The following is a 72089-nucleotide window of genomic DNA, read 5'->3' as shown; positions in this document are numbered from 1 at the left end:
GCAGGGATGGGTCTGCTATAGGGATAACATATAGGTAGAAAACCATTCGTGCCCACACTCACATCTATGTTCAAACTAAAACTGCCAGTTAACCTGTTTTCATGCATGAAGCCAAAGGACGCACAGAGACAGCTGGAGACTCAGAGCCTATGAGTAGTCATTCCTGTCATTCTTAGGGCGTGTTTGTAGCTGGTGCATTCTAATGTTAATTCTCCTCACAAGGGGCACAAAAAACAGGCAGGCAGCCAGATTTCACACACATGCTCTCAGTCTCCATCTGATGACCAAATTTACATCCCTTGCACCGAAACATACCCTGGTGGACCCTAGTGGACTTACAGACATGGTAACTTAACCTGCATAAGGCAGGTTAAGTTATCATGGCAATGTACCCTGGTAAGAAGTCCTGGTGTCTTTTTCCAAACCATAAGCGAATCACCTTCATCATACTAAGAACCCAGGTGATAGGTTTGTAGCTTAACCCTATTCGCTGGAACGTTGAAGACAATGTAATTACACAGCAAAGCGAGACACAAGTAGGCAAAGTTCTTTATGTTTCTCGTGCACGGGAGAGAACTGGACAAACGCCGTCCCTTCACTTGACCCCAGTTGCTCTCGTCCGCTCTCCCGTAACACTGCTCTTTTATTGAGGTTACATGAATATACATAGGTTCATTAACATATGACGTATACATACACACAAAGAGTACCTTGCCTGTGCGTTGTGTAAGCATGTATGTGTGTGTGTGGGGTCAAGATGTGACCTGTGAAGACTCCCCAAAGCTGGTGCCAGGAGTCTAGCGGTCCATCTAAACAAAAGGCTCTTACACTCAAACAGATATACGTGTGTTTGCTATACCATATATCAGCAAGAGAAGATACGACCTCTCCTAGGAGGTGTGTGATCTATGCCAGAACACTCTGAGGAGGAGTGAACGCACTCCCCTCTTCATGCTACACAGAGTTGTTACAGACCTAGGATGAGACATTCTTTCAATCTACAAATGATTATATACTTCTAAGCATATATGAGTAAATATTTCTGAGCATAAATGACAATAAACAATACAAATCTAACACCAGGGTTAACCCTGACGTTACAGGGAGAATCCCAAATCCTGCTTTGTTTTGTAGGCCTCTACACATAGATTTAAAATGATCTTCTCATCTAAATCTGTGTAATGTTACTGTCAAAGAAGCAACCCAAAACAAGATCCGTACCTTTGGTCTTTTCTTTACAAGCTCATGGTGTTCAGGCCTTGCACCAGCTATATTAAATGAGAGGTTATCTGGTAGCTGGACACCAGGCTGGACCACTGTCCCCTGAATCAGTGTGGCCCGCCTCTGCTATTAACAGCTGAGCTAGAAACAACAATCCACTGTCATGTAATTTCATTTGCATGATTTGCATGCTCACTGTATTTCCTCTACACGGACTAAACTTTCATTCTCTCTTCTCTGAGCCAGCCTGGTTCTGCTGCAGATTTCTTCCTGTTAAAAGGGAGTTTTTCCTTTTCAGTCCCATGAAGGGGTTTCTCATAAGGGGTTATCTGATTGTTGGAATTTTCTCTATAGGGTTTTTTCCCTTACAATACAAACCACAATGTAGCAATAAAATTGAAATAAATTTAATTTTAATCACTTTGTGTTATGTTTCAATCTGTCCTCAGTCTTTGTTTTAAATGTGTCTCTCCTGTCACAGATTTTGACATTAAAAGAGATGGAATGTCAAAATCATTGTACATTTACAGTACAGCTCAGCTCATAGTAATACTGATTACAGAACTGCATTCACAGCCTAAGAGCTGGTTAGTTGTGCCCCTTACACACATGAAAACTACTGGGGACAGAGTCTTTCAGTCTGTGGCAGTCTACCACCATAATTACGTTTAGCTGTCTATTAAAAATCAGTCAAAACCTTTTTTCGCTGTTGTTTAAACAGGCTTTCTGTTGAAAACTTTATTGAATTATTATTATTTATTTGTCTTTAAATTACCTTTTTATTTTTATCATGGCACTTAATTTGTTCATTTATTTTACTCATTTTTGTGGGGGTTTTTCTGTGAAAAGTGCTTAAAAAAGAACTTTACTTAAGTACTGGTTGATCCTAATTCAAAGTTGATTTTAATTAATGAGGACCTCTTTGGGTTAAAATTTAACAGTTTGTAGCTTGACAAGGAGTAGAGTCTCTCAGATTAGTGGATAAAGCACCTCAGAAATGGGACGATCTGGTTTAAATCATCTGCTTTTGGTATGATTCAACAGTAATACTTACTATCTCTTCTTTGTGCCAAATACTAATGTAAACTCATCCTTGAATGAGTGTGAATGCTTTCCTGACCTTAGGAGCCTGAGTTTCACAAAAGAATGTTATTGTTGACCTTGATGCATTTCTACAAGATCTTTGATATCATCTCTGTTGGGTTGATCTTGGCATTTTGTAGATGCAGAAATACTCATAGAGGTCATATTGAACCACAACAGTTCTAGTCTGTTAGTCAAGGCCACGCTATGTCCAACGAAGGCTGGTGTTGTCGGCTTTGCTGCACACTGTGCTCGACTGCTGTTGACTGGATTCAGCTCCTCTGATCACCCCTTGTGCTAACAGCTCTGAAGCCATCGCGGTGTGCGCAAACTCAGGGACTAGCTTCCCTCAATCAAGCTTAATTAAGATACTAATGTTTTGCAGAGAACTTGTTTCAGCTTCTTTTTTCTTCCAGATTGAATATATCTTTATTTAACTTGTTCTCTTATTGGCTTATTTCAACAACTGTACAGAAACAAGTGCTACATAGTGTCGATCTAACATATGACCAGTGAATTCCTTTCAAATTTGAGATAAACTAACTTCTAAAAAACATAACCTGTTGCTGAATGTGTGGGAACAGAATTTACAGCACATGCAGTTTCCAGTTTGCTTCAGTTATTTGATGTCAGCCTGTATTTGGTTTAGGATCAGTGGCAACAGAGGGAATATTTTACTCTCCTGTTTGTTAATACTTCCTCTTTCTCTCTCAGACAGTCATTTACATCTTATTTCATTTCCCATTACCCTGCTCACTTTCAGCATGTTTACTCATTTGCTTTTTTCCTACCATCATATCACCTGTGTTCTCTATTCATTTCAGAAGTACAAATAATATTATTTAAGAGACCCAGCAACATGCAAAGGTAGGATATGGTTTGGTTCTTTTTGCATAAAAAGCTATTTAGCTTCATTATCAATATTGGGACTGCAAAATATATATTAGCTATTTAACTAGGCACACAAAAAAATTTTGTGCGAATTTATAAAGCTGTAAATGGGTGTTTGCTCTTCCCGGTGTCTCTTTTAAAGACTGGTCAAATATATATATATATATATATATATATATATATATATATATATATATATATATGACCAATGGTGAATCTATCCATCTATCACTAATGTTCCGCATGAAATGTAATGATATGGATTAATAACACAATGTGGTTTTGTCAAGTCGTTTTATGCACTGCTATATAATAAGACTTCATGTGCAGCCACTGACTTTTGGTTGGGAAAAGGAAACCCACAGTTATCATTTGTTATCATAATTACAATAATAAACTTCCACTTAAGGTTATGGGGTCACCTTATATGAAAGCTGTCAGCTTGAAATGAGAGACAACACAATCTCTTGTCTTGTCTTCCCCCAGACCTTTTAATAGATTAATTTTCTCAATTTCACAGGATTAAGTGGGGGATACTCTGGTGGCTGGTGTCTTGTGTGTCTCATGATATGGTCTCTGGAAGCTGTCCATCACAACAGGGTATCTGTGGAAACTCTAGTTCTTTTTGTCCACAAAATAATGCATATCAAAATACTAGCATGAGTAAGTATTTCCATGTATTTATTGAAATTTCTATCATTAACAGTATAGGAACATCCCATTACTTTAGTACTGTTGTTTTCTTTGTCATAAAGAAGGACTAAATGCTAGCCTATAAATACTCTGAAGCTGTCAAATTGCTGCAATACATGTAAACTCACCATTAAAACATCTTAAAATATGAATGACCTCCTCAAAGACGAAAAGGAAGTACAGGCAAAAACATACCAGACACTTATTGTGACTAGCATAAATAATCAAAACACAATGAATCATGGTCTAAAAAATTCTAACCAGCATACTAATGGAGCTAAACAGGAAACAATACAAAATCAAGAAATAATGAGAAAAAAACTGAAGTGGAAGAAAATAACTAACAAAAAAAACAAAAAGAAAACAAAAACTGGATAATCACAAAATGAAAAACTCAAAGCAATTAACAGTTTCACCTCCAAGCAAAATATGCAAAATGCTCTGCTGTTGTCTTTTTTTTTTCTTTTTTTTTTTTTACCTGTCCCGTTTGGTTCTTTTGCCATCAGAATTATTGTCTAAAGGCGAAGAAGATGCCCAACGGATTTACTTTACCAAATGGACCATCCCAGCCTTGCCGTAATGGTCCATTTGATTCACCTTTTATTGTTTATTTTATTTTCACTTGCTGAATACGGGACAGACTTGACTGGGGGAAAGAAAGGGGAGAAAGAAAGAGGGAAAGAAAAACAGCAGGGAAGAGGGACGGGGAAAAAGGGCAAAAAACCAAAAACCAACAGAATAAGCAGACAAAAAATACATATATCGATCACCTGGATCACCTGTTGAGAAAGAAAGAAGAAAGCAAGCAGAAGAAAACGAGAGTAATAGAATAAACAACATCACAATGATCTATGGGAATATGACAGTAAATACTAAATATTAAACATTATTGTGCAGCACGTAAGATCGACAGCGCACAGTGTGCTTTGAGGTAGGAGCCAAAAAGGGTGTAGTTTGTGTGTGATCACTTGTGTGTACACCTGTGAGCATGGACGCGCTTGTTTTTTTTAAAAGGTTCCTTCATGTAATGATCTGCTAGAGGGTGTGGGGGGCCACTGCCCCGTCCTCCAGGGCATGACGCAGGTATGGAGGAGATCAAAACTCCAGACGTCCAGAGGCCCCCAGAACACAAGAGACCAAGGAAGACCAACAGAGGGGCAGCCGCGCCACTATCCCAGAAAGAGCTGAGGAGAGTCCCAGATGAGGGGTCACTCAGCAGCCGCGGAGCAGAAGCCAGGGGGGGGTTGCAGTGACGTGCCCATGAGCTCTGCCGGCAGCCAACTGTGCTCTGCTGTTGTCTGAAAGACTGAAAACAAGAGGCTTTATGTAGTCTAAACATAGGAACTGATGATACAGTTACTTATATGTCCCACCCAGCCTCCTCTCGTGGGACATGCCTCCACCTCAGCAGGAGGCATCCTTGTCAGATGCTCACAGCACCTCAGGTGGCTCCTTTTGATGTGGAGGAGCAGCTACTGTACTCTGAGCCAGATGACTTCTCACCCTATCTCTAAGCGAGAGGCCAGCCACACTTCGGAGGAAGCCCATTTCCACCACTTGTATCCAGTGTTGGGACTAACGCGTTATTAAGTAACGCGTTACAGTAACTACGTTATTATTGTGGTAACGAGCACGGTAACTAGTTATTATGCCAAAACCAGGAACGCGTTACTCGTTACTAGGATTTAGATAGGCTCGTTACTCGTTACTTCGTGTGGTGGATATCGCGGAGCTTCCACAGATTCAGTAACATTAGCAAGTGGTGGAAGCCAGCAGGTGGATGAAGGAAAAGGGAGGCAAGAGGAGAGACCCGAAGGCCGCCGGTCCGCGTGTCAGGTGAACTGAACTTCAGGTAAGAAGTTATGACCTACAGTCTATCTGAGTCAGATATAAACCAAGTTTAGGTGGAGTTTATTTTCGGTATGCTGACTTTTTCGTACTGCGTGCTAGCTAGCATGACGGAGTTTCTATACAGCTGGGTGGGTGCTATGTTACTGATGTTGAACTTTATTTTGTTCATACAGTTAATTATTAGAGTTGCCAACCGTCCCCTAAAAAACAGAATCGTCTGGTATTCAGAGAAAATATTACGCGTTTCGTACTGAAGTGAAAAGGAACACAGTTTGTCCCGGACTTCAGCTACAATGAAAAAGACACAAAGCTGGAGCTGCACAGCTGCTTCTTCTTCTCTCATTCTCTCCTCTCCTGTTTCTACTTCAATCACGAAACTGATCAATGATCAGCTGATCGGCTTTTCTCTCTTGTTTATTTATCGCCCACTTTGCGCCAGAAAGAGGAAACCAGCGGATGTCGCGTTAAACAACAGCAGCACGTTTAAGCTTGATCAGCTGTTGTTAGAATTTATTTAATATTAATTGCTAGTATCAGCTGATGTTTGCTGGAGCCACAGCTGTAAAGCTGCTGGTCATGATATCGGTTTGGTTATCTGATGAGAGGGAAACATGCAGATGAAACCAGGAGATGTCCTTACTGAATCATCAGAGCTGAACAGGTGATGGAGAAACAGGTTTACCTTTTAGGTGACATGAATGAGTTGAAGGGAAGTTATGAACTGTTTCTGAGAGACAAATAACACCAGCATCCTTTTCTAAGTAGCTGACAGCTGGTAACTGTGCAGGGGCGGGTCTAGCAAAGTGTTGCCAGGGGGCAGGTAGGGCATTAACAGGGAAAGGGGGGCACAAGGAAATACTTTTCTTTATTATTCTCATTTAAAATGTCTCGCTTTAAAAAAAAATAATTATCTGAGTCTTACAACAAACAATTGATAGATTGATACATATATACCATCAGAACAGTGTACATCACTGTCACAACAGTGTTTATTTTCATTCAAAGGCTTTATGATTTTCCTATAATGGTGGGCCGGTCTCTAGTCAAAATGCCCGGGACGATTGTTTTGTCCCAGTCCAGCTCTGTATGCAGCTCATCTGCAGTCTGGTGTTACCTACATCTTCCTATTCAGAAGGCAGAATTTCCAAGTTCTGAGTACAATCAAAAGCACCACGACTGCAGTTTTTGTGTTGGATGTAAAAAGCAGGCTAGAATCATGGCGGCGGTCAACGACGGTCCAGGCGTGGGATTTCTCTCGTGGAAATGTGCGCATTATTTTTTCCTTTCTATTGGTAGGTGGCACAGTGCACTTGTGGCAAGTAAGCAAGCTAGAAGACTGACAGTCTGGCTGGGTATCCAGTTACGGAAGCAACACATTAACAAGAGAATTCTGAGTAAAACCAAAGTTACTTTCCCTAGTAACTAGTTACTTTGAAAGTAACGGGTAACTTGAAGTAACTGAGTTACTTTTTTAGAGAAGTAACTAGTAATGTAACTAAGTTACTAATTTAAAGTAACTTACCCAACACTGCTTGTATCCGCAATCTCGTTCTTTCGGTCACTACCCACAGCTCATGACCATAGGTGAGGGTAGGGTTGTAGATCGACTGGTAAATTGAGAGCTTCGCTTTTACACTCAGCTCCCTCTTCACCACAACAGACTGGTGCAGCGTCCGCATCACTGCAGCCGCAGCACCAATCTGTCTGTCAATCTCCCGCTCTCTTCTGCCATCACCTGTGAATAAGACCCCGAGATACTTAAACTCTTCCACTTGGGGCAGGAACTCGTCCTGGACCCAGAGTGGGCTCTCCACCCTTTTCCGCCCACTCCGGGTCTGGGACGAGTTCCTGCCCCAAGTGGGGCATAATTATAGAGCTAATGTGAATTCAGCTAAGGTATGCTGAATCCTTAAGCTGGATGATTGTTTGCTTTTCTCCTACCTTTGGTGCTCACATTCTAATACATTTTTATGTATTAGAATGTGATGTTATCATCTTCAATGCCCTGTACCAACATAGAGCAGAGCAGCTATCTGAACGCTACTCCAACAGAGGTCGATTATCTTGTTAATAATTTTACCTCCTCACTACGTACGACTCTGGATACTGTAGCTCCTGTGAAAACTAAGGCCTCAAATCCAAAGTCCCTGACTCCGTGGTATAATTCTCAAACACGTAGCCTAAAGCAGATAACTCGTAAGCTGGAGAGGAAATGGCGTGTCACAAATTTAGAGGATCATCATTTAGCCTGGAGAAATAGTTTGCTGCTTTATAAGAAAGCCCTCCGCAAAGCCAGAACATCTTACTATTCGTCACTGATTGAAGAAAATAAGAACAACCCCAGGTTTCTCTTCAGCACTGTAGCCAGGCTGACAAAAAGTCAGAGCTCTACTGAGCCAACCATCCCTTTAACGTTAACTAGTAATGACTTCATGAACTTCTTCACAAATAAAATTTTTATCATTAGAGAAAAAATTACCAATAATCATCCCACAGATGTAATATTATCTACAGCTACTCTTAGTACCATCGATGTTAAGTTAGACTCTTTTTCTCCAATTGATCTTTCTGAGTTAACTTCAATAATTAATTCCTCCAAACCATCAACGTGTCTTTTAGACCCCATTCCTACAAAACTGCTCAAAGAAGTCCTGCCATTAATTAATTCTTCGATCTTAAATATGATCAACCTATCTCTAATAATCGGCTATGTACCACAGGCCTTCAAGCTGGCTGTAGTTAAACCTTTACTTAAAAAGCCATCTCTAGACCCAGCTGTCTTAGCTAATTATAGGCCAATCTCCAACCTTCCTTTCATATCAAAAATCCTTGAAAGAGTAGTTGTCAAACAGCTAACAGATCATCTGCAGAGGAATGGCTTATTTGAAGAGTTTCAGTCAGGTTTCAGAGCTCATCACAGCACAGAAACAGCTTTAGTGAAGGTTACAAATGATCTTCTTATGGCCTCTGACAGTGGACTCATCTCTGTGCTTGTCCTGCTAGACCTCAGTGCTGCGTTCGATACTGTTGACCATAATATCCTATTAGAGCGATTAGAACATGCTGTAGGTATTACAGGTACTGCACTGCAGTGGTTTGTATCATATCTATCTAATAGACTCCAGTTTGTACATGTAAATGGAGAGTCCTCTTCAGACACTAAGGTCAATTATGGTGTTCCACAGGGTTCAGTGCTAGGACCAATTCTATTTACATTATACATGCTTCCCCTAGGCAACATCATTAGAAGACATAGCATAAATTTTCACTGCTATGCAGATGACACGCAGCTCTATCTATCCATGAAGCCAGGTAACACACACCAATTAGTTAAACTGCAGGAATGTCTTAAAGACATAAAGACCTGGATGGCCGCTAACTTTCTGCTTCTTAATTCAGATAAAACTGAGGTTATTGTACTCGGCCCTGAAAATCTTAGAAATATGGTATCTAAGCAGATTCTTACTCTGGATGGCATTACCTTGGCCTCCAGTAACACTGTGAGAAACCTTGGAGTCATTTTTGACCAGGACATGTCCTTCAATGCACATATTAAACAAATATGTAAGACTGCTTTCTTCCATTTGCGCAACATCTCTAAAATTAGAAATATCCTGTCTCAGAGTGATGCTGAAAAACTAGTTCATGCATTTATTACTTCCAGGCTGGACTACTGTAATTCACTATTATCAGGAAGTCCTAAAAACTCGCTGAGAAGCCTTCAGCTAATCCAAAATGCTGCAGCAAGAGTACTGACAGGGACTAGAAAGAGAGAGCATATTTCTCCTGTTTTGGCTTCCCTTCATTGGCTTCCTGTTAAATCCAGAATTGATTTCAAAATCCTGCTCCTCACATACAAGGTCTTAAATAATCAGGCCCCATCTTATCTTAATGACCTTGTAGTACCATATCACCCTATTAGAGCACTTCGCTCTTGCACTGCAGGCCTACTTGTTGTTCCTAGAGTATTTAAAAGTAGAATGGGAGGCAGAGCCTTCAGTTTTCAGGCCCCTCTTCTGTGGAACCAACTTCCAGTTTGGATTCGGGAGACAGACACTATCTCTACTTTCAAGATTAGGCTTAAAACTTTCCTTTTTGCTAAAGCATATAGTTAGGGCTGGACCAGGTGACCCTGAATCCTCCCTTAGTTATGCTGCAATAGACGTAGGCTGCCGGGGATTCCCATGATGCATTGAGTTTTTCCCTTCCAGTCACCTTTCTCACTCACTATGTGCTAATAGACCTCTCTGCATCGAATCATATCTGTTATTAATCTCTGTCTCTCTTCCACAGCATGTCTTTCATCCTGTTTTCCTTCTTTCACCCCAACCGGTCGCAGCAGATGGCCGCCCCTCCCTGAGCCTGGTTCTGCCGGAGGTTTCTTCCTGTTAAAAGGGAGTTTTTCCTTCCCACTGTCGCCAAAGTGCTTGCTCATAGGGGGTCATATGATTGTTGGGTTTTTGTCTGTATTTATTATTGTGCTATCTACTGTACAATATAAAGCGCCTTGAGGCGACTTTTGTTGTGATTTGGCGCTATATAAATAAAATTGAATTGAATTGAATTGAATTATAGTTCTACATTGTCGATTTCTAAATTTTAATATAACCCAGGTATAGCTGGATTCCCAGTAATGCCTTTTTTAAAAATCTTGACAGGCAATAGAAAGAGTATATCATAACAATTCACATACCACCCAATAACTACATTAACACTTTAACTAACTGTTGAGATCACCATTCTTGTCAGTCATTACTATGACATAAGTCAGTAGTATGGATCAAGGGCGTAGATTTGGCATGGACGGAAGGGACATGTCCCCACCAATATCCAGCGATTATTGAATTTTCCCCACCAATAATTTCATCTCTTCGAGTAAAGGAAAACAAACCCGATAGAAAGAAATAACGATCTATCAACATCTCATTCACCTAGCGGTGCAGAAAGAGTTAAATCACGTTCTCTACCAGAGTCCTACCTCATGTGACAAATATGGCCAATGTGATTGGCTGTGCCTTTCAGGGAGCTCTGTTTAGTTTTAGCAGCGGCAAGCCTGCGCTGCCAGGACCTGCAAGGAGAGGAGGATGGCAGCAAAAAGGAAGAACCTGGATATAAGAAAGTATTTTTCAAAGAAACCTGTAAGTCACTTAAAGTCAAGTTCACTCATAAAATGTGTCCGTCATAATAACGTTACAGGCTATGCTAGGCTTTGGCCCACATCAGTCTAAAATTGTATGTAACCACGAAAAAAGTGTTTTAGAAGCTAACTGCACAACAGGCAGCACTACTAGTTATCTCAGTCTCAGAGTAGCATTTCTAATTTTGATTGAAACTGTCAGAGAAAACGGCAGCCTCGAGCAAGCCAGGATATTAGTTTACAGAGGCTGTTAAAATTATACGTCTAACGTTAAAATTTCATCCTAATGGTACTGACATATTCATAAGGTTAATTTTTGAGACAATATATCATGAGGTAGCCATGATTTTGCAAATATTCCACCTTGTAGTGCAGTTTGCACAAATTGTTTTAAAAATGCACTCACTCTACAAACATTACTGATGAGTGACTCATCAGTAATGTTTGTATAGTGTGCCTAAAATGTTGCATAATTTTGCTGAGAGATCTTTTACTGTGTGGTAATCTTATATGAGTAGTTGTATGGACAAAACCCACCAGGTCATTCAGTGTTCCCTTAGTGCTAATGTATCAGAGATGTTGGTGTACTATAACTGAAGTAATGTTGTTAAGTCCTTAAAGTCATATTCTTTTATTGTCATGACTGTATTTGAAGCTATTTTTATTTTTGTATGATACCTGAGTTATATGGAATATGGCTGAAGTAATCTAAATTCTAAAATACATTTGTTTAATAGTAATTTAACATTATATAATTCACATATAAAACTATGAATTGTAATTTTAAATGGTTTTAAAGCATGTAGAATAGCATATGTAGACAAGTATATTTCTCCCTTTTTTTTATTAAGAAGCAAAAACAAAAAGGAAAAAAAAAGAAACAGGGCAGGGTTCGGTGGCTGAATCATCCGTCCCCACCAATGCCAAAACCAAATCTACGCCCTTGGTATGGATGTGATGTAGTGAAATGAGTGTCTGCCGCTCACATGGACTGTTTCTGTCTGTTACTCTGAACTCTTTGAAATGCGGGGTAAAAAGCAGCATGCTGTTGAATATAAAGCTACAGATGCATATACAGTCTAGAACAGAAGTGAAAACATTAGTTACAACACTAAAAAGCCTGTTTCAAAAACAAAACAAAAAAAACTGAATCAAGTGCCCTTGAGCTCTGTTGGAGTGGCTTTAGCTCAGGAGGTAGAGCAGGTCATGTGCTAATTGGAAGGTTGGTGGTTTGATTCCTGCCTCCACAAACTGCCTGCACAAACTTGTAAATACCAACTCGTCTTCAATTCTCTAATATTTAATACTTTTTTTCTCTCCTTTTCTCCTTTTCATGGTTATTATTATTATTATTATTGTTCTACTGCTAAATTCTGTTATTTTCTTCTTAATATAACTGCACACTCTCTATATGCTCATGTAAAGCTGAGGAGCACGAGCCAAAGAATTTCATTTTGGATAAATGTGGCTACAATGTTTATCTGTACATGACAATAAAACTTGAAACATGTTGCTTGGCAAGATGATAATCCTGGTTTGCTTTCCAATGAATTGACTGGCATATGAAAGGGTGTAAATGTTAGATAGAAAGTACTTAAGCATAGAAAAAGAACTCTAAAAAGTATTGTCATATATATATCTATATGTATAGATATATATATGTGTATGTGTATATGTGTATGTATGTGTATATGTATATATCATAACAGGGTATGATATGTATCCTTTTTTTCTTAACAGCTAAAATCTGTTTGACGAATACATGCAACTTTTCAAGGGGCCCTGAGGACACCATCACGTAAACATTTACATTTTTATGATTTATTTTTTGTCTGTGTTTCTTTCTGTTTCTGAGTTTAAAAAAAACCCTTAGATCTAACATTAACGTGAGAGTAAAGTATAAAGAATTAGTAGAGAGTTGAGATTTAAATCATATTCAAAAATAATACATTCTTATGATATGAAATCACTGAATAGTTATAAATCAAAATGATTCATATTATCATCTTGTCATTTTTTTCCCTAAGGTCCTTAGCAAACATGGAAAAGGTTCTTGAGACAACAGAATTAAAAGGACCCACATTAATCGCAAATCCTTTCTGCAATTTAGTGGTCCTTGTGTACCAGCCAAATATCTCTGAACACATTGAAATGTATGCCAATGACACCGAGGTATGAAAACAGAAAAAATATTCTTAGTGGCAAACATGAAGTCAAACTACATCACTCGCTGGCATTTTTTCATTTTGGTCTTGACTGAAATTCACTATATTACCAAAAGTATCTGCATTACTCAAGTGTGCAGTAGATGTGAGATTTACATTACACTGTTACAATATTTACATGCAGTGTTTCGCTCTGTTTCTGATGATATAGGCGTACGTGGCTCCTCTCCCCAACAGCACAGTGAGTGTTCAACTACCAGCAGAACTGGGTGCTGGACCAAACAACAAGATTGTGTTTTCTGTGTTTACATTTCCTGAAACTAAGGAGGTAAGACATTACACTTGGTTATATAAATGTATCGAAAAGGATGTGAATAGTGTTAAATATCCCAATTCTTTGATCTTTGGGCTGAAGGAAGAACAACATTCGGTGTATAAATGCTCAATCAACAATCTCTTTATTCCATACAATTGTCATTATTCCATACAACACTTTGAGCATAAACATCCGGACGGGAGATGTGGACAGGAGGGTGTCTGCCAGATCTCGAAGTGTCTGACTGTTTGTCACATTCTTATAGCTTCAGCCCCCCTCCACACTGAGCATTCACATTCTTTCCATCTCTCAGTGAGCCTAAGTTATGACCTTGGCTTCCTGTTTTATCTCCTCCTGATGAGATGGGGCAGAAAACCTCTACGGTATGTTCTGTTCTCTTTGTAATCAGAAAGGGAAGGCCATGATTCTACACAAACAGCATTTCTTATAACTCAGCAGTGTAATGCATCATAAACAGTGTAAAGATTTCACAATCTTTAATCCAAGGCATAGTGTGGCCTATAGCCGTATTTTAAAAACAGATCACTTACACCTTACAATCCAGTGTTGCGAAGTCCATTTCTTCTTGCCCCTGATGCCCTCTGTGTTTGGGTAATTCAAATGCCAGAAAAATAATGGTTACAACAACAACAGTAGTTACAAATAACACTCCCATCACTCTCCAGTTCTCCCACAACTTTATTTTGGTGCTCCAGTTTCCCCCCACCCTCATCATGGTGCTACCTTAAGCCTTCAAACGTACTCAGACTAGAACCTCTGTCCGAGGAGTTTTTGACCTTTATTTTATTTCTGCAGCTACCAGTGTCTTCCAGTTGGGTGATTCTCTGCTCGTCTTCTTTCTTCAAACCTCAGGGGTCGACTACCCTTCGGATTATTCTGCCCCTATGGCCGAGATTTATGTGTTCTTTTTGGGGTCACAGCCGTGTCCCCCTTTTTTGGTCAGAGCCATTCGGGCCTCCTTGGTCTGGTGCGTCTGGATTTCCACCAGCCCCTTCATGGTTATTGCTGTGATTCTGGGATTCTCTCGAGGTGACTAGCAGGACCCCAAACGGCATGACCCTTGACCCCAATTGCTGTCTTGGCAGTCTCTGTGTCTGCTGCGAAGGATCCTCATATCTCCATGACCTCGTCTGGTGTCTGCACCTTTCTCTGTAAGAAACAGAAAAGCCAAACACCTCTCTGCCTCGACTTGATAATCTAATGTGCCAGTGGCAGACGCCCTCAGACATCGGTGCATTGGTGGTTCTTTGAGTCCGGGGATGGGCGTCCAGGTACGCACCAGCTCACTCCTGGTGGCTGCTTGTCGGGGCCTGGAGCCTGGGGCTCGCTCGGGCCCCTTCGGGGGCGGGGTGCCCTCGGCCTCTCGGCCTGGGGCTTGGTCACTCAGGCACAGCTGGCTGCCAGCGGAGCTCACGGGCACGTCACTGGAACCCCCCTGGCTTCTGCTCCGCGGCTGCTGAGTGACCCCTCATCTGGGGCTCTCCTCAGCTCTTTCCGGGATAGTGGCACGGTTGCCCCTCCGTTGGTCTTCCTTGGTCTCTTGTGCTCTGAGGGCCTCTGGATGTCTGGAGCCTGGATCTCCTCCATACCTGCTTCAGGCCCTGGAGGACTGGGCTGTGGCTCCCCACACCCTCTTAAAATACAAGCTTGCTCATGCTCACAGGTGTACACACGGGTCCTCACACACACAAACTGCACCCTTTTTGGTTCCTACCTCAAAGCACACTATGCGCTGTAAATCTTATGTGCTGCATAATAATATTCAATATTTAATATTTACTGCTATATACACATAGAGTATTGCGATGGTGTTATGTTTATTATATTGCTGTTTTTGTTTGCTTGTTTTGTCTTTTTTTTTCTCTCAACAGGTGATCCAGGTGATATATATAAAAATATGTATTTTTTGCCCCCCCACTTTTCTTTTCCCTTTTCTTTGCTCTTCATCACTATTCGTCTTCCCCGCTGTCTTTGTTTCCCTCCTTCTCCCCGGTCATGTCTGTCCCGTCTGTAACAACTGAAAATAAAATAAATAATAACAATAAAGGTCAATCAAATGGACCAATACGGCAAGGCAGGGATAGTCCACTTGGTAAAGTAATTCCGTTGGGCTTCTCTCTTTGCCTTCAGACAATAATTCTGATGGCAAAAGAACCAAACGGGACAGGCGGCCGGGAAAAAAAAAAAAAGATAATCTAATGTTATTATCCATTGTTCTTCCAGTGATTCAAAGTTGGTTTAGAATATCATGGTTGGGACTCTCTGACCCAGAGACTTTGTCTAATCATAATCTATGTGTGTAAGCGTGTTTGCCAGTCTTTGACAGTCACGCCAAATGAAGCTTATGGCCTTCAAAGACTGAGTGCCAACTCTCATGAGCACATTTGCAATGTGTGTATGAAAATAATTATAAAACATTCTCAATCCTAACGTTTTCCCTCGTTTCATACGTTTGAACGTGTGAAATGATTTATGCTTCTCACTGGTTCTCTAGAAAAAGTCTGGAATTCTGGAAACTTCTGGGTCATTATAATCTTAAATTTTACCGTACCTTAATTATTTAACACACAAGTAAACTTATAAAAATGATCATAGAAACCATTGTTTCATGTTAAATCTCGAATTCCCCCCTTTTGACACACTCCCATGTGTAAATTCACCAGAACTAGGAAATTGAAAGAAAAGGTTAGTGACATCATGTCTCAGACAACATCAGAAACTCTCCTCTCGAGTATCGTTGCTCCAGCCCTGCCACCCTGTGTGGCGGAATGAAATTAATTTAGTTATCATCTTAAATCTGTTGAACTCCTGGCTCTGCCCAGTGCCTGCATCCGCAGAACTGCCTACAAACAAAACCTGTGTGTTAATATGAACTTCACATTTGCAACTCCTTTTGTTCCCCACTGTCTTTCCCTCACTGACCACAGCAGGGGAATTTGTCTTGATTCAGCCGTAAAATCCAGCTCACCTGATCCATCACTGAGCTCAACCGTCACTGGCATCTGATAGTGTGGCACTGCATATTCTTCCCTTACTGTCGCTGTTTCCTCTGTTAATTAGATCTGTTAATTAGAGTCCTTAAACATGAAATAGACCGCATCCACAACGAGTCAATACAGCTGTGAATGTGGCCAATTCTCAGTTACCAATCAATTATAACTATTGGCATTATTATGGGCTTTCAGAGCGTGTAGCGGAGCCTTGACCTGAATTTAAAAAATAACTTGGAAAAAAAGCAATCTCACTAAACAATGAAAAAGAAATATTTGCTAAATATCTGCATAAATATTTATTTTACCTGGTTAATGGGACTTCTGCTCCTGAACCTCTGCGCACATCGTCTGCAAATCGGGGCTGTACGAAGTCACTTTCATCTACGCAGGACTGTAAGCTGTCATCTGTGAGGCGTGAGCGGTGTTTGTTTTTAACATAGTTCATAGTGGAAAATAGCTGCTCACATACATCTGTGGATCCGAAGATCATCATGAATCTGAATGCACATTACTTCATGTTTATGTGTCGGGGATGGCATTCCTTGTTTCAAACACGAGTTAATAATTTTATTTTAATATTTCAAGATCACACTAATCTTCTAATTTAGAACTACAATTTTAAAAAAGAACTAATGCAAATAAATTACACTTCAGTTAAATTCTCATAATTTATTTTCCCAAGCCATGTGGAGCCACAGTATAAGGATGAAAGAGGCTCCGGAGCCGTGGGTTGCCGACCCCTGATCTATACTAATTCTGTCTAATATTTACACTGTATTATTTAACTACCATGGTTGGTTAGTTTTGTTTGTTGTATCCCAACAAGATTAAAGAAATATTGCCTCTAAATAGCACTCTGGCTTGAAATCAGTTTGTCGCTGCCATTAATTCCATTATTCACATGGATTCCAGGCCTCAGTTTTTCCTACAGAATAATGCGCTGTGACAAGATCATCATTGTTAGTAATTTCATCTTTGAATGAGTCTTCTTAGAACACATACTATCATTCATTTGTAACATTTATGGCTGTACTTGTGTGTGTATTTGGGCAGTAATTTTGAACTCTACAATGGACATTTCAGGAATTTTATTCATGGTTTTCATGTCCTTATTAATGCCACTGCAATAAATTAGGTTAAAACAGCTATTTAATTGACAGCTGATTACTGTGAACTGTTAAAACCAGAGTGATGTGGTTCATGATATGTCTGTGCAGTTCTGCCACTAACCACAAATACATATTCACATATGCTTTGAATAAAAGACACTGGAAACACATACATATATTTTTTATTCTTTTAGAAAAAAAAATTGGTCACTATGCTCTTTGGTCATTCACGCCAATATGCTAGAGGAATATGCTAGTTGTGCAAAGTGGATGCTCTTCTGCAGTTACTGTTTACAACAATACACCAAATGTAAATCAATATACATTTAGATAAACTTGTAGGAATTTAAGTACACCAGTAAGAAATAACCATCACTGGGGGTCTTTTCCTTTTGGATACTTTAAAAGCACTTTAGAATAGTGAGAAAATCTTACATGATGCATGTTTTAGACACACTTTCCCATTAATATCAATGTGTCTTGTATTTTAGAATCTGTCTGAAGTGGCACATAAACTCTATAATCGAAAACTAGTTGGCCTGATTGTACAAAAGAAGAAGATATCAGGACTACGTGAACGTGTCAACATAACCATGCCGGTTACCAAAAATATAAATGTAAGAGCAACTTCATTTCATCATTTATTCCATTCATACTTTACATATTATAGTATTAAATAACATATGGAATGCATTGTGTATGTGACTAAATATGATATAATATGTATAACATAACATGCAGTATAATTGTGTTACAGGAAAACCAGAGTCTCTCCTGTCAGTTCTTAAATTTGTCAACAGGAAGTGAGTAACCAGTAATCACATCTGTCATGAATACATGTGACCCAAATATGTTATTTTATGAATAGGAATAATTGAGGTTTATGGTTTCAATAGGGACCTAAAAATTGAACTTATGTAATTCATTGGTGGCATCTTATCTATAATGGATCTCTTTGTTTTGCTTACCAGATTATATTGAGGATGGCTGTGAAACACTTTGGACACGTAACCAGAGTAATGTCACCTGTTCCTGTGACCACCTCACGTACTTTGGTGTACTCCTCACAGTAAGACTGGACTCATTGATTATATAAAGAGGAATTCAGGATATACAAAACCAAATTAATACAGGATCGATTCATTTATTTTATTTTTGTCTGATCATAGCAAAACAAACAATAATTTCAAAGAAATCTACTATCTATTTATTTATTTATTAACATTTTAGCACATTTTTAAACATAACAAATGATAGGTTTGTAGCTTGAACCTATTCGCTGGAACGTTGAAGGCAATGTGATTACACAGCAAGCAAGACACGAGTAGGCAACATTCTTAATGTTTCACGGGCACGGGAGAGAACTGGACAGGCGCCGTTCCTTCGCTTGACCCCAGTTGCTCTCGTCCGTTCCCCCGTAACACTGCTCTTTTATTGTGGTTCCATGAATATGCATAGGTTCATTAACATATGACCTCTTATAGGTATACATGTGAACAAAGAATACCTTGTGTGTGTGTGTGTGTGTGTATGTGTGTGTGTGGGGTCAACCTGTGACCCCAGGAAGACTCCCCAGAGCCGTCCATCTAAACAAAAGGCACTTAGACTCAAACAGATATACGTGTGTTTGCTATACCATATATCAGCAAGAGAAGATACGACCTCTCCTAGGAGGTGTGTGATCTATGCCAGAACACTCTGAAGAGGAGTGAACGCACTCCCCTCTTCATGCTACACAGAGTTGTTACAGACCTCCTAGGATGAGACATTCTTTCAATCTACAAATGATTATATACTTCTAAGCATATATGAGTAAATATTTCTAAGCATAAATGACAATCAACAATACAAATCTAACATTTCCCCCCTTTTGGCAATTATGCTAGAAAAGTACCCAGTTATGAATACGTCATGTCTGACAGTGTCAATGCAAACATTTTTATACTCAGCATATGTCAACGCACACAGTCTGACAAATATTTTAGCAGTTATCCAATTTCTCACCCAATGGTAAACTGCATCCTACGAGCAAACAAGTGAATTGTTAATGGTCATAAGAGAAATTAACATTTTCAAAAACACTCCAGCTTGATGGTGCTCCTCTGCAAGACATGTAAATCGCACGTCTCTCTGCAGAGTGGTTTAAGTTCTGCAGGACGTCATAAATGTGTCTTCCAGTTGTTTCCATCACTGTTCATAGGACCAGAGTCCAAATGTATATAGAATAGACATTCAAACATACCAGTTGAGTTTGTTGTTTGTCAACATCGGTCTCAGCTATCGTGAAAGCTGCAGACCTCTTCAGCACTCTAGTTTTATGGCCTCTCTGCCAACCCCCATCACCTCACTTCAGGCCTCCATCCTGTGGGGGATATTTATGACTCCTCCATTGTCCATCCTCTGCAGGAAAAACCCTGGAAAGGGTACTGGATCCAGTTATCTTACTGCTGTTATGATCACAGCAGTCTTCAGTGTGCCATCGTATGCACAGTACAGTGACACAGCATTAGGTGATGTTCATAGGAAACTGCTATCATCACCACCATAGCTTCTGGTTCCTGTGCTTCTCACAGAATCATGATGTCATCCTTGGACTCCCCCTGCGTTGTCGAAGGAGCTTGGCACGCTCCCCTCATCCTTCAGGTGCCCGTCTGTTGTCCACAATCTCCTCTGTTGGCCTCTGGAAAGCCCCCTTGGCACAGCTCTCATTCCAACGCAGCTTCGTGGTCCTTGCTGTGGCTCCGAAATTTGATCTCATGATGGGCCCCAAACAGCTCGACCTTTGACCTCAACCACTGCCTGGGCTGTCAGCTCTGCCTGGAATGGGTTCTCGCTTCTCACTGGGCCTCAGAAGATTTCTCAGGAGATTCCTTTCAGCAATACTTTAACTGCTGCACCTGTATTTCCTTGCTAGGAGGAAAAACTTCTATTTGGAAAGCATGTAAAGCATCATCAAACCACATTCTTTAGTTCAGTGAGCTTCATTTATGGCCCATCAAAGCCTCATCTGAACACAGATGCACCACTTGCATAGGTTTAATACCCGTTGAGGAACTGTTAATCACACAAATCACTGCAACAATCTTAAAAAACATAGTTTAGAAAACATAGTTTCATGTAATTCTGGACCCCTCCTCTTGACGCATGGACACTCCCATGAGTCAACTCATCAAAACCAGATTCCTGTCTGAAAGAAAAAGGTTAGCTAGATCATGTCCCAGGCAACATCAGGGCGTCTCCCCCTCTGGAGCAGCACCATAACCCTGCAATAAAAGATGTTAGTGTGTTTTGCACAGTAAGTGTGCTCAACATCTGGCTCTGCCTGGAGCCATCATACACACCATCATGGCCTGGAAAACAAGATCTGGAAGTGAAATCAAACTCCACACTTATAAACAATTGTAACATTAGAGTAATAAAGCATCAACAGGACAAGTATCATGTGCAGGTTTTCTCAAATCAGTAAACTACAATTATTGGCATAATTTGCCTCAGACATGGATCATCCCATGTACTCAGTTAACATTAATGTAATCGGTGACTTCCCTTAAGCAAAGTCACTCCATGTATTTAACACTAGGAGCTCAGTAGTGGCCAGCTAATGAGCCCCATATCAAACTATTCCATAAACACTGCATCTCTTAGTTGCTTTCTCATGTTACTTGTCCGTCTCTGCTGAATCCTCTACATGCACTCTTAGAAAAACAAACATTAGCAACACACATGGATAATCCTGGTGATCAGGCAGAAGTTGACAGGTTCCAGAGGTGCTATAAAAAGACCATAAAGTTAGCCATCCATAGCTGTGGAAAGAAGTAACACTAGTTTCAACACAGGAAATGTCTCACATGTTATTCACATCGTCAAAGTAACCTTCACATTTTCCCAACAACACAGTGTAACAGCATCACCAACTCATGACCTGTAAACACAGTTTTCTTCACACATAAACCCAGAAATCCTGTAGTAAAAAACATCAACCAGCTGTCCTGGTATAAATCACATGATCAAATCACATGAAGAACTGTAATGCTGTAGAAAAGTTAGCGCTGCGCAGGTGTATACACACTTTCTCACAGTTACCTCTGTGAGCAACACAAGGTAGTGAATAACACCCCTGGTAGATGCACAGACACAGAAAGTGGCATTTAAAAGGTTAAATCGGTATGGCCAAAGCTCACGCAACCTCAAATGTTGTTGTCATCTTTCTGCTCCTGTAAAAAGAAACACACATAGATTCGTCTGCACCTTTGTCAGGTGGGGGTTAACTTCGCACAGTGATGTCAGTCAGTCTGTCAGTTTCTGTCCGCTTTTACCAGTCAGTCAATTTTATTTTCTCTCACTCATTCATTCATGCATTCTTTCATTCTTTCTTTGCTGATAGTGGAACCTATTGTCGCCTTTAGTTTCCACTCTTAGCAAAATGACGTCATTTCAAAAAGAAAAGAAGAACTTTATATGGGATTATCTTGCTTAATCCTTTTTTGGGTAGGGACCTATTTTCTAATTGTCCCATATAAGTGGCTTTCTCCAGAGCCCATTGCAATCTTTTGGAGAAATTCACTTGCAACAATTTTCTCGACGACGCGTCGTATAGCGCTTCAGTTCTAATCGTGCAGATCTGCTCAAACAGAGATCATCAAACAAAACTTTCAGTGCACTGTAAAAGTATCAAAATAAAAAGGCCTCGTTAAGTCATGACACACGCTCCTCATCTCAGGAGGGTAAATCATACCATTAGCATGGTTTATCATACCATCATACTAATTGGCAGGCTCAACTTCACAACAAAAGAAAAATCATCAGCTAGATTAATTCAAAACCAACCCAACCATTAGCCGCACAACACACAACATAAGCCTCATGTCTTATTAGCTATGAATTTTAATCCCCAGGACTGTACTTTTTACTCATTTAGGCCACAGATTTTATTTAGTTTTCCTTTTTCCCCTTCATCATAAAACATGTGACATGTTGTCATGCATTTCGCAAAAGAAGTTTGTTCTCATGTATTCAGAGTTGTGTATCTGGGTACAGGATTCACTCGCACATCACAACAGGAAACTCAGTGTTTTAGAGTCTCCACTCCAACACATCCCATTCACTTGTGCTAGAATTCAGTCACCTTTCATTGATCTAAGAACTATCAACTAATTTGCATATCAGCTATTAACCCACTAAGATGACAGGACAACAGAAATGCATGTTCAAAATATCTGTGAAGGTTCTCAGTCATCCAGGTCATCGTAGTCAAAGGAGTTTGCAAAGAAAAGCGTCTGGACTTCTTTAAGTTGCTTGAAGACGTTTCACCTCTCATCCGAGAAGCTTCTTCAGTTCTAAGGTCAAATGGCCGAGAGTCCCAGATTTAAACCCAGTGGGAGTATCCCCCCAAGGAGGGACAAAGGACCCCCTGGTGATCCTCTAATCACATGCGCCAAGGTGTGAAAGCGGGTGTGGGACCTAATCAGCCAGGGTTTCGGGTGAGCCCATTGTGAAACCTGGCCCCACCCTGTCATGTGATTTCCTGAGGTCAGATGGCCCAGGATGTGAGTGGGCGTTAAGGCGTCTGGGGAGGGAACTCAAAACTGGATTATAGATGGCAGACAGTTGGTGTACGACACCAACTGTCTGTTGGTGTCGTACACAGACAGTTGGTGGCAGACAGTTGGTGTACGACACCAACTGTCTGTTGGTGTCGTACACAGACAGTTGGTGGCAGACAGTTGGTGTACGACACCAACTGTCTGCCATCTATAATCCAGTTTTGAGTTCCCTCCCCAGACGCCTTAACGCCCACTCACATCCTGGGCCATCTGACCTCAGGAATTCACATGACAAGGTGGGGTCAGGTTTCACAATGGGCTCACCCGAAACCCTGGCTGATTAGGTCCCACACCCGCTTTCACACCTTGGCGCATGTGATTAGAGGATCACCAGGGGGTCCTTTGTCCCTCTTTGGGGGGATACTCCCACTGGGTTTAAATCTGGGACTCTCGGCCATTTGACCTTAGAACTGAAGAAGCTTCTCGGATGAGAGGTGAAACGTCTTCAAGCAACTTAAAGAAGTCCAGACGCTTTTCTTTGCAAACTCCTTTGACCATGTTCAAAATATTATCACAAAAATAGTATTTCCCTCATACAGTAAATTACTTGTGCTGCATCAATGAAGCAGAAAGCATCTCCCAATTTACTATATTAACAACTAAATTTATTGTCTGATCACTGGTTGGTCAAACCAGAATTTTTTTTCCCACAAAAGTTAAACTGCTGTCCTGCAACATAGTTAGTTAACTGTCAGCATTGGATAAATTCAGCATTTGATAACAAGTCTCTGTTAAATTTACACTATTTTAACACTGATGAGAGATAACAAGCTGATCTTCATTGCATGTGTGTGTGTGTGTTATTAGGCAGGTTTAATCAATGTCTGTGGAGCTGCAACTCCAGCAGGGCATGTTCTTAAAGCTGCCTTTCCTACACACTTCTCTGCCATTCATTGATCATCATTTTCAACTAATGTGCTGTGAGTCCAATGATCTCTGCATCACTTCTCATCACACTAAGTGACTTGGACAAGATGATAAACAGACTCACATGCTTAAGATGTTGTCTACTCTTCATGAGCTCTCTTGTGTTTGTGTTAGTAGGGTTAATGCATGTTCTGCTTGTGTGTGTGATTTTGTATATGTTTCTTTTTGCAGTGTTTCAGATTCCTTCACAATTCTCCACTTAAACAGTCAGTTTTCTTTTCCCCAGGTTTGCTAACCCAAATTTTGATTTCCCACATTAAACAACAGCACTCTCTGTGTTCTTACCTCCTCTCACTCTGTTGTCCTCTCCCACTTCAACAGTCCAACAGCCGGCAGTTCTTCTTCAGCTTTGTCCTGTGTTCCACTGTCTCTTCTTGCCATTTTCTCCAAAGGTGGCAAATGTCAAACTCCAACAGTCTCCTCAGTTCTCCTCAAACGTCCTTTTCACAAGCACAGTGAATTTGCAGCTTGCTGGAAACACAGTGTCATTCATCCAATCAGTCAGGATGATGGTTTGCTCTTCTTCTTTGATACTGTTTGTCCACACTGCTGCTGCTTGCTGGGACTCTTTGCTCAGGACTTTGCTGCTGTCTCTTTATCTGCCATATTATTGCTCTTTGGAACTGCATTCCTTGTCTTCAGGGAGGAGTGAGAGCTCACTTGTGAGGTTGAGGGACACATGGTGCTGTAAATAAGTTAGCCCAAAAATTGGCCTGAACATTTCCAATGATCTTAAACTATAACTTTCTTCCGACTGCTGCATGTGAAAAATCGATCCAGGTCTGCTTTTCATCTGAAAGTGACAAAACTAAGACATTTCCATTATTATTATCACTGCTTAACCAACACACAGAACTCTCCTTTCTTAAAAGCAGAAAATGAGATTGTAGTTGTTCTTGGCTGATAGACACAAAACTTTTTCCTATGATTTTTCATCTACAATGTAGATTCTGTCTCTTTTTTACTCTTTTTTTCTTTACACTAGCTGGTGACCTGCAGAATCACCACTCTCACAATTTGTGACAATTACGTTTACACAGCGCACACACACACTGCGACGTCAGGCACATTCACACTCACTTTTTTTCATCTGCATAAATAAATCATATGGCTGATGATATGTGCCATGGTGATCCATAAGTATGATCACAAGTTTATTTAATTATTTTTCAACCCAACAAAACAAATAAACAAAAACATGATGCTGATGCTATGAACACTCTACACACATGAATCAAGATCCAGGAAAACTGCTGCGCATCTGAAAGAAGAAGCTGAACTCACGGATACGCTACATACTCGAGTTATCATAGTTCTCTTCCCCCCTCTCTGATGAGTTCTCAGCCAGCTCCTGATCTGATCATGTGTAGCTTGCTCATCAGCTCAGAAGAGACAGCAACACAACCTCACACAGTGGTTGCGTGCTTTGCCCACAGTGGCAAAGACTTACATTTTCATATTCAACTCAGCTTCTCCATCATGTAGTTTTCAGCTGTTTCACACAGGGTTCAACATATTAGTTGTTTTCATAGGTGTGCTCTATATCTCAACAATGGCTCATATTAGGATGACAGTTTTCAAACAGGTCAAGTGCCTCTATGCACGTAATGAGGTAAAATATTTACCTATTTTACTTCATCTCATATGTCATTGTACTGAATTTGAGCAACCTTAAGCTTAATGCAGATTACTGTTAACAACTGGTTAAAGTAATGGTCTGGAGCACAGGCCATTGTTGATCAGGGCAATCTAAAGAATCATCTAAACATTTTGTGTCAGCACGGGGTGGGGGAAGCCATTCACCAGAGCATAGCTTAACTGCTGCTGATGTGGGCTGGCCTTCTCCACACACTCTTCAAGGCTGCTGTTTTCCTGAAAACTTCTAACATTTGAGATTCTCCCGTGACTAGTTTACGCTCATGACAGTTATGAGAATATAAATACCTCGCACTGTTGGGAGTAAATTCTTGCAAAAATGTGTTGTCTCCCTGTGAGGCAGTCTTACTTGCTCGGGAACCCATGATAACAACAACAGCTGTCACAGACCACGTGTTCTGCTCTGCACCCACTCACACAAACACATCCACCCAACAGCACAAAATAGGCCTACTCCGGACCCACACCGGACCGCTCGGGACACCAACCCAGTTCTGGGACCCTAACCCAGTTCTGGGACACTAACCCAGCCGCGCGACAAAGCCCAATGAAGGGACGCTTGGGACACAAACCCTGGGCGATTTCTCCAAAACCTCTCTCTCGGGACCCTAACCCAGTTCTGGGACACTAACCCAGTCAACTCTTCCAACTTACTCGGCGTTGCTTAGCGTGTAATATCAGCCTCGGATCCCGCCGATCGTCATTCGTCGGGGAGAGAAAACAGACAGCTAATCCACCGGCCCGATGACAAATTCTCACGTCTCGCTGACGTCAGGGTTCTCTCCTCGGTGAATGCCGACTCCAGGGATCCGGCTCGAAGGACCAATTAATGATAGGTTTGTAGCTTGAACCTATTCGCTGGAACGTTGAAGGCAATGTGATTACACAGCAAGCAAGACACAAGTAGGCAACATTCTTAATGTTTCACGTGCACGGGAGAGAACTGGACAGGCGCCGTTCCTTCGCTTGACCCCAGTTGCTCTCGTCCGTTCCCCCGTAACACTGCTCTTTTATTGTGGTTCCATGAATATGCATAGGTTCATTAACATATGACCTCTTATAGGTATACATGTGAACAAAGAATACCTTGTGTGTGTGTGTGTGTGTGTGTATGTGGGGTCAACCTGTGACCCCAGGAAGACTCCCCAGAGCCGTCCATCTAAACAAAAGGCACTTAGACTCAAACAGATATACGTGTGTTTGCTATACCATATATCAGCAAGAGAAGATACGACCTCTCCTAGGAGGTGTGTGATCTATGCCAGAACACTCTGAAGAGGAGTGAACGCACTCCCCTCTTCATGCTACACAGAGTTGTTACAGACCTCCTAGGATGAGACATTCTTTCAATCTACAAATGATTATATACTTCTAAGCATATATGAGTAAATATTTCTGAGCATAAATGACAATCAACAATACAAATCTAACAACAAATGTGCAACATAATTTCTTTTGAAAAAGAAATCCTTTTGGTTGGTTGTTCAACAAGCATTTGCAGCTGTGGTACTGGAGATTTGAGTAAGTGTGTTGCTGAGTTTGATGTCATTCAGATGAGTCAGCCTCGTATCTGACACGTATTAGGTGATCTAATCTGTTCCTGTGAACACCTCCCATTATGTTGTGTTCGCATTGGTAGAATTGACTTTCTTCGTTATATAAAATTGAATTCAAGAGCTGCTATTCATTTGGAGTGGAGATGACTTCTTTGAATATCTTGACTCCTGTACATTTTAGTGCTGGTGACCTGAAGAAGTGCATAGCTGTTTAATGTTGCTCCCTTCTTCCCTCTGTGTGTAGGAGGAGGGGCAGACATGCCTGTTACCACCATGTTTAAACTTATTATAACAAATAACCATTAGAGCCTTTTTCTGACCCTAACCAATGTTTAGGTTTTATGTCCCATAATAGCTTTAGCCATTCATATCAGTCAGTGAGGCATCAGTTATTTTGTTTAAACACAACTGACCCAAAGTCAGTTGGCAAAGGAACTACATTATCCTGTATATCAATGAAAACTTACCACTGAAAACATCACTAGAGTAATGCATAGTAATCTTCCTAGAATGATTTTAGAAAAAAAACCCTCTCCTAGATGGCTGTGATGTGAAGCTAAAGCTGCATACACACTGGAAGTGATTCACAGCCTCATGACAACCACAGCCTAGTAAAACAAGTAAAAAATACAGTAAAAAGCCACTAGTTTAACTCAGAGGGATAAAAGTGCAGATTAAAAAGCTGCTGAAAACTTGATCAAAGTTAACAGACTGATTTACTTGAGTAAACATCTGACAGTCAAAACAGATTTTACTTTAACAAAAACATTGAGATTTTATAGAGATGCTAAGTATAAGATCACAGAAATTCTAAATTTATCTCTATATTTCAAATTCATTAATGTTCATTTTCTTTTGTTTAGTGTTTTACATTTGAATGTTAAAGAAATGTCCAACAGCTGGTATCAGCTTGGCTATGTTGGAGCTCTAGACCTAGTTGTAAGAGGTTTAGCTCTGCTATGATATCCAAGCATCTAACAGTTTGAGTTGATCCTAGAGGTGGGTGGATTGATACTGCCACGATAGCAGGTCCTGAGAGACCCTGAGAGGTCAAATGCATCGCAACGTACAAAAACACCACCAGATAGAAAAATGTTTCAAAAGCCCACAAAACACAATGATAGTTGAATAAAACACAACAGAAATAGAAATAATTCCATCAAGGCTAAAAAAAAAAAATAATCATAGGAGACAATAACATGACAGAACTGCTGCAGAAGTGACAAGTTAACAGTAGACAGCTAAAAGAAAACGTGTCTACATTTTTCTCCCTCCCAACACTGAACCCTCTGCTTATTTTAAGCATGTCCCAGCTCTGTATCTCCAAGTTTTGGTTTCTGTTGCTTCTCCAGCTGGTTTGTCATGTTACTGTGTCCCCATATAGATTTTTCTTGGTTTTTCTATTTCCACTGGATTTATTCAACTTCCATTTTATTTTCTGTGCTTTTGCAGCGTTTTTTTACAGTTTTTCTGAATTGCTAAAACACATTTCCTAAAATCTCATCTCTTTGTGTCAAAACACTAAACACAAACTGTAAAATTCAAGCTACACTCACATAACCTTTAACTTGTCTTGCAAAACCAAATATTTGACCCAAAACTATTTTAACTTTACTCAAAATCAACCACTACTGTCAAAAGCCACACAAAACCAGCCAATGTGCAAACACAAGTTAGCAATGATTACACACTACAGAAATAAATACAAAACATTGTGGGATAGCTGGAAATATCTAGTCATTCATTTATTCTTGTACTCACATTGTAACAAAAAAAGAACTGCAGTAAAAAGGTTAAATATGTATACATTAAAAAATCATATGTTTTTTACAACATATTAAGATAATTTATTCTGCCTCACATCATGCCTTTGTGCTGGGTCAGGCCACAGGAGGAAAGAATCGTTTCGCATGCCAAAATCCAGCCCTGGGAAGATCCCACTCCTATCTCACCACATGCTCCATTCAATGCTTAAAGTAGATTTTCCTGTGTGTAAGGGTTTCGGTCGTGTACTTTACATCTCCATGCTGAGAAAAACTCCTCAATAGGGTCCAAAAAGTATGGTGGAATAAACACATTGATAAAATGTTGCTCATTGTGAAACCAATTGCATATTCTTGGACCACAGTGAAAGATCACATTGTCCCAAATGTTATGGGATGCTCCACTGCTGTATTTCATGCAATCGAATTGCATTATTCTGACGGACCATATCCACAGTAAGTGTCTCCTGGTGTTGTGAGCACACGCGTGTTCTTCCACCCTCATGTGGTCGTCTTTCAATTCCAAGCAAAATACCATTTAGTTATAAGTATACTTGTATACATACCACATGTATACATCATACTATTTCATTTACAGAACTAAAATTAGTTTGTTGTGTACAGAGAATCTTTGAGCTTGACTCAGTGGTTAGCCCTCATGAATACATCTTCTTGGATGAAGCTGTATTCAATCTAGCAAAAAGCAGAAGAAGAGGTTGCAACATATGTTTTCAATTTTGAGTGTTTAGTGTGTTAATGATGAAAACAGTGTGTTAGTTGTGTTTAACTTCTGTGGCCTGTGTGCAACATTCTGGTTACAAGTAAGCTAATGTAAATATGTGTTTTCTCCACAGGTTTCTGGACCTGTCTCAGAAAAAGACGCAATAATATTGACGTATATTTCCCAAATTGGTTGTAGTGTCTCTCTTTTTGCCCTTGCCATCACGGTTTTGCTCTTCATCTCAAATAGGTAACTTTCTTTGATGACATTCTTTCAGCATTTATCAGTCGTCTACTCTCTCGCATTATTAGTATCAGGCTCTTGTTACTAAGCCTCTGCTCATTTCTTTCTGTCTTGTTTGTTCTTTTTGTTTGTTTGTTTGTTAGTCTTTGTGAATTTCCATCTTTATTCATTACTTTAATAAAAGGAAATACATTCTTTTCACAGCAAACGCAATTCGTTCAGTTTTTATTATGTTAGTAATTCTGTCAACCATCCCATTCTTCTTTCTTCACTTGATATGGCTTTCTTCCATGACATGACCACTAAATTTGCCACTTACTCTGTCTCCAATGTCTAACAGAACACTCAGACTAGATGTTTCTATGAAGGTCCACATCAATCTTGCAATTTCTCTCATCATCCTCAACCTGCACTTCCTGCTAAGTTCCACAGTGGCAGCAGTGTCCTCCACTGGGGTCTGTTTCTACATGGCTCTTGTCCTTCACTATTCCCTGCTGGCCACTTTCAGCTGGATGGCCTTGGAAGGATTCCACCTCTACCTTCTCTTAGTCAAAGTCTTCAACATCTACATCAAGAGATACCTGCTCAAACTCAGTGTGGTGGGATGGGGTGAGTGGAGCCATTTAAGCAGGAAGCTGTTATTATCAGTCTGCTAACTTTGAAATGACTGCTCAGTTCTTGTGTTTCAGGAGTTCCTGCGATCATTGTGTCAGTGGTGGTGATCATAGACAGAAGTTTTTATGGTCCTGTTGCTGTGGACAACTCCACCAGCACTATAATGTAAGGAACAAATGTGAATGCATGTAACACCTCAACATAATTGTACTCAAACTGTTTTGTATGCGCATTGGAGTGATTTATTTAAACAATAAAAGCTCAAAAAGGGAAAGGCATAAAATCCTATTTAACCTAACATGTAATCTCACAATTGTTTGGCTCTGAATGTCAGTAGTTCCACCTACATGCACTCTTACTATGTGACTCTAAATCACCTGGGCATGTGAGAGAGATTAAAATATGATCTGTAATCACTTCCTTTGTAGATGTTATATAACTAATGAGACAGTGAAGGTGGTGACTACAATTGTGCTGTTCGGCTTGGTGTTCCTCTTTAACGTGATCCTATTTGTGATAACACTCTGGCATATTTTGATGCTCCGCCGTGTCAAAGAGGTATGGGTTAATCTTTAAATCTTTATAATGCATCTTTAAATCTTGAAAAGTTTATTAATGTCTACATTTTTCTCCATTGGCAGTCCCTTGAAAAGGCCGCAATGAACATGTGTTAAATATTCAGTAGCATCTTTATTTCAAAGGATAAACAAAGTGACAGTGGGTTACCAGTCATTTAGTTTTTCTGATAAACATTTATCCATCTTCTTGTACATTTCTAAACTGTGTAATGGGTTTAAGGTATGAACTATTCCTGAGTGTAAATGCTCACCGTTGTGTATTCCTATCAATTTTCTGTCCTTAGTAATTGCCTGATTAGTGTAACCTGTGTGTCTCACCTGTTAGCTATCAGCTAATCACTCACTTGTGCAAATATAGGCTCCCCATTTTCTTGCATCCTTGTTCATTTAGATTTTCTAGTGCGTCTTATATTTTTGTTGTTTTCCTAGTGTGTAGTTTTGATCTTCCCATGTTTGACTTTTTTAGAACAGTATGGAATTTGTTTTTTGCCTGCTTCTCACTGAGAATATTTGTCTTAATGAATACCTTCCAATGTAATGCCACTGCCTATCTGTCCCTAGATTTGTTTTTTACCCCTCAACCATAAAAGGCTGATGGGCACACAGCCATGCACATCTAAGATTTTCAATGCCAAAATTCAGCAATAAGACAACGTTGGGTTTGAAATTGGCACTGTAGGTGTAGCTGCTAAAAATCTTGGACAAGTTCAAATCCTGGTGACCTTGGCCTCAAGGTCAGAGGTCAGCCTTTCTAAAAATCACCTAGGATTTGCAGCTTTATAGCGTAGGGTTATCTACGAGGAGGCTGAGGGGTAGCACTGGCAACGTGCATTATTTTTTGAATTTTACTCAAGTTGTAAGTGAGATACCTCTTCCTTGTGTCAAAGTGCTTGCTTGTATGTTATCAATTTCCATTTAGCATGCAGTATAAGTGAATAAAAGAGTCTAAAGATAATACACAAACTGAAAAAAGGATGCTATCTCAGTCAGTAGACAGGAAGCGTTTTAGTGGTCACTGTTCAAACACATTTAAAAGTCATGTTAGTTTAAAGAGCACAATTTTACATAAACTGGATAAGAACTGTGATTTCCCTGATTAGATAAGAATACTGACAATGAGTTTTAAAACAGATTTCAAGTTCTCTTGCTGCTTGTCAGATGTTCTATAATGTCATGTGTCATTTTATGCTTGGCAAATCAGTTTGGACAGCACAACCGTGACAGAGCCAAGAAAGACATTTGTACTCTGCTGGGAGTCATCACTCTGCTCGGCATTACCTGGGGCCTGATCTTCTTCTCTTTTGGCTATCTGACCACTCCTGGCCTCTACCTCTTCTGCATCCTGAACTCATTGCAAGGTCTGCACAACCTGCTGAATGATGAAATACTTGCTTTCAATTTTACCATGGATGTTTGTAATCTGTATGCATGAACTGTAACCAGGCACAGTCTTTACTACTTCTCCCTTGTGTCATGCAGGATTCTTCATATTCCTGTGGTTTGCGATGTCACTGAGAAAGACTAAAGATCCCCGTGCTATGGCAACCAGTGAAACGGCTACCACAAGCAAGTAGTTTGAACACAACTACCAACTCATCAAGATGCTCCCATGTTTGTGTAGTTTATATGTAATATTGTAAGATGTTCCTACTAACATATGTTTTCATTATTAATAATATGTCATGAAAAGAAGTGTAGCAAATCTAAATGCAGACTCCAGAAGCAGACTTAATGAAACAAAAAACAAGCCTTATGTGGCTGATTTAAAGCTAAAAGAGTGAATCCCAACAAATAAAATAATTTATATAACTGATGCTGATCATGTAAATGTTAATCATATGACGTACCCCCGAATGCCATAACCTTCTGATATGTTTTGAACTTGTAACAACAGCCTGTTAAACACTCAGGTCAACAATGAACATCATGCTGTTGTAAGAAAGTTGCAAAGTTGTTGCCTTGCAGGAAGAATATAAGCTTATATAAGTTATATTAATCAAGGTTCTGTATAATGCGATTTACATTAGTAATACTGTTTATAGGCTACATGTATATATATATCCGTCAGTGTAGGGTTTCTTTTCTCAGCTGTTAGAAGATTCAGGTATTTATTTTACACTAACTGATTCCATATGTTCCTTAGTAATGAAGTGATGATTTTTACTGGTCGTTCTCATTCATACGACTTGCACAAATTACATCAATAATAGCATTCTGAAGTAAACCAATATGCACATTTTGCAGTCCATCTTAAACTGTAGTGTGAACATATCAGACACCCTCTGCAACGTTGTGAAGGAGTCTAGAATAAGTGTGAGCAGATTTCCTCTGCAGTGCGCCTCCTATTTGCTAAGTCATTATCAATTTTCTTATCCTCATTATTATTATTATAAACCTTTCCTTGATCTAATGACATTTTCCTTTAAGGTAAAGGAAAATACACTTTCTGCATTGCTGATGTGATTTGGCTTAGGAAAGTACCTCACCTGGTACTGGTTTAGTCCTTTGTAGTTATATTGTGTACATCTGAACATGCATTGTTAATTCACTAAATGCTGTGATATTAATATCAACAATAAAAGAAAATGAAAATTGTTTCTGTAACATGTTTGTCAAGGATGTAGGTGTTTGGCAGGCAGAGTTGTGGACCCAAAACACAGGACTCAGCAACACAGAACAACAACTAAACAGTACCAGACATGAAATAAACTCACTGGCTATAAGCTGAACTGAAACAATAAGGATCTTCAAGGTTCAAAACACCCAGGTCATGTGTACACTACAAAATCTAAAGTTTTGGTGCATTTCATTCCAATTTCAACAGGTGGCGTACCTGCTGCTTCTCCTGCACTCTGAGGTGTCAGGAATACCATTTTTGTTAACCAGAGTAAATTGTAATAACTGAATTAATGTTTCATTGACATTACCGCTTCTATTTATTTAACCTTTATTTATACAGGTTGTCCCACTGAGATTCACAATTTACAAGAGAGCTCTGTTTCAGACATACAGATTGTAATTACGCCCCCATGTGTAAAAGAAAACAGTACCCTATCTCTCATTATTATTTTTGCTGCAGATTGTGAAGACCAATACAACACTGGAATCAAAAATGTAATCAAGTAAATATGATATAGATATGTTAATAATATTCATGGTAAGAAATATGGTTAAAAGTATGTTGTGTTAGATGGCAGAGAAGGGTTTTGTGGGAAAAGGTTCACTCAGCATGAACCAGTTGAAAGTTAGAAGAGCAGTTGGAGAGAAAGGAAAAGAGATGTTTGAGAAGTGAGTTAATAGGTTGATGTGTGGGTGAAAAACTATAAAAAACAATGGGATGAAAACAATGAAAAATGGGAAATAAAACAATGAAAACAAAGGAAAAAGAAAAAAAAGGAGAGGAGACAGTGTGGAAGTGTGTGAGAGGGGAATTGTCTCCAACTATTGGGAGAAGGTGATACTGCAGGTCACCAGCTGCCCTTGGTGGACACAAAAGAAACAAAATAGGAGTGTTGTTGATGAAAATAAGCAATAATATTATGAAGAGGATTTTGTGGTTCTTAGCCTACAACAACTACAATCTCACTTTCTGGGTTTTAAGAAAGGAGAATTTAAAACCAAAGAGGGGATATGAGTTGGTTAAGCAAGCTCCAAGGACGCTAACTTCTCCTTGAAGACAAGAAATGCAATTCTAAAAGCAACAACAGGGCAGGTCAAGAGACTGTAGTATCCTGAGCAGTGAGAGGTCCACCAGCAGCAGCAGTACATGCAAATGGCATCAGCAAGGAGAAAACACCATCCTCATGACTGGATGGAAGGAGATGCGTTTCCAACAAGCTGCAACTTCACTGTGCATGAATGGACCTTGAGAAGGTGTGAAAACTGTCGTTTGTCCCGTGATGGCTGCTCTCACCAAGCTTGGGTTTTTGTTCTTTTTTATTAAAGGATGTTAGCTACGCTCACCGTTTGTCTGCAGCTTTATTAAATCGAAACTTCCACAACAAGAGAGAGAGCAACACACTGAGCTGTAAACACATTAAAATATCTAAATCAAAACCGACTCTACTTTTAGGGAAAAACATAAAACGGGACGTTTTCAGCTCAGATGTTATTTGCTGTATCAGGTGACATCATCCTCACTATAACCTGTTATTCACATACCGCACTGCTGTAAAAATATATTTACACTGTAAAAAATAAAAGCTAGAGAAACACCTTCATTAATTGCATGTAGTCTAGGTCTTAGAACATTTTAACAGATTAGTTGTTTCCTTTTCCCTTTTTTATTCTCACTGTTGCAACAGTGAGACAGGTTCAGTATGCTTCGTGTGCTTCCAGGTGCAGAGGGAGAAAATGTGGAGCTGTTGACAACGTGTTGCTGAATTTCAGAAAGTGTTGATGTACTGTTGACATTTAAACAATGGGGACTTCCTCATATGGTAAAAACTACCGAATCCCATTTGCTCAAATTTACATTCACAAATATGGTTATGAAATTAGTAATGAAATAAATACATGCTATACTACATAGCTGTATTAGTTTAGCTTGGGGTCATATGTGTGCCCCTGGAGATCACATGGATTCAGTTGGACTAGATTAAGTCAGGTAAAGATGAGGCGTAGGGTATTTAAAGAGCATTATGTAGGCTGGGTATCATTAAAATATATGCAGTAGCTGTAAGCTACAACTCATAATATTTCATACATAAGATAGATCAATATAACATGTATCAATAAAATGTTTCTCAGTTGTTATATTATTTTCAATCAGTCACACTTGTTTTTCACTGTTAAATGAATGATTGATTTGAAAATGTAGGTTCTGACTTTTCGTGTTTTTTTTATTTCTTGTATGATAATTCTTTCTAATTAATAAGAACAAGAAGTCTGATGTCTTTTATTCATTATAAAAGGTATACTCTATAGTATACTGTTTCGTCGATGCCATCCTGAATTTTACTTGTTATCAGCTCGGAATAGAAATCAGTAGTATTGCACGTCGCTGCCAGCGAGATGGCAGCAGGTGATAGAGATGTTTTGGCTTTGTTTGGGGGAGCTGTTAGGTGTCCATATTTTTTTACAGTCATTGGTTTCAACTCATATTTCTTTCTGTTTTGAGATATGGATTCTCTTTGGGGTTTCATCAGGAAGGTTATCTGGTGTTTAAAAAAACTCTAACAGCTCAAACAGAGCTGGTGAATAACAAGGGACAAACCAAAAATGGCTTTGCCAACGGAAAATATAGAGTAGTAGAGATAGAGACCTTTTGATAGTTCCGCCTCCTGTTTCAGGTAGTTTACATGTCATTTTATGAACTTCGCAGGAATCTTTCCGAGCGCAGCAGGTTTACTCATTTGCCTTTTCCCTGCTGTCGCGTCAGCTGTGTTCTGGATTCTTCTCAGGTGAAATAATTTCTACAATGAGATCCAAAAAGGGTAAGCTATCATGTTGTTCTCCTTATATTAGAGAGCTCTTTTAGCTTTGTGCATTGTCCTTTAGTGTATTGAATTTGTGTATTTTGCCGTGTGTGTTTTTATGTGTTCAATACTAGTTTATATATAACTGCTGTTTACTTATGGATGCCAGGAAGGAAGTGGACAGTGTATCCTCGGTTTCTTAACATAAAACTTATTGTTGCATCCCAAATGTGATCTCCTTAGACTAATTTTTAGTTTTAGTGTCCTTATTTTCCTCTGACTTGTCGCTTCTGTGCCTAGGTTCTAGATCTAACATAATCTAATGGAAGTTTGTTAGCCACAGCCAACCAACCAACAAACCACAAGACGTCATGCGCCATACTGAAAGACAATGGCGCTACACATATTCCTTAAAACGTAAACTTTTAGCACTTACTTCTGATATCCAGCTACACAGACAGTGTAACATCCAAAAAGTAATTAATTATAGTTACTTCTTCAAAAAAGTAACTGAGTTAGTAACTGAGTTACAAGATTCTAAAAGTAATTAATTATTTGAAAAGTAACTATTGCATTACTTTAAAAAAATGTTTAATTGGCCATTTTTAACTACTTTTGATTTGACCTCTACATTTCGCCTTTAAAAACTATTTACTTTGCCTTGTTTGGTATCATCAGCACAACCTCACATGTCTGAATTTACAGTTATGTTTTCATTTTGACATACTGTATTAACACAGTTGATCTAAAATCAACAAAGTTATTTGCAGCCATTTACCTTTTACCCTTTTTTTTATAACCATTTCAAACTATTTACATAACAATCAGGTGTTCTGCATTCAGTAAGATACCACAAAAATTATTTGTGCCACTCCAAAAATTTCTGTCCACTATAAAGGAGAACATCACAGCCTGATACCTGCAGCCCTGACAGCAGTAGGTGTATCACTGCTCCTGTTTTGATTCAGCAGTTCCCTCATTGTTCTGACACACAACACAAAACTATCCACAACACTACACACTAACTACACAAGACAACACATTAACTAGACACTCCAAACATGCTAAATGTCACAACTCTCTCACATCTCAAAACTCGCTCTCTCTGCTGTCTTTCTTTCTCTCTCTCTCTCACTCGTCGTCACTCCTAAAACTTCCTCCTCTTCCTAAACAACCAAATATCATGTTGCCATATCATTTTTGATTGGTCGACATGGTACATTTTTCCACCCACACGAAAGCGCTGTTGTTTTGTTTTGTTTTTTTTATTTTTTGGTCATAAGCAGAGAGTGCTTGCTAACGCTGTCCTTAGACAGTAAACGTGACGAAACTATTGAGGAAAAAACACTGTGTATATATTGTTTATCATGACTCTGGTTTTACGTGGCCTATCAACACAATTTAAAAGCTGGTATATGTCACCTTGTTGCTTTGTCATCTTGAAGTGGTCATGTGATTGGCTTACCACGACTACTTTATTCTTCCTCAGTCAAACAGCAGCACTCATGCGATTGTTTTGCCCCCTTAGCTCCAGGTGTTGTGCCAAAAAGTGATCGTCTGCCAGAAAGTGATTGCCTTCCGCCGGAGCGCACAGCTGCTACAAGCTGTAGCGGCCAGATTACTTAGGTAGACAGCTACGTGCAACTGATATAAGGTGCGGTAAACTGAACACAGCTTCAACCGTCTGTTTGTTGAAAAATAGTAACGTGACCGCACCGCATTTTCTTAGTAACGGTAATGGCGTTGTAACGATAGAAATAGTAATTAGTTAGATTACTCGTTACTGAAAAAAGTAACGCCGTTAGTGACACTGTTACTTGTAACGCCGTTATTCCCATCACTGGTAACATCTATGTCAGTTTTAGCGAGCAGGGGTCCATAATGTAAATTTAACAGTTTTAATCAAAACTAATAATGGCAGCAGTGATAATGACACAGGCACAGTTTAACATGGAGCAGGAGTCTGTTTACACACCACGAAGACCAAAGAGACGGAGCTGTTAATAAGACAGTGAGCTCTGGTATAATTTGCAAAGGCAAATTATGCCAGATACTTGAAGTATGTCACTTCAGTTATGTTTTTGATGCAAAGTGAGATCCCAACACTGTCACTAAAATATGCCAGAAGCAGCTTACCTGCTATCAGTCAGCAACCAAATGGAGTCAAGTTTGCAATTAACTACAGCCGAAATTCTCATTTAACGTAACTTATATCCATGTAACATTTAATTATTACATGCTAACCCTAACCCTACATTCAACATCCTTCCTGTTCTAAAGGAATATAACCATAACACAAATGCCATACAAATACACCTGGCTGCAGGAATACAGATTGAAATCTGTCTGGAGATTCTCTCTAAATTACAAAGAAGTTACTGGCAAACTTCTAGTAATCTCTCTGAGAGGGACCGCAATCAGTCCAAGTCAGACTGTCACTGTTTTCAGAATGGTGGCTATCAGGCAACCTGTGCAATTGCAATGCGATCAAAAGTGGTCATGAGTGTTCAACACCCTCAAGTTCTGGGCATCCACCAGTTATAATCTGTTGGAGAATGTGAAAACATTAAAAAGAATCACCGGGCAACCACTGATTTTTCTTTTTGTTGTTGTTAATGCAAAGAGGCTGCAATCCTATTTGTACTTGTGAGATTAAGCCATTAGCTTGTTCTGAATAAGGAGGGAGCAAAATCAAACAAAGTGTGTTTAGTGTTGGACAAGTTTGTTCAGCTAACTTTATCGGTAGATGGTGGTGCAGGAGATGAGTCCTCTTGATGTTTAGTATTCTGAGTAGGGCTGCAGCTTGATTATTTTAGTAATCTATCAATTATTCCATTGATTCATCGAGAAATTAGATAAGAAATGCTTTTGGCTTATCAATGACCAATAATAAATATTCAAATGAGAAGAAACACCGGTCTTTCAGACTGAACTGCTGGTTGGTTTCCATTTTAGAAACTGCATTTTTTTAAAAAGTTTAACTGCACACAATATCTGTTGAAAAACAACAACTGAATAATATGATTTCATGTATATGCCATATTGAAATTAAATTTTTAAAAGAATCTGTCTCTGTCTCCAGCATCATATGTATTATTGTCTACCTTACAATATAAAGTCCCTTGAGGCGACTGTTATTGTGATTTGGTGCTGTATAAATAAAATTGAATTGAATTGAAAGAAAGCATTTCTTCAATGCAAAAATATCTAAATAATCTGAAGTACAATCAAAGGTCAAAGTGACATAAAATAAGATATATACGCAATCTAAACGAAGGCATAAGACATTTACCTTTACCACGTGTTCTTGGAAACCTTTCTGACATTAATAGGAGGCAAGTTTTTGTGCTGCTGAAAACAGACATTATGATGGCGTAGACATTAATTAGGAACAGGGCAATTCATGAAACATCTGCTGACATCTTGTTGAATTCAGTTGGCTTTTTTGCTGGAGAGTCAATGGCAGATAGCGGTGTTTATATTTCAGTTGATGCTTCCTCCTCCTCCTGTCTCGGGTCATTTACGTGTCGTGTTTATAAATTTACCACAAACATTGTCAAAGACAGCAGGTTTACTGATTGTCTTTTTTTCCAATTGTTACATAATTCGTGTTCCATAACCTTTCCAGGGGAAATGAATTCTACAAGGGCATCTAGCATCATTCAAGGGTATGCTTCATTTTTATTCTCTTTATGTTAGAGATGCTTTCTTTATTGTGTATTTAATCTGTTTCATGCTGGTTTACGATTGAACACAAAATAAATATGAATATCAGGACTAAAAGTTACCTACTGATGATTTGTGCAAAGGTACATGGCAGTAAAATTGTAGGGCTTTCTACATGCATGTTTTTTCTAAACGTATTTTTCTATGAATATAATAATCATTATCATTATGATTATTGTAGTTGTTGCTATTGTTATTTTCATATTTTCCACTCCACTGGATGAGTATTCCACATCCAAAACATTTTTCATTTAAATAAAGGTACATTCAGATAAATATTTTGCTAATTCTCTTACTGACATGTGCAGTAAGAGGAAACTTATTGAAACACAAACGCAAAAGTACCCTGCCTCACTATTCCTAATGGTTTCTTTTTTTTAATTAACATGCCAGTTCTTTGCCTGTTTGATGTCAGAAGGCCACTGCATCAAATTTTCAATAAAATATAAACAATAACATCTTATATATAGGATCATAGCTTGGTCATTCTCAACCACCCTAGGGAAGCGTGTCCCATTTTGACCCCGGGACCTTCAGGTCATACTCGACACAGATGTTCCTGTATGCTATGCATGCCACTTGGTTATGGCCTTCTAGCATCTTGCACCTTGCACCCGAGCCTGTCCCAACTATTTTGAGAAGGGTTTCTGCCGTCAAACTCAAAATTACCTTTTTTTTTTTTTTAAACTTTTCTCAGTTTAAAAATGTTAGATGTTTTCTGTGTTCTATTGTGGGTTCATATTTTTAATCAAATGTATATTTATAATACAAATCATTGCATTTTGTTTACATTTGCATTTAACACCTCCCAGCTTTATTGAAATTGGGGTGATAGTTATATAAACAGATGCTCTTCACATTGGACTGATGATGATGAAGTTTATCACAAGGCCTATTCACCTTGAAAGAAAAATGTAACTAAAAATGAATAAGCTGTGTTGTTGTTGTTGTTGTTCTAAACTGATTCTCTCCATTCCCCCAGGATAACGTGTTGCATGCTTTGGTGGCTGTTGTCTTTTGTATCTCATGGAAGTTTCTCCTGGAGCTGTGTATCAGGAGCTTCCTGTGGCAATTATTGCAGTTCAGTTTGTAATGAAACATTCTGTAAGTGGTTTAATGCATTTCTCTTAACTTTATCTGAAGTAAACTGAGAAAAGACTGGGACAGGTTTTAGATGAATTTCATAAATAATCTTTATTTAACAGGCTCATAGCTCGGTCAGGGTGGCAGGGTGGTGCAATGGTTAGCATTGTCACCTCACAGCAGAAACCCCAGGTTTTGAATTCACTCTGGGACCTTTCTGTGTGGCATTTGCATGTTCTTCCATGCTTTGGTGGGTTCTTTCTAGGTACTCTGGTTTTCATCCACGGTCCAAATATATGCATGGGCCTAGGTTAATTGGTGAGTCTAACTTGGCCATAGGTATGAACGTGAGCGTGAAGGGTTGTCTATCTCTCCGTGTTAGCCCTGGTATAGAGTGACGAACTGTTGAGGTTGCATTCTGTCTCTCACATTAGAGACCCTTTATATATCAAAGGGTCTTTATATATCAAAAAGAACCAGTTAAGGTGATTCGGGCATCTGAAAAGTATCCATCCTGGGCACCTCCTGGGTGAGGTGGGCATGTCCCACAAGGTGGCGCCCCGGGGCAGACCCAAGACAAGCTGGAGACAGCTGTATCCCAATTCAGGGTCTGCAGCCTTAAAGGCCGCATTTTAAGGCCGATTACGTCACAGCGACGCGACGAAGGCTGTCCCAATTCAACGGCTGCTTGAAATGCAGCCCTTAAATGCGTCCTTCATTTCCCTGAATTGTAAGGATGGGTTGGTGTAGCCTTCATGGCCCAACATATCCCAGACTTCATAGCGCGGCGGTGGGTGTGGATAATTTTGCCGAAAAAAATGGCGGAAGAGTAAACTTTTAAAAGTAAGTACTGAATATTATGTCACTTATGTGCAAAGGTTTAATAACGAAGATCATTAAAACATTACTGTTGGCCACATGTCGGCAAAGTTATGTGACATTAGCGATGTTAGTACTAACTTGGTTTAAAAGCCTTTACTGTAAAATATACGCCATTCAGTAGTTGACCTTAATCTTACAGATGTTGTGTTGATTTTATGGATAATTAAAGTCAGTCATATATCCACACACACAACAAGCTGAAAGTCAGTGAATGCTGCTCGGTTTGCAGTCCTGAATATCACGGCACAAGCAGGATTCACTGCACTGTTAATGTTAGCTATGTTATATTGCTGCCTCTAAACTGGGATACAGCCTATATCTCTCGGCTGGCCTGGTAATGCCTTGGTGTTCCCATAGAGAAGCTAGAGGCAGTGGGTAAGGAGAGGGAGGTCTGGGTTGCTCTACTTAGGCTGTTGCTACTGCAACCCAGCCCTGGATGAGCAGAAGAAAATGGATGGATGGATTTCACATACATGCTAATGAAAAAAGCAGTAAATATACTGTGGCGAGCTCAGTCACGGAGGAGACAAAGGTTTCTTTGGGAGCACCCGTTTATTTACCCGGCCCAGAACACTGCCGCTATCCCCCTCCTCAGCGCGGCAACCAAAAAAAACATAAACAACAAAAAAAAGGCGCTCTCTCACCGGAAACAGTGGCCAAGAGAGCGCGTCACTCATCGCCATGACAACAGCAAACAGAACTATAATAACAAAACCCCAAAACAGCCCTGACCGGCTACATAGCCCCCACCTAAGGGGTCAGTCATCCCCGACAACTTCATTACCCAACACAAAGTCCTGCAAATGTCCATGTGTCTTCCTTCGGCGCGCAGGCCGATCTCGACCAGCAGGGGAAGAGTCACTTGGATGAGAACGTGGGGTGCCACCAGCATCCCCTGCCCCAGCGGCTGCTGGAGCAGGCAGGCGGTAGGGTGAGAGCCTCTCCTGGTGCAACACCGCCATGCGCCCTGGGCCCGGCATGCGGATCCGGTACACCACTTCTGTTAGCCGCCCACGACTTCCGCCGGCCCTTGCCAGTGACCGCACAGCCTGGGGGACACCCCTCTCTTGCGAACCGGGCAGTACGCCCAAACCTTGTCGCCAGGCACGAAAGCTCCCCCTCGGCACCTGGTGTCGCAGGCTCTTTTCTGTCATACTCCGGCACTGACCTGGGCCTGGCACCGCTCCCTCAGCCTCCTGTAGCAGTCCCTGGCCACCAACACGCGCCGGTTCTCTGCCTCGGGGACAGGGAAAGGCCCTAGGACGTCTCCTCCCACTCTCTCCATCGGGGCCCCCACCCAATGCTGCTGTAGGGGGGCAGTGAAGCATTGAGTGGGGCCCTTCCATGCCGTACAGGTGTCACAGCAGTGCACATTAAGTTCCACTTCCCGTCGACAACCAGGCCAGTAGAACTGTCCCCTGAGACGGCGGAGAGTTTTGGCATTCCCATAGTGGCCGGCCCCCACCGAGCCGTGGACGAGCTCGAGCACCTGCGACCGCAGTGTCCGAGGCACCAACAGCTGCAGGAGATCTCTGCCCTGCCCGGGGGCCCGCCATCTCCGGTACAGGAAGCCGTCGTGGGTCTCCAGGTTGTCGTACTGGGAGTAGTAGGCCTTCACTTCGGGCCCCTGTCCTGACACCCCTGTCCAGCCTGGGCGTCGTGCTGCCTCCAGCCAGGCCCCCACCTGAACCAACGTTGCATCAGCCTCCTGCTCCTGCTTCAGCCGCTGCACGGTCAACAAGAGCCATCCCCCTCCGTCGGCTGTGGCCCGAGCAGTAGCCATGCCCTGTGCCTCCTGGGCCCGCTCTCCCTGCCGTTTCGAGAGGGGCAGCTGGCGTGGGCGCAGACAGATGGGTTGAGCAGAGTCGGTGTCGATGGCGTGCTGAACCAGCCGTGTCTGCCTGCAGTCTCTGGCTCTCCAGTGCGGTCAAAAGCAGGGAACCGGAGTCTCTGTACCAAGAGTGACAGCCAGCTTCGCGGTGTCAACATAGGCCCCCCAGCGGGTCAGCAGATCAAGGCCGATGATGCACTGTTCTTGGATGTCAGCAAGCCAGAAGTCATGCACCAGCTCCAGATCCTTCACTCGGATCCGCAACGGTTTCTTACCCTGCATGTCAGTTCTCTCCCCCGTCACTGTCATCAGCTGGGTGTCGGTGGGCGACCAACCCATCACAAGCGGCCCGGATGTTCCAGGAAACACACCAGGTCGTATTAGGGAAATGGTGGACCCCGTGTCCACTAGGGCCTGGCAGGGCTGGTCCTCAACACAGCAGCTCAGGTAGAGTCCCTTGAGGTGCCCGACTAGGCCCGCCACCGTGCATCGTTCTTGGAGGGGGGCAGGAAGCTGGAGCGGTGGTCCCCTCGCTAATCCAAAATGCTGCAGCAAGAGTACTGACAGGGACTAGAAAGAGAGAGCATATTTCTCCTGTTTTGGCTTCCCTTCATTGGCTTCCTGTTAAATCCAGAATTGATTTCAAAATCCTGCTCCTCACATACAAGGTCTTAAATAATCAGGCCCCATCTTATCTTAATGACCTTGTAGTACCATATCACCCTATTAGAGCACTTCGCTCTTGCACTGCAGGCCTACTTGTTGTTCCTAGAGTATTTAAAAGTAGAATGGGAGGCAGAGCCTTCAGTTTTCAGGCCCCTCTTCTGTGGAACCAACTTCCAGTTTGGATTCGGGAGACAGACACTATCTCTACTTTCAAGATTAGGCTTAAAACTTTCCTTTTTGCTAAAGCATATAGTTAGGGCTGGACCAGGTGACCCTGAATCCTCCCTTAGTTATGCTGCAATAGACGTAGGCTGCCGGGGATTCCCATGATGCATTGAGTTTTTCCCTTCCAGTCACCTTTCTCACTCACTATGTGCTAATAGACCTCTCTGCATCGAATCATATCTGTTATTAATCTCTGTCTCTCTTCCACAGCATGTCTTTCATCCTGTTTTCCTTCTTTCACCCCAACCGGTCGCAGCAGATGGCCGCCCCTCCCTGAGCCTGGTTCTGCCGGAGGTTTCTTCCTGTTAAAAGGGAGTTTTTCCTTCCCACTGTCGCCAAAGTGCTTGCTCATAGGGGGTCATATGATTGTTGGGTTTTTCTCTGTATTTATTATTGTGCTATCTACTGTACAATATAAAGCGCCTTGAGGCGACTTTTGTTGTGATTTGGCGCTATATAAATAAAATTGAATTGAATTGAATTGAATTGTACCGCTCCCCCTCTCATCCTCCTGAGGCCACATAGTTCTGGCCTTTGGGGCGGGCGCCAAGCAGTCGCGCGCCACGTGGCCAGGCTCACCGCACCGGTAGCAGCGGTCGGTCGGTCGACGGGGACGCCTCCAGGGCACCGAGGGCTGCGGCTGGCATATCCCCGCGACCTCCCTCTCACTGTCGCAGTCTGCGGCTCTGATTTGAGAGTAGTTTGGGGGCGCAACTGCTGGTCAGGTCGCGATGTGAGCACAAGCTTGGCCCTTTCAGCCTCAAGGAGCGCCTCACGGAGAGTCTGAGGCATGGCCAGGCGGACGTGTTGGCGTAGTCGCTCTGGGAAAAGTCCTCGCAGGAAAGCATGCAGGCTAAGCTCCTCACGGGCTGCTGCTGGGAACTCTGGGTAGCCACGACGAGCATACAGCAACACATCCGCTGCAAAGGTGCCCAGGCTCTCCCCCGGCCTACGGCTACAATACTATTAGGCTGTTGTCTAGAGGCCCACTATGATTTCTGTAATATTTTTGTAGAAAGATAAATGTTTTGAAAACTTACTCAATGTATTTTTTTTTTCGGCCATACCACCCTGAGCACACCCAATGTTGTCTGAGTTCTGAAGTTAAGCAGGGTTGGAGTTGGTTAGTACTTGGATGGGAGACTGGCTGGGAATACCAGGTGCTGTAAGCTTTTGTAGAGGAGACTTTAGCTCAGGTGGTAAAGCAGGTGCTCTACTCACCACAGGGTAAGTGGTTCAATCCTAGTCTGCTCCAGTCTGCATGCCGAGTATCCTTGGGCAAGATACTAACCCCATGTTGCTGCATCCATTGGAGTGGATGTTAGTTATGAAGCACTCAGAAACAGTAGAAAAAAGTGCTTGTGTGAATGAATGAATGCACAAGTTGTGTAAAGTGCTTTGAAAAGCTCTGTATAAAAACCAGTCCATTTACTTCCTTTGCACAAAGTAGTCCATGGCTAAAAATGCACAATAGAATGAACAATGTGTGTTTTGAGCTGAAACTTAGATAATACCGCTATAAAAAAGTTAATTTATATTGTTTCCTTTAATTACTTTACAGCTAGCTGCTGTATGAAGTATACAACAAACATTTTGGAAGATTCAACCCAAACAAACCCTGCTGAGTAAGCATTTTATTCACCCTAAATACATGATTTTTGTTTGTTTGTTTGTTTGTTTGTGTTGTTAGATTTTGTTTTTTCAGTTTGTCAGAATTTGCTGTTTGAACACTTGTGTCTGAGGGCAATTTGTAAAACACTTGTACATTAAACATGAAGAATTTGTAGAAGGTTGAGATTAAGGTAATATTAAAAATATTTTGTGTTATGGAATCGATGACAGGGTGTAAACCAATATAATACTTATCCTTTTCCACCAGCGCCTTGAAGAGCCTAGAACAAATTCTAGAAGAAACTCCAGTAAAAGGAGTCGTAAATATATCTTCCGGCAATTTTGTGGCTCTCCTCTTCAAACCCAATGGTACCTTCAGAGGCCTTGAAATTTATGCCAGTGACAATGAGGTAAAAACCCAAAAGACAGAAAGGATTGACACTGCTGTTTTCTCTTTTTGGAAGATTTGCAGCAATACTAACCACGTCCAACCATTTCTTTGGCTTGAGCTGAAATATCTCAACAACTGCTAGAAGACATTTAAACAATGTGTACACACACTTTGATCTCAGATGATGACTTTTACTGATTACTGCTTTGATTGACATGTGATCTATGACATTACCTTGAGCACAATTTGCAGGTCATATTATTGTCCTATCAATTATTACATCACTGAACAAATTTCCATTTCTAAATTTCCTTGCTATTAATACTTCAAATAGCCTTTTAAATACCATCAGCTGTGCAGTTGCTATGACAGTTTTATCATACTATTTCATATATTCACATGCAATGTTTCTCCCTCTGTTTCTGGGAATGATATAGGCAGGATTGAGTCAGGTCCCCAAGAGCAGAGTGCATGTTCAACTACCAAGCGGACTGGATATTGGACCAGACAACAAGCTTGTGTTCTCCTTGTTTAAGTTGCCGGAAACAAACAGGGTAGGGGATTATATGAGCTTCTGTAAAATTTTGTGCTTCTTCTGTTGTGTATAAAATCCTCCGCAATTTTCTCACAGTCTGTATCACAAGCATCCGTGGGATTCACATATGAATCCCATAGATGCTTGATCAGACTGGATAAACACCTTGGGCTCTTTATTTTGTTTCTTGAAACATTCCTGGGCCATTCAAATGTTAGTATTAATTTGAGTCTTTGGTATCTTGTTATTTGATTTGTGACCAGGTACCATTTTTAAACCAGATTTTTCTTTTACTGTCCTGCTGTTTATAGTTTATATCTGCAGTTCTACTATGTAACTTCAACTGTAAATTCACATACATTGTTTTTGTGGTTGATGAGAAATCTTCTATCACCTTTACTGTCTTTTTAGCTGTTGCAGGACAAACTTCATCGACTTAAATGAATGAAAGTTCACAGTCATTTAGAATTCATTACAGTATTACAGGAAAATAAGTAAATGAAAACAGGTTAAGGGCTTAGTTATACATCATGCAGGCTGAAATATGTTTTGAAAACAAGAAGGGTTACTCAAACACAGTGGTGCACAAGAAGTTGGTCTTTTGCTATTATGTAAATCAAAATGTAAAGCAATACAAATTTAGACAAATTTGAATTTAGGGAGTAGAGTAGTTGTACATGGGAAAAGAAAAACCTCTTGTTTTTACCAAGATGTAAATGACAGATTCAAAACAGTGTGACATTATCTCTGAGTTGCTTTCCCCTTTTTGCACAGTTAGAATTTTATAAAAGTCTTACATAAAATCATTTTGAACAAACTTTCAAATGAACTGTTGTATGTGTTACATTCTAGACTGATGCGGGAGTGTTATATGAAGTATATGATCAAAGACTGGTTATCCTGAGTGTGCAGGGCAAGACAATATCAGGTCTTCAGGATCCTGTCAACATCACCATAAACTTTAAGGATATAAATGTAATTACAATTTCATTTCATCATTTATCCCACTCTTGCATATAGATATATAATCCTGAATATTATGGAAGTCTGTGTAAATTATTTCAATAAAAGTTAGTAAAAAATACAGACACATAACACTAAACAGATATAAAATAGTTATTTTATTATATGTCCGTTTATTTTTGTCATAGAAAACCCAGGAACCCTCCTGTCAGTTCTTTAATTTTTCAACAAACAGTGAGTAACCAAGCATGATGACTCTCATAAAAACTAATATGTACTATAACTATGTCTTTTTTTAATTTGTAGTCATCGGGGTTTCTAGTTTCACTCAGCATTACAGATTTCTGAGTGAACTGATATAATTAAGAGGTGTCAGCATCTCATGGATAATACTTGTTTTTGTTTGACTTGCCAGATTTCAGTACGGATGGCTGCCTCACTCGGTGGACTGATGGTCAGAGTAACGTCACCTGTTCCTGTAACCATTTCACATACTTCGGTGTACTCATGGTAGATTCAGTCTTTTTTATTATACAAAGTATAATGAACACCAAAATACAGGCATAATATTGCATGAATAATTTAAGAAATCTTAGTTCTTAGTTAGCAGTTAGCTTGTTAAAGCTTAAAGTTCAGGAAAACACTGAACAAGTATTGCTTGCTATGAAGGGTTGCCAAACATGGAAAAGGGCCACAAACAGCTCAAACTACTGGTCAAGCACGGTAGTGGAATGATGAAGAATATGCTTCTTTTGCAGTGACTGTGGTACCTTGCAGTCATTGAGCTGACTGCATTCACTGTATACCTTTGTATTCCAGTGTCAAATGTGAGGCAATCTGTCTGACAGCTAAGGACTGGCTAAACTGGGTCAGGCAACAAGCTAATGAAGCCTAACACACCAGTTATTGGGGAAAAAAGTAAAAAAATCCAATCAACGTCCAGACTTTAGCCAGGACCTTAATCTCTCTGGGAGGAGAGTTTACATAAACAAATGCGTGTGAATGTCAACTTAAATACTTCGTAAGATGAACAGATTTTTTTTAAAACATCATCTTAAATAAATAACCCCCCACTTTTAGGTTTTGTCCACCTAGTAAATATAGAATCACTAAACTTAAAATATCTAAAAACCTCATTTTTGTGTCACTAATAATGTCAACAGATAACGTGAAAGTGTATTTTCTCCACAGACGTCTCCTTCTGCTCACGTCTCAAAAAAAGACCTTGAGATATTAGCATACATTTCTCTGATTGGCTGTAGCTTTTCTCTTTTTACCCTGGTCATCACCGTTTTACTTTTCATCACAAACAGGTAATATTTTCTTTTTCACTTTAATTATTCTTCTTAATCACTCTTCTTTTAAGATAAATACTGTCCCTCCTTCGTTATTTTAATTCTCCCATCGATACTTTATTCCTACACTTGATATGACCTAACCTTCTTCCAACCAAGATATGACAAGGAAAGTTGCCATTTACAACAGATATTTTCTTCTCTGTCTAACAGGACACTCAGAGAAGATCTTTCTATGAACATCCACATCAGTCTTGTCATTGCCCTGATACTCCTCAACCTGCACTTCCTGCCCAGTCAGGCAGTGGCAGAACACCCCTCCACTTGGCTCTGTTTCTACATGGCTCTTGCCCTTCACTACTCCCTGTTGGCCACTTTCACCTGGATGGCCTTGGAGGGGTTCCACCTCTACCTTCTCTTAGTCAAAATCTTCAACATTTCTGTCAGCAGATACATTCTCAAACTCAGTCTGGTGGGATGGGGTGAGTGGAATCCTTCAAACAGGAAGGATTGTGGTTATTAGTTATTAGTGGTTATTAGTCAGCAAACTTGAGTGAGTGACTAATCAGTTCTTGTGTTTCAGGTGTTCCTGCAGTCATTGTGTCAGTGGTGATGATCATAGACAGACGCTTTTATGGCCATGTCCTTCTAGACAAGTCAAACCATAATCACACTAAAATGTAAGGAAAACCTTTTTAAGTGTGTAAAAGTAGGAATTATAATTAATGTTATAACTGTTTTGGATGTGTATTAGAGTTTGAATATATATGGAAGTGTTTAAAATTAACAAGTGGAAAAGAATATAAAGCAAAGCTGATACACTGAGTCATCTACATACACAGTATATATTTATTTTATTGTGTAAGATGAAATCACTGTCTGTTTCCTTTCTCTGTAGATGCTATATATCTAATGAAATAGTGAAGGCGGTCACTACTACTGGACTGTTCACCATGGTGTTCCTCTTTAACATGACCATGTTTATGGTGACAGTCAAGCGTGTTTTGAATGTTGGGTATAGCAAACAGGTATGAGTTATTCTTGTAATCTTTTTAAAATGAACGTTAACCTTTGAATTTATAGTAATTTCCAAATCGTTCCACAACATTGTATCCCTTGATAAGCCCAAACCAACAATGAACTGGTCATACCAAGAAGGACTACTGGTTTTCAAAATTAATTGACAGTGAGATATTTAAATGACTCTTTTTACAGGATATAAATATTGCATGATGAGTTGGTCATTCTGTTTTTTTAAATAAACTGTTTGCACTCCAGTAATAGTTTAGTACTTAAAACTTAGTTTACATTAAAGTGTCAATAAGGGAATAAAAAAATAAATATAAATTTTTTAAAAACTGAAGCGTCATTGTTGTTACTTTTAAAACACATTTCAAGGCCTCTGTTAGTTTCAGATTTTGTCTATAACATATCACATGTCATTTTGTTTTTGCCAAATCAGTTTGGGCAGCTTCACGCTAAAAACGTCAGGCAAATAGCTTGTCCCCTGCTGGGTGTCAGCGCTCTGCTCGGCATTACCTGGGGCCTGATCTTCTTCTCATTCGGTAACCTGACCAACTTTGCCCTCTACCTCTTCTGTCTCCTGAACTCACTGCAAGGTCTGTATAATATGTTTCATTCATTCAGTTCTTCTGTGTGTGTGTGTGTGTGTGTGTGTGTGTGTGTGTGTGTGTGTAGGTGTGTGTGTGTGTGTGTGTGTTCACTCAATCAAAAAGCACTAAATCTAACATGGTTTTAAACAACTGAAATCAATGTAAACTTAATTTCATTGCAGTTTTTAAAAGGCCTAGATACATTTAGGCATGAAATTGTTTAAGTCAGCTGATTTAAGGGGTCAGATCTAAACTTTTTAAAGATTTGGTGGCTTTAATATGAAATAACTACTATTGACTCCCAAAATATGGGTCAGGGTCCCCTGTAGTGATTAAGTACTGAAGTTTGGTATGAGGGGTCATTTACAAGAATATTGTATGAAGTTATAAAAAGACTTTGACTTTTATATTAGTCCTGTGATGGACTGGCAACCCGTTCAAGGCACACCATACCTGTGAAAGCTTGGATAAAATCCAGTCCTCCAGTGACTCTAAATTAGATATGAGGTTGAGAAAATGGATGGCTTAAATAAAATTTGAAACCAGAAAATGTGTTTAAAAATTACTTTACAGACACTAAAGAAAACACACACTTGTTAGTCATGATGTTAGTATTCTTTAGTGCCTCTGAGTGTTATTTATATTTACTGTTCTTGATTCTGTTAGATTCTGTTAGTTCCCTCTTCATCCCAGTTTCGTCCCTGTTGTGTCTTTAGCGTCTCCTGTGTAGTTGAATTATCAGGTTTATTGCATGATTTGTATTTCTTGTTCACTGTCTAAACCTTTATTTTACTCTCTTTCTTCTGTTTTCCTTGCAGGTTTCTTCATCTTCGTCTGGTTTGTATATTCACTGAGAAAGTTTAAAAAATCAGCTCCTAAGACAACTGAAGCAACAACCCCTAATAGCATGATCAACAGCAAATAACAAGAGTTCCAGAAGTGTGTCCATGGAATTTCACGTTATTATTTCGGCTTTAGATTGTCTGCATGTATAACAACTGATTCTAAATCAGGGGTGTCAAACTCCTGAAACCTTTCCATGTGTCCCTGCTGCAACACATCTGAATAAAATTAGTAGGTCATTCGCAAGACTCTATAGAACTTGACTGCATGTTGAGGTGGCAACCCCTAACCCTGCTCAAGTAAACTGAAATACATGCAAGTGTTTGGAATAATGTACTTCTAATAGTACTTTTATTGCACCATGTTCATTCACTCGTGAGCTGCTGTAACATGAATCAAATGGCTGAATTGACACCTCAGCATGCAGTCATGTTCTATAGAGTCTTGCTAATGACCTACTAATTGTATTCAGATGTGTTACAGCAGGGACACATGGACAAGTTTCAGGACACCAGCCCTCAAGGACTGGAGTTTGATACTAAATGAAATGGGATGAGGGATTAATCTCTCCAAGATAGAATGTTTAGATAAGATGTTTATTTAACTTTTTCTTTATTTAGGGTAAGTGTGTGTACAGTTGTGAAATAGTGAATAATTAATAATAGAGAATAATATCAGCAGAAAATTCTGATCTGACCTGATCTTTCTATGCTGATGGTCCTGGTTCATTGTCTGTCATTTCATCTCATCTGCGTTTCTACATTGCATAAGGATCTGATCTTAGTTTTAGTTTTGTAGGGTTCTGACATTAGTAATTCTGATACTCTGCTACTGTTATCTACATCTTTACTGCACATTTTGATCATATTTTATGTGAGGTTTTTAAAAATATCATTAGGTATATCTTCTTACATATATAAAATGCATTTGTGAATACTTTCAGTACCATTTTGCATATCGAAGCATGTATCTGCATACATTGTGAGTTTTCCAGAGGCTATCATGTTAATGTAAAAAAATAAAAGCTGGAAATTGTACAGCTTCAGCTTCTATTTCTGCATCATGGCATCTGTGTGTGATTATATTTGTGTTGACATGCCTGTTTTACAACATATCACTGAAATTTTTGATTGCAGTCATTATATTGCTCACTGATGTTTTAAACTGTTTTACATGTAAAGATAATATTTCCAGCTGCAACTATAACAACAAAACTGGCATATGAATACTGCCGTTACAAGTGGTAAATGAAAATAGCCTGATTTTAAAAAAAAAGATTTTCAAGTAGTAGTAAGATTTTAGCAATTCCATTATCGCTATCGATTTGATTCTTGTATTATGTATTACACATATAACACAGAAAACATTTCGGAAAAGTAATGCAGTCTGTTACCAAGCAAATTTCCCACTTGTAGGATTAATAAAGGTTCATCTTATTTTATCTTACGTAATTATTCCTGGGAGAGATTGGTTTGTTACACAAGTCATTAGAGTTTTTTTCTTTTCACCATAAAATGATCTGAAACACACTGTCTCATAATTACCAGTTAACAGTATAAACCTACAGGCCACAGTGCCACACACTAACACAAATCCCATCTTAATGAAGTCACATATAATCTTTCTCTTACTATTTAGGTATGAACACAAATCCAACAGTACACAGCAAAAGATGACCAGCGCAGAGACTTCAAAGTCATTGCCACAGTGATTAGAAATATAAACAGGTAGAAATGGAGGGTGCTGCCTGACTGCTCATCGTTGTTTTTGTTAGCTGTTGGAAGTTCAGAGTCTGGCTGCTGAGCTGGGATCAGTGCTCACTCAGCTTTAACATAACTCTGTGTTCTTGGCTAGCTTAGAGTTAGCACGCTGGCTGAGCAGGTGCTTGCAAAGAGCTGAAGTTCTGTTATCGTATATTACGCTGCAAACTGAGCCAGCATTTTCCTCCTCCAGTACACGAACTCAGCTGAAATCAGTTGATAGTTGTGCAAGTGAAAGTGGAATCAATAAGCAGAATCGATAGGCAAGCAAGGAACTGAACTACTGGGAACCAGTTCTCTACAAGTTCTCAATTCCTATCCCTACCTCCAAGTCAAACTTTACTTTTCTATACTTCTGTGCTTCTGTGTCACTTTGCTGGTGAAACTGATGATTTTCATATCCAGAGACCTTGTGGAGGTTAAGCTACCACTGTGGCTAAATCACAACAATTCTACAAAAATCCGTCGACCATAATTCCTCAACAGCACTGCAAAAGACTCCTTGCCAGTTATTGCAAATACTTGATTACAGTTTTTACTGCTAAAGGTGGCCCAACCAGTTAGTCAGTTTAAGGGGAAATCACTTTTTTTACACAGGGCCATTTAGCATGAAGGTTTGGATTTCTTTGATAGTAAACACCATCATGTAGAAACTGCATTATGTATTTAACTTGTATTATCTTTGTCTAATATTTACATTTTGTTTAATGATCTGAAACATTTGACAAACATGCAAAAAAAAAAAAAAAAGGAACTCAGGAAAGGGCAAACACACACATGCTGCTGTATATGCTTTATCCAAAAGGAAAGTTTTAAACCTAATCTTAAAGGTTGGGCGTCTTTTTCCCAGATCAAAACTGGGACTTCTGTTCCACAGAAGCTGGGTAAAGTGATGACTTTTAAGTAATGGTTTAATTACTGCCTGCTTGAAGGACTATAATGCATAGGCCTTAAAACAGACTGATTATAGAAGGACATTTTGGGGGAGTTTTAAAAGAATCGGGTCTAATAGGAAGGAAGGAAGTGACTGCTCAAGGGAACTATTAATACTACTACTAGTACTGAAAGTAGCTGTATGTAGTGAAACATCTGTGAAATGCTTATCTAAGGAGCTTGGAAAGAAAGTGACTGGGCTTCTTTAAGTTTCACACACACATGATTAATTGTGGGTCAATGACCCTCAAGGACATCACCCACTACGGTTTAAATACTTGGGACTCTCCACCATACAGCCTATATTCAATTAGAATATTATTTTACAGCATTATTGGGTTGTGAACTGTAACCTGTATTGTTGTGTGTGTGTATCATGGATATATGAGGCAGTAATTAGCTTAGGTCCTCTACCAGAGGCCTGGGAGCTTGAGGGTCCCGCAGAGTATCTTTGCTGGACTGCACTCTTTTGCATATTGATCTCGGATGTTGTTCCTGCGATGTGCTGGAGACAGTCACCAAGATTGGGGTCACTGCCCCAAGTCCTCCAATTACCACGGGGACCGCTGTTGCCTTCATTCTCCACTTCTGACAAAAGTGAGTTGATTCATATTTGTAGGTTCAACTCTGAGCGCATTCAAGTACCCACACACATAAAGCTGCAGCAGCATATGCAAAGCAGCACTCACATTTGCGTGATGTTTTCTTAGTGCATTTTATGAGGGCTGCTTGCTGAATTTACATTTTTCACAATGTTTTTTCTCACGCTAGACTTTTATAATGAAATAATTCCATACTGAAACAGCACTGTAAATTATTCTTCAATTCAATTCAATTCAATTCAATTCAATTCAATTCAATTTTATTTATACAGCGCCAAATCACAATAAAAGTCGCCTCAAGGCGCTTTATATTGTACAGTAGATCGCACAATAATAAATACAGAGAAAAACCCAACAATCATATGACCCCCTATGAGCAAGCACTTTGGCGACAGTGGGAAGGAAAAACTCCCTTTTAACAGGAAGAAACCTCCGGCAGAACCAGGCTCAGGGAGGGGCGGGGCCATCTGCTGCGACCGGTTGGGGTGAGAGAACGAAAACAGGATAAAGACATGCTGTGGAAGAGAGACAGAGATTAATAACAAGTATGATTGAATGCAGAGAGGTCTATTAACACATAGTGAGTGAGAAAGGTGACTGGAAAGGGAAAACTCAATGCATCATGGGAATCCCTGGCAGCCTATGTCTATTGCAGCATAACTAAGGGAGGATTCAGGGTCACCTGGTCCAGCCCTAACTATATGCTTTAGCAAAAAGGAAAGTTTTAAGCCTAATCTTGAAAGTAGAGATAGTGTCTGTCTCCTGAATCCAAACTGGAAGCTGGTTCCACAGAAGAGGGGCCTGAAAACTGAAGGCTCTGCCTCCCATTCTACTTTTAAATAGACTCTCTTTTTAAAGAGAGTCTATTTAATAAACTCTCTTTTTATCTTCTTTTTTTGCACCTACAGTAAGTTAAACTACCAGTAGTTGTTTGATAAAAGTGTCCACCCTAAAACCATGGTTACAATAAGACATCTAGCTAGTTACATTGTGTTTGAAGGTAATACTGTAATGTGTGTCCAGTTGACTGAGGTTTAACTGCAAGGGTCTGTGTACATGACATTGTAATTGGGGTCTGACCAAGGAGGCCAAGGAGATTTGTCCAGCTGTAAAGCACATAATTTACTTTATTGTGGAAGTCAGAGCTATGTAGTTTTCAGCTGTTTTGTTCCACACATGAACCACAATTCATCTCTGTTGGTGACAAACTGATGTGCAGTCTCCAATGACCTATGATATTGAAAAGGAAAATTAAAAATTCAGATTCAGGATAAACCGACTTCTAAAAGCATAACTTTGTGCTGAATATGTGGATACAATCTATGTGCAGTTTCCTGTGTTTAGTTCAACAATTTCAATGTCCGCATATTTTTACTATAGACTTAATGGCACAGAAGAGTGTAAATACAGATACTGTAGCCTTTTGACAGTTGACACTGCCTCTACTTTTTTCACAGTGTCATTTACATATTGTCATGCCAACTTCGAAATAAACTGTAAATGCAAACATTATAGCTGAGTAAGCTTACTCATTTGCTTTTTTTGCAGTTGTGGCTTCAACCGTGTCCTGTATTCTTTTCAGATGAAATTATTTGTACAGCAACTCAGCAACAGGCAAAGGTAGGCTATGCTTTTTTAATGATACACACAAACACATGCACGAATAATGTCAATGTAAATAATTTAACCAATTTCATTATTATGCCTCATGAAATGTTTTAAAGACAAATATAATTTGAATGTAAAGCAGTTTTTGTTTGCTCGTTTGTTTTTTAATCTAAATAAATCCTCTTAACCTTACAGGATGAAGTGGTGGATCTTATTTTGTCTGGTGTCTTTTGTGTATCATGACATGTTCTCTCAGAACTTTGTGTCAGGTAAGTATTAACAATGCTACTACACCAAACCACTTACAAACTGTAAATGGTAAGTGAGATAATATACATTTTTAACTTTGTTTATATCACAGCAAAACATGTAATAGCCGCACTGGTCCACCGTTTGATGTCATGCTTTGCCTCTCCTATATATCACCCCAATTTCACCCTCTTAAACATACATGTTTAAGAAGGTGATATTTTATTTCAAGCCAACATGAAAGTAGTCATGGGAACAAAGAGACATTGCTAACACATTTACATGTAAATGCATCTAAGCCATCTAGCATAAAAGATTCTGGTATAGAAGGAGCAAAGAATGAGCCTCATGCCTTTCTTGTTCACTAGTGACTTGATACCTTTAAATATAGTATCTCCTCCTGCTAGTACTTAAGCATGCCTGTCTATTTCTTGCTTATGATAAACAAAGTAGGCCATCCACACTGTCCACCAGCATGTTTATTACCCATATATACGGGGTTGGTTTTGAATATGAACAATGAAAGAGTTTCCACAGGGTAGAAATTTTATGTTTGTTAAAAAAAAATGTTAAACAGATCAAATACTGTAAAGGCATCAAAATAGTCTACGGAATATGTTCCATAACATTACAAGACTCCCCAACCTCAGCTATACTCTCCTATAGGAGACCCTAATCCTTGGAGCCACTTTAACAGATTCATATATTTCTCACCTGTGATAATTCAGCAAGAAATTTAAGAGACTTTATTGTTCATGACTGTCCTTCTCATGGTAAGTGGCAGTGGGTTGCTCCAGCTCACTTGCATTTAAAGCTACAGATACTGAAAGAGCGCATCTCCAGGGCTCAAATATATAGCCAGCGCAAAAGAGCTGCTTTGATCTTATGTGGGCTGGACCAGTGAAACTGTAGCATTAATGGCTATGGGAGAGGTCTTAATCAGTAGGAAAAGATGTAAAAATAATGAAAATACAATTAAATATCTTCTACTTAACATTTTCCAAAGCCATCCAGTGGGCTTTATTGGAGTCTTTGCAAGATTGATTTTGCCAGCTCTAGCGGCTGGAGTTAGGGATCTGTCTGGTTCCGCTGACAGATATCCCAGGATAGTGATTGTTTGGTGGCACTCGATCTGCAAACCTAAGCATTGTTGGGAATGATACTGAACCCCAAGTTGTTCAGTGGAGTATTAAAGCATGTGAAATGTTAAAAAGTGTAAAATAAAATGCATGTAAGGAGCACATTGAGCTGAACTTTGGAATATTCTGGGGACTTGTGTGGTTCTTAACTTGTTAAAGGGGTCTTAATATTTTTATTTTATTTTACTCTACAGCGAGCCCTGATGCTGAGAAATGTATGAATTATACATTCAACCTCTCAGGAACTGGAGGCTATGAACAGACTATCAAGTAAATATTTTCAGTCTTATTACAGAATAGATTTCTTTTCTTAATAATTCTTAAGTAATTTGAAAAAAGCTGCATAGAACTGTGATTAAAATCTAATTTAAAGCTAAGTTACTCTATGTTATGGAATTAATGAAAGAGTAAATGTTTTTAAAATGTGTTTTTAAATCAAAATGGCACATGATAATGTTTTTTGTCTTTTTCCAAAAGAGCCTTGGAGAACATAGAAAAGACTCTTGAGAACATAGACGTAAATTCGACTATATCAATATCATTTGGAAATATTGTGGCTCTCCTGTTTATACCGACTGCTCCCTTCAAAAGCCTTACACTTTATGCCAGTGACAGACAGGTAAAGAAAAAGTCAAAATCTCAGTGGCTTTTATACTTACTTCCAGATTTCCAATAATATCAACATCACTACTGTGGTCTATGCAGAAATATCTCAGCAACATCTAAATAAAATAGCTCTAAATTATGTACAGCTATGCCTTAGCTTTCAGCTTTTCCTTAAGCACCACAAACAAGTAATATTATTCCCTCGTATTGTTCACAAATATTTTTACAAGATATCGAAAACAGAAATAAAGCTTCTCTTTCTGTTTCTTACAATATTATAGGCAGGCTTGAAGGATGTCCCCAATACGACAGTCAGTGTTGAACTCCCGGAAAAACTGAATATTGGACCAACGAACAAGATTGTGTTCGCCAACGTTAAGCTCCCTGAAACAAACAAGGTCAGGCATTTCATTTATACATTTATTAAAGCTCTTAAATAGCAGCAATCAGCTGTAGTCCAAAACTGGTGAATGTATACCAAACTTGTCATGTTTTGCTTGTTTCAGCTGTTATGTCAAGTCCACAGAGTAACACAGTAATTACAATTGTATTGTATTGTATCAAAATAACAATAATTTCACACTGTCCATAGAAAATACGATTATTGCTAATAAAGCTTTTAATGCTAGCAAATTTTGTATTTTTTAATTGCGTGTTTTGTCTTTTTTTTATGAACGTTAATTACAATAACAGTGTGAGTCTACGGAGGTGGTGAGACTTTGTATAACCAGAATTATATAAAGTTTACAAAAAGAGCAAGATCAACAGAAATATTCATGAAGTTATTATGTGTATAGGGTATTATTAAGCCATATCACTGTTTCAATTTAAAATATCTTGATTTTCATTAGCACTTGTATATTGTGACACTTTTAGTTTCAAGTAAAAAGCATAGTTCCTCCCTCTGCCTACTGTAACATTGTGTACACTATTTTCTATGATTAAAGGAGAACTCCACCAATGTCAGCTTCATTTTATTTCCAGTATGCTATGTATGAGTAAATCAAGAGGATGTGTTTAAATTATTATTATTATGTTATTATTTTAAATAAATAATTGGTTACAAATGTTCCAATGAGCTAATATGCCATAGCTCTCACTGAAAGATAAAAGTGCTCATATTGATTCATAACAAAATATGATAATATAATATGTTCAGAACAGTAAAAGTTGGTCACCATGTTCATATGTTATGCAGACCAAAATGTTTTAAAAAGAGGAAGGGGTACTCAACCACAGTGTTGTATAAATAGTTAGCCCTTTGCAAAATGTAAATCAAAATGTAAATAATACAGATTTAGAGATAACCAGGTAGGTACATCAGGAAGGAATGTTTTTACTAAGATGTAAATGACTTTCACTACACATTAACTGGCTCACTGAGTTGCTTTTTTCCTTTCAGACAGTCAGAATAATGAGAAAATATTACATAAATTGTATTGGAGAAAATGTCAAACCAACTGATCAAAGTGTTGCATTGTAGAGTGATGCCGGAGCCTTATTTGAAGTTTATGATAGAAGAATGGTAATCCTGAGTGTGAAGGGCCAGGAAATATCGGGACTTCAGCAACCTGTCAACATCACCATGAAATTTAACAAGGACATAAATGTAATTACAATTTAATTGTTTATTCCACTATTTCGCTCAATAGTTTTATATCATTATTATTAAACACAACACAAAAGAATTGTGTATTTTGATCTATGAAAAATTACTGTAAAAATGTAGTATTTATTATATATATTGAGTTATAATATTTAATATAGTTCATATATAGTTACATGTAAAAGTAGAAGTGTAGATTTTTATCAGTAAACATTAGTAGAAATATATAGATGTATACTATTAACCAGATATAAACATATGTTTTGTTTCTTTCTTTCTTTCTGTCTTTTTGTGTCTTAGCAAACCCAGAGACCCTCCTGTCATTTCTTAAATTTTTCAACAAACAGTGAGTAACCAAGCATGTCATTTGTCTGGTTTCACTCAGCATTATATATTTCTGAATGAGTTGATGTAATTGAAATTGCTATTCTCTACAAAACAAAGCATGTCCTGAACAAAAAATCATTATACACACTTTATTGTTCTCTGTTGCTTCCATATATGACTTATTGTCTGGAGATATGGGGTAATGCATATAAAACAAATACTCTTCCTATTTTCAAGTTACAAAAAAGAGCTATAAGAATTATAAATCAATCAAACTATATAGAACCAACTAACATTTTGTTTATTAATCTGAATACCCTAAAATTTTATGATTTAGTCGAATATAAAATGGCACAGATAATGTATAAAGCACAAAATAACTTGCTTTGCCGCAGAACTCAGAAGCTGTTTAAAGTCAGAGAGAGTCAATATGACTTAAGGGGAACAGATGTCTTTAAAAAAAACAAGATAAGGACAAACATAAAGCAGAGATGTGTTTCTGTTAGAGGAGTTAACCTGTGGAATAGTTATGACAGTGATTTAAAAAGGTGTAGTTCATTTTCCTTGTTTAAAAACATGTTTAAAAATAGAGTATTAGAAAAATATATTAATCAAGAATGAAAAGAGCAAAAATAATAATTCTGAAACTCTTGATTGTTTTGCTTTGATGTAGTTATCTAAGGTGGAAAGTTTTTTTTGTGTTTGTTTGTTTGTTTGTTTGTTTGTTTGTTTTTGCTTTGTTTTATTCTTTGCTTCGAGCCCTGTGTACAGGAGCTGCATGCAAAAGATTTTTTGTTAAAAGGGTTGGCATAATAAGCAAATGCTTCAGCCAATACCTTTTGATTAGCCTTGTCTCATGATTTTTTGCTTTGTGGTAATCTTTATTTTGTATTCTGTATTCACTGAGATATTTAAATGCTAATCAATAAAATCAATCAATCAATCAAGCTAAAAAAAAATGTGACAGCATCTCATACATCTCTTTGTTTGACTTGCCAGATTTTAGTACAGATGGCTGCTACACCATTTGGACACATGATCAGGATAATATCACATGTTCCTGTAACCATTTCACATACTTCGGTGTGCTCATGGTAGGATTGTTTGTTTTTTTTGTTTTTGTTTGTTTGTGTTTCAGTATACAAAATGCAGTGCAATATCTTGAGACCCAAGGAGCCTTTCCTCAACAAAATACAGTCATACAATTGCACAAATACTTTAAGAAATGTCTCCATCGGCCATCTGCATCTTGAGTTATCTATAAAATGTTACATCCAATTTGCTCTAAAGGTAGCAGATCCGTTGCTGGAAGTATGTGTATAGTGTCATGTTTGAGGTCTATTGCTAAATTCAGCCCTGTGTTCTTTATAAATCACATTTAAAAAAAAGTCTTGACATGACTCTGGGCAGTCTTGTAACTAAGGAAACTTTTACTGTTTCCATAGGAATTAAGAGGGTAAGTAGAAGCCAGGTGGAGCTGTTAATGCACAAGAAAACCAAACATAGCATTTCAGCACAAACACAGTGGTGATCATCTGGGCTTGTTTAGGAGTAACAAGACCTGGGCGCTTTGAAGTCAGTTCAACTCAGTTCAATTCAATTCAAACCAAATAGGCTTGTCAAATGACAAAAACAGCACCTCAAGGTTATCTTGTAAGGTAAAGACCCTACAATAAAAAAGCACACCTGTCTGAGTCAAAGCCATTTAGCAAAAGCCTGGCCAAATTGGGTCATGCAGCAGGCTAATGATCCCAAATACAACATCAAATCTATAACAGAATGACTGAAAAAGAAAAGACTCCAGCCAAAGTCCAGAACTCAGTCCAAATTATATTTTGAGGCATGGCCCTAAACTAAGATCATTGTTTTGTGTTTTCATGTGGACAGGGATTTTTGTTTTTTAATTAATTCTGACAAAACTCAGGGTTAAAAAATAGGTTTGTACAGGGAAGAGCCTGACTGTGGCAGTCCACCTCTCTGAGAACAAAGAGAAAGAATGGAGGGGAAAAAATGATAACAATTGAAACAGCCCAGAATCTGCTCAGACACTGAAAGCAGACCTCTTAGAAACTTAAAGTTATAGTGTGTAAAATCTCACAAGTAGATGACAGTAGACTCCACACTGGGTTTTTTTTTACCCTTCTCAGTTAACTGTAGTGGCTGCTGTAGGACAAACAATTCTGGCTACCAGTAATTCGTAGTGAGTGTAGGTCTGCTGTTTACCTCAGCTGGTGTCCACATCTATTTAACAACTATTTACTGTGGAGGAGAATTTAAAATGTGATGAAAAGAGTCATTTATGTTGTCTCTTTCCTTCACATTTTTGCTTCCTTGGTGAAATGGACACCTTAGATGATAAAACATATGTATAGTCTTTCATATCTTGAGTCCGAAGGTGCAGACTTGAATTAAAGTTTGCCTCCATGGCACATGAAAGCCTGCAAGTTCTCTTCTCCTCCACCTCTGGTGCATTTCATAGGTGACCTGTGTCTAGCCACATGCATAAAGTACTATAGTTGGAACAAAAATGTTGATCACAGTTACTGTATTCAAAAAGGCCTGGCAACACATCAACTTCGACAAACCGACACGACTCCCATGTATTTTTTATTGATTTAATTTTAACTGCTTAGTCAGACACTATTTGACTTATTTCACTTTTACTTTTTTTGCAATGCCATATTTTCCACCATGACAATCCAGCCTAATAAGAAGTTTGTCTGCTGGAAGCCACAGATGTATTTCTAAAACTTAAACAGCACCAGCAGGTTGAGTTCCTTGAGCGAGCCATGATATTGAATGCCTGGACCTTTTCCCAAACATTTGTAAACTAAAACAAACCTGTTCTTGTGTTTTTGCTATTTTAATTGATGACCCTGAAATAACATTGAATATTTAATTTCTTACATATTCCATAAAAGAGCTTTGTGTTTTTAAAGTTTTCTGGGATTAATTTGTTTCTCTAAATAGAGTTGACTTTCTTTTGTGTATGTATGTAGCTTACACGGCAGAATTTTATTTTATTGCATCCTGGTATATTTCACTGCACTTGTATATTACATGTATGTATGTACATATGTATAGAAATAGGCCATTATATAGTATTCAAATCCTTTCTTGTGTAATTAACGTCCACAGCATACTTCTACCACTAGATGGCACAAATGGCACAAAAAAAACAAAGACAGAAAAAACAGAGTAATTGTAAAGTTCCATGCAAAGTCTTTATTTACCCCCCAAAAAGTTCAATTTTAAAGAATTACAAGCTAAATTATTGTTAGTATACTTACTGTGAGGTTATTATTACTGATACATTAACGTAAAATTAGCAGTGTGGTGTTAAAACTAGCAGAGGTGGAACCGATTTAATGTGCCAGTATGTATTCAATTTTAAATGCCTATTGTTAATGTAGTTAAATGCCTTATTAACTACATTAAAAAATACTAATGTATAAAAAATAGCAAAAGCACAAAGTGAGAAATAGTAAAGGTAAACATCTGGTGAATTAAAAACTGTTGAATGACAAATGGCTAATAATATGACAAGATAACATGAATACATATTTCTCTACAGGCTTCTACTTCTGGGGGCGGTGCTGTTCTTTCAAAAAAAGACATGGAAATACTATCATACATTACAATGATTGGCTGTAGCTTTTCTCTTGTTGCCCTGGTCATCACCGTTTTACTTTTCATCACAAACAGGTAATTTATTCTTCTCTGGTTGTATTCTTCGCCTTTTCAGGATCTGAAATTAGTAAATTCCACCTCGTATTCCTGTTGTATTTACTTCCATTTTCCAGCACATTTGTGCACCAATGTGTTTTGTTTGGGGTTTTTTTGCTTCTTCCCATTTTTTTTCCTTTTTTGTCAATTTTCCTCCCACCATCTGTGTTTTGCAACGGTCATCTTTTTTCATTCTTTTGTAAAATTTGAATTCAAAGATAAAGATATGACCGATAGAAAGTTCTCATTTACAACAGATCCCTTCTTCTCTGTCTAACAGGACACTCAGAGAAGATCTTTCTATGAACATCCACATCAGTCTCGTCATTGCCCTGATACTCCTCAACCTGCACTTCCTGCCCAGTCAGGCAGTGGCAGAACACCCCTCCACTTGGCTCTGTTTCTACATGGCTCTTGCCCTTCACTACTCCCTGTTGGCCACTTTCACCTGGATGGCCTTGGAGGGGTTCCACCTCTACCTTCTCTTAGTCAAAATCTTCAACATTTCTGTCAGCAGATACATTCTCAAACTCAGTCTGGTGGGATGGGGTGAGTGGAATCCTTCAAACAGGAAGCTGTGGTTATTAGTCAGCAAACTTGAGTGAGTGACTAATCAATTCTTGTGTTTCAGGTGTTCCTGCAGTCATTGTGTCAGTGGTGATGATCATAGACAGACGCTTTTATGGCCATGTCCCTCTAGACAGGTCAAACCGTGATGACACTAAAATGTAAGGAAAACCTTTTTAAGTGTGTAAAATTAGGAATTAAATTAATGTTGACTTATTAACTGTTTTGGATGTGTATTAGAGTTTCAATATATATTTCAATGTTTTAAATTAACAAATGGAAAAAAATATAAAGCAAAGCTGATACACTGAGTCATCTACATACACAGTATATATTTATTTTATTTTGTAAGATGAAATCACTGTCTGTTTCCTTTCTCTGTAGATGCTATATATCTAATGAAATAGTGAAGGCGGTCACTACTACTGGACTGTTCACCATGGTGTTCCTCTTTAACATGACCATGTTTATGGTGACAGTCAAGCGTGTTTTGAATGTTGGGTATAACAAAGAGGTATGAGTTATTCTTGTAATCTTTTTTAAATGAACATTAACCTTTGATATTTCCAATAATTTCCAAATCCTTCCACAACATTGTATCTCTTGATAAGCCCAAACCAACAATGAACAGTGAGATATTTTTCATTTCATTTTCATTAATTTTTTAAAGGACTCTTTTTACAGGAAATAAACACTGCATGATGGATTGTTCACATCAATCTCAGATTATTTAAAGCCAGATTGGCTTTTATATAAACTGTTTACGTTCCAGTAATATTTTAAAGTCAGTACTTAAAACTTTACACACACTGTCTATAAAAAACAAGTGACATACTGGTTAGACACTGAAGAACAGCTTTTGTTCATACACAGTTCAAGGTTCAGATTGTTTATAACCTACTGTGTCATATTTCATTGTGTATTTGACAAATTAGTTTGGGCAGCTTCACCAAAAACAAGTCAGGAAAGCAATTTGCGCCCTGCTGGGTGTCAGCACTCTGCTCGGGATTACCTGGGGCCTGGTTTTCTTCTCGTTTGGTTACCTGACCACTGTTGCCCTCTACCTCTTCTGTGTTCTGAACTCACTGCAAGGTCAGTATAGTTTGCTCCTATTCATTTATCTCACTTCTTTAACAACTATGGTCACTGTGAGTGCTGAAGCTGGCATTTTTAACATGTATATGCAGTGTCAGGGTAACAATACATTTTGGAAATGGTTGGTGTTTAATGCTATATATGGTATTTTTTGCAAAATCATATGTGGGGGTCTTATTTTAGGTTTATTAAACCTGTTTATGCTCATAAACACGTAATAACAGGAACATAAAAAATTTTATAGGCCAGTTTGGGAATGTTACAATGGTGGGATTAACTGAGTGGTGCATAATATTAATATACATCCTGCTACTTGGAGCAGATTTTGACATTACTGTTTTATACTCTGTATGAAACAGTAATGTTGTCTGAAAGAGTTGGACATCAGTTTCATTTGCATGATTTGTACTTCTTGTACACAGCCTAAACCTATTTCACCGTTTCTCCCCCTGTATGCTGTGCAGGGTTCTTCATCTTCCTGTGGTTTGTGAAGTCACTGAGAAAGGGTAAAAGCTCAGCCTCTAAGATAAGCAGTGAAGTAACTTCCCCCAACAGCAAGCTTAACAAAAACTAACAGCTTAAGAACTGTGTTAGTGGAATTTTTGTCTGATATTATCATTTCTGCTTTAGGTTGTTCACAGCGACTGATTTTAAATATTTAAATGAATGTAATATTTGTGAAATTTTTAAAGGGACTGTTTAAATGTTATGTTTGATGCTTTGTTATTATAACAGACTATACATGCAGTGTAAAATAGGGCACTTCTGGGAGTGAAAGTTGGGAGAATAATTCCTGTAGAAAATGCTGATGCATCCTCATTCATTTTCTGCTTGATCCAACTGCCACTGGTTTCAGTAACCTGAGTAATTTTGATATTGTCATGCAGATTACACCACCACTGTTGTGTTTTGCTGTATACTTATATCCTATTTCATATGATATTTGAAATATCTTCTTATCTTCTTACCTATATCTTCTTGTCACATGTATAAGATAAAATATATGAATCCTTTCAATAAAATCTTGTATATTTGAACATGTATTTGCATACATTGTGAGTTTAGCAGAGTGTGAATGTCAACATAAACAATAAAATCTAGAAATTTTAGTCTTTTGCTGTTTTTTCATCATAATATATTTGTATGTGATTGTTCTCCTGCTGACAGACATGATTTACATTTCACTAAAAACTGTGTTTATGAATGCAGTCATATTGCAGCCTGATGTTTTAAACTATTGAACATGTAAAGATAGCATTTCCAACTGCAGCTATAAAGACAAAACCTTCTTTAACAGGCTGAAATTTGAATATGACTGTTATGTAAGTGGCTAATGTAAATAGCCTTTATCAAAAGATAGTCCAAGTTTAAACTGTACTCTTTCTGTACACATTGGTGTTTCTGCCTCAGGTTATTGGTGTATTTGGTGATAGGAAGCTGGTTTAACCACATTCAGGCCCCTAAATGAATCACCTTCTCTAAAATTGCCCGGACATTAAACTCAGCATGGTGAGCAGATCCCAAAAAATAAAACTCCTACAATAATACAGTAAACAGAGAAAAGCCCAACAATCATATGACACCCAATGAGCAACTGTTTTCGCGACAGTGGGAAGAAAAAACTCCCTTGTAACAGGAAGAAACCTCCTGTAGAACCAGGCTCAGGGAGAGACGGCCATCTGTGGCGACCAGTTGGGGTGAGGGGAGAAGACAGGACAAAGACACGCTGTGGAAGAGAGACAGAGATGAATAATAACTAATGATTAAATGCAGAGAGGTGTATAAACACATAGTGAATGAAATGGGTGGCTGAAGAAAAAGCACTCACTGATGTGCTGTTTGAGTGAGTCAGTGTCTCCCATTCCACTTCTAACTACTCTAGGAATCAGGGTCTTTCTGTGTGGAGTTTGCATGTTCTCCCCGTGTTTGCGTGGGTTCCCTCCGGGTACTCCGGCTTCCTCCCACCGTCCAAAGACATGCAGCTTGTGGGGATAGGTTAATTGGATAATCCAAATTGTCACTAGGTGTGAATGTGCGAGTGAGTGTGAATGGTTGTCTGTCCTTGTGTGTTGGCCCTGCGACAGACTGGCGACCTGTCCAGGGTGTACCCCGCCTCTCGCCCTATGACAGCTGGGATAGGCTCCAGCGCCCCCCGCGACCCTGAAAAGGATAAGCGGAAGCGAATGGATGGATGGATGGATGGATGGATGGATGGACATTTACTTATATGTATTTTAGAATAAAGTATTGAAAGACAGACACTAGCAGACACAAACAGAGAGAAGACCCCCTTACCTCCTTGGGAATGTGTTTGGGGAATGGTCTTCCTACACTAGTGATGGCACAGCATAGCACAGAAACTTAAGGTGTTGAGATAAAGCTGACACCATTCAGGAAACCATCTTATTGAAGTAATAAATGCATGAACTAGTTGTTTAGAGTTACTCTGAGATAGGATGTTTCTAATTTTACAGATATTGCTCAAATGGAAGAAAGTAGTGCTACATATATATTTGTTTAATATCCACATTGAAGGACATATCCTGGTCAAGAAAACTCCAAGATTCTTCAGGGTGTTATTGGAAGCCAAAGTAATGCCTACAAGGTAAAGTAGGTGTCTTGTTGTCTGTGAAGGTTCTCAGTCATCCAGGTCATTGTAGGAGCTTGGAAAGAAAAGCATCTGGACTTCTTTAAGTTTCCTTGAAGATGTTTCACCTCTCATCTGAGAAGCTTCTTCAGTTCTGAGAGCAATTGTGAAGAGTCCCAGATTTTAAGCCCTGTGGGAGTGTCCCCAATAGGGTTATGGACCCCCTATTTATCCTTTACCTAATCACACAAGCCAAAGTGTGAGCCATTGTGTGGGTCACAATGGTTTCAGTTGAACCCACTGTGAAACCAACCCCCACTCTATCATGTGATTTCCTAAGGTCAGAAGGCCCAGGACGTGAGTGGACGTTAAGATGGCTTCTTTCACTCATCTTTCGAACCATCTGTCTTCTCTGTCCAAAATGAGAACATTGGCATCCTCAAAAGAGTGACCTTTGACCTTTATATAAAGATGAACAGTCTTGTCCCGTTGAGGTGGCTTTTCTATGTTGTGCCATGCGTTGATAAAGTGGCTGTATGGTTTTTCCAATGTAGAGGTCTGAGCATTTCACGCTGCGCTGTACAATATACACTATGTTACTAAGTTTTGTGTTTTGGAGTTTGTGTTTGGGATGAACCAGTTTTTGTCTGAGTGTGTGGCTGGGTCTGAAGTACACTGGGATGTAGTGCTTGGAGAAGACTCTCCTGAGTTTCTCTGATATACCTGCTGCATAGGGGATGAGAATATTGTTCCGTTTGTCCTTCTGATCTTCCCTAGTTGGAGTCTGATCTTCTTTTCTGCTGATTTGATGAAAGCCCAATTGGTATAACCACATGTTTTAAGAGCTTTTTTTTACATGTGTCTGTTCCCTCTTTTTCCCTTCTGGCTTAGAGGGAGCATTGGGCAGAAAGCAAGGTTGATTAAAAAGCTTGAGTGGAAGACTGCCGCAACCCCCCTAGCCACTGACTTTTTGTGTTTAAATAGTTTTTGTTTTTGTTTTGTTTTTTTCCAGATTTTTGGTTTGTTTTTTGTCTGGGAGCAGACACAGTGTCTAAGGGGATGGGAGTTTGAGGAGATAACAAGCTGTAGAGAGGCAAGTAAGACTGCAACTCCTAGTCCCAAGCCTGGATAGTCACTTTTTGGGAATTTTAATAAATTTGGCCAGATTTCTAGAAATGAGAGCTGCTCCATCTAAAGTGGGATGGCTGCCATCTCTCCTAACAAGAAGAGCTTTCCCCCAGAAAGGTTCCCAGGCTACAGAGCTTGGCTAGCTGGGTTTTTCAAGGGTGCAAAGTCAGGTCTCCAACTCAGTGATCCTGGCCTCCAGAGCTGCGAATCCCTAAAGACAGAGTGAGTGAATAGTGTGAATATAATTAGCGACTGAATTAACACAGTGATAAAGTCTACTTTGGATAAAGCACCTGAAGGTTACACTATGAAATAGTCAGTGTAAGACATTATCTAAGTTTTTAATTTTAACTGGTTGCACAGACAACCTACACAAAAAAGGGGGAAAAAAAAACGTTAACTGGCATTTCGTTTCCTTGTTTTGTGTATAAATCTTTACATTCATCAGCTGGTACAATATTTTTCTTTGGCTCCAGGAACTAACAAAAACAACAAATAACCCTTCTGAGACCCACTGTCCCTAGCAGTTCTCCCAGTGTATTTTGCAGCTCCATTTCCTGTTATGTCTTGTATTTTTCATCATATCACACGGAAATCTACATGGATGGTAACTTTGTTGTGGCTCACAATTTTGCATTGTCAGGGTAGGTTAGGGAGAAAAACATTTGGAAAGGTAACCTGCATTAGAAAAAAGCCATTTAAGAAGCCAGACTTCAGAAATATATGTTACGGTGTTAATTTAAGGGATAAGTCAGTCTCAATTAAAGACGACCAGTTGGTCACCCTAAATTCAATTTGTTGCCATTGGTGAAAAAAAACAAAGTACAAAACCAGGTTTTTACATAGGATGTAAAGCTGTTTACAGAATTACCATCTGAGATAAAATGGTTCAGCTTTTTCCTTTTTTAAATCTCTAAAGAGGGTTTTCACTTTCATTTTTGGCTCAAAGTAAAAATAAATAAATACAAAGAAAATTAAAATCATTGAACAGAAACTACCAAAAGACAAAGATAATATTGCTGATCAAGGAGAAGAGAGAGCTTGTAAGCAGTTCTTCAGCACCAGCTTTTATAGGTGATGACATTTCTATTTTAGGAATTGTTCCCTAGTATTGCATGGTCAGGCCTAAGGTGGACTACAGTACTCCAAGTACTCCAGGTTTGTATCAGTTTACACTTCCTCTTTTTCCCCCCAAATGTTGTTTACATGTTTTTGTTTGCTTTAGAATTAAATATGTAAACATAAACTTTCAACAGCTTTACGCAATTTCCTTTTTCCTGTTGTAGCATCAACCGTGTTCTGTATTCTTTTCAGATTAAGTAATTTCTACAGGGACTCAGCAACATGCAAAGGTAGGCTGTGCTAGATGATACACACATGCACAAATGTGTGTGTGGTGTGTATACATAGGTGTGTGTGTGTCAGTGTAGTGGGTTTTTTCAGTTATGATAATAATCAAATTTCAGTTTATATGATGGTACATTATTTAACATAGTTTCAATATATGAAACTGATGTACTTCACAAAGTTTATTATCTATGTAGACAGAGAAGTATTGAACCAGACTTCTTAATCTTTGTGCGCTTTGTGTTTTGTGTTTGTTGCCAAAGCTCTCTTTAAAAAAAATTAATAAATAAAAAAATAAAAAAAAACAAGCACCTAGCTAGCAGTTTAAATTTAGGTCTGCCAAGGTGCTCCACCGCAATATGATGAAATGTTTTAAAAGATGTATTAAAATAAGTAATTAATGTCAGATCTGATCCCATTAAGATCTTTTTAACTTCAGTTGAATAACATTGTTATGTATATCCCATTGTGTTCATCTGGACATCGTCCAATCACTTGGATAAGTGGCGAAACATTTCTCCCACTGAAAACGCTACGTCCAGATGAACAGAATCTACTTTTTGGAATTTCCTTACTTGGATGATTG

The 72089-nt window shown here is 39.1% G+C and overlaps 3 protein-coding genes across 3 annotated transcripts; all 3 read left to right on the top strand.

Moving 5' to 3' along the window:
* Positions 1-12617: 12617 nt before the first annotated feature.
* Positions 12618-32952, top strand: LOC100712239 (adhesion G-protein coupled receptor G5). The gene is made up of 12 exons (XM_003437579.4): positions 12618-12674; positions 12904-13048; positions 13253-13369; positions 17972-18097; positions 18238-18283; positions 18452-18549; positions 29840-29955; positions 30290-30558; positions 30639-30729; positions 30993-31122; positions 32344-32500; positions 32622-32952. The coding sequence occupies exons 2-12, from the start codon at positions 12917-12919 to the stop codon at positions 32714-32716; spliced, it is 1377 nt and encodes a 458-aa protein (XP_003437627.2). The 5' UTR covers positions 12618-12674; positions 12904-12916; the 3' UTR covers positions 32717-32952.
* A 3317-nt stretch (positions 32953-36269) lies between these two features.
* On the top strand, positions 36270-52644 carry LOC102078388 (adhesion G-protein coupled receptor G2-like). Its single transcript, XM_019361105.1, has 16 exons — positions 36270-36577; positions 36860-36976; positions 40188-40227; positions 41268-41389; positions 46534-46597; positions 46852-46993; positions 47412-47528; positions 48362-48484; positions 48661-48706; positions 48888-48982; positions 49664-49785; positions 49981-50249; positions 50351-50447; positions 50666-50795; positions 51230-51386; positions 52199-52644. Exons 2-16 carry the CDS (start codon positions 36931-36933, stop codon positions 52303-52305), a joined length of 1677 nt encoding a protein of 558 aa, XP_019216650.1. The 5' UTR covers positions 36270-36577; positions 36860-36930; the 3' UTR covers positions 52306-52644.
* A 3670-nt stretch (positions 52645-56314) lies between these two features.
* LOC102077547 (adhesion G-protein coupled receptor G2) lies at positions 56315-67628 on the top strand. The gene is made up of 14 exons (XM_005447749.4): positions 56315-57138; positions 57322-57395; positions 58709-58784; positions 58992-59133; positions 59402-59518; positions 60604-60729; positions 61027-61072; positions 62053-62147; positions 64628-64758; positions 65060-65328; positions 65411-65507; positions 65731-65860; positions 66282-66438; positions 66906-67628. Exons 1-14 carry the CDS (start codon positions 57101-57103, stop codon positions 67013-67015), a joined length of 1608 nt encoding a protein of 535 aa, XP_005447806.1. The 5' UTR covers positions 56315-57100; the 3' UTR covers positions 67016-67628.
* Positions 67629-72089: the final 4461 nt, after the last annotated feature.

This window comes from Oreochromis niloticus, linkage group LG1 (assembly GCF_001858045.2).
Source record: "Oreochromis niloticus isolate F11D_XX linkage group LG1, O_niloticus_UMD_NMBU, whole genome shotgun sequence".
In the NCBI taxonomy this organism is placed as follows: Eukaryota; Metazoa; Chordata; class Actinopteri; order Cichliformes; family Cichlidae; genus Oreochromis; species Oreochromis niloticus.
The sequence above is the reverse complement of the archived record's forward strand: the minus strand, read 5'-3'. Positions and strand labels throughout refer to the sequence as shown.

What these genes read in the sequence shown, in the direction of transcription:
- LOC102077547 (XM_005447749.4), top strand. Translation starts at nt 57,101, where the DNA reads ATGAAATTATTTGTACAGCAACTCAGCAACAGGCAAAG. An exon ending in GGCTATGAACAGACTATCAA is followed by an intron (nt 58,785 to 58,991) that starts GTAAATATTTTC and finishes TTTTTCCAAAAG; the next exon opens with AGCCTTGGAGAACATAGAAA. An exon ending in AACCGTGATGACACTAAAAT is followed by an intron (nt 65,508 to 65,730) that starts GTAAGGAAAACC and finishes CTTTCTCTGTAG; the next exon opens with ATGCTATATATCTAATGAAA.
- LOC102078388 (XM_019361105.1), top strand. Translation starts at nt 36,931, where the DNA reads ATGCGCCATACTGAAAGACAATGGCGCTACACATATTCCTTAAAAC. An exon ending in AGTTTGTAATGAAACATTCT is followed by an intron (nt 41,390 to 46,533) that starts GTAAGTGGTTTA and finishes ATTACTTTACAG; the next exon opens with CTAGCTGCTGTATGAAGTAT. An exon ending in AGTTGCCGGAAACAAACAGG is followed by an intron (nt 47,529 to 48,361) that starts GTAGGGGATTAT and finishes GTTACATTCTAG; the next exon opens with ACTGATGCGGGAGTGTTATA.
- LOC100712239 (XM_003437579.4), top strand. Translation starts at nt 12,917, where the DNA reads ATGGAAAAGGTTCTTGAGACAACAGAATTAAAAGGACCCACATTAATC. An exon ending in CTTAAATTTGTCAACAGGAA is followed by an intron (nt 18,284 to 18,451) that starts GTGAGTAACCAG and finishes TTTGCTTACCAG; the next exon opens with ATTATATTGAGGATGGCTGT. An exon ending in TGCTCCGCCGTGTCAAAGAG is followed by an intron (nt 31,123 to 32,343) that starts GTATGGGTTAAT and finishes TTGGCAAATCAG; the next exon opens with TTTGGACAGCACAACCGTGA.